General features: G+C 43.6%; 3 protein-coding genes across 5 annotated transcripts in view; all 3 read right to left on the bottom strand.

Moving 5' to 3' along the window:
• Positions 1 to 10,608: 10,608 nt before the first annotated feature.
• Positions 10,609 to 25,733, bottom strand: septin3 (septin 3). Of its 2 annotated transcripts, none has more exons than XM_080462959.1 (10): positions 25,576 to 25,733; positions 19,834 to 20,241; positions 19,630 to 19,758; positions 15,503 to 15,584; positions 15,257 to 15,394; positions 14,581 to 14,698; positions 14,375 to 14,470; positions 14,058 to 14,154; positions 13,895 to 13,946; positions 10,609 to 13,012 (listed from the first exon to the last, which is right to left on the bottom strand). In XM_080462959.1, the coding sequence occupies exons 2-10, from the start codon at positions 20,237 to 20,239 to the stop codon at positions 12,883 to 12,885; spliced, it is 1,248 nt and encodes a 415-aa protein (XP_080319085.1). In that variant the 5' UTR covers positions 20,240 to 20,241; positions 25,576 to 25,733; the 3' UTR covers positions 10,609 to 12,882. The 2 variants fall into 2 exon arrangements, with proteins under 2 accessions (XP_080319085.1, XP_080319086.1); XM_080462960.1 differs by lacking the exon at positions 25,576 to 25,733 and adding an exon at positions 22,862 to 23,046 and having other exon boundaries at positions 10,744 to 13,012.
• Positions 25,734 to 33,067: 7,334 nt separating this feature from the next.
• On the bottom strand, positions 33,068 to 54,249 carry LOC308109821 (serine hydrolase-like protein; the record flags this gene model as incomplete). The annotated part of the gene is made up of 11 exons (XM_080463627.1): positions 33,068 to 33,187; positions 36,548 to 36,623; positions 36,756 to 36,832; positions 36,946 to 36,980; positions 37,075 to 37,154; positions 38,563 to 38,669; positions 38,797 to 38,871; positions 38,970 to 38,989; positions 39,894 to 39,935; positions 40,037 to 40,150; positions 54,078 to 54,249. 11 exons carry the CDS (start codon positions 54,247 to 54,249, stop codon positions 33,068 to 33,070), a joined length of 918 nt encoding a protein of 305 aa, XP_080319753.1.
• A 9,543-nt stretch (positions 54,250 to 63,792) lies between these two features.
• Positions 63,793 to 71,819, bottom strand: part of LOC308109287 (serine hydrolase-like protein) — a 10,047-nt gene continuing 2,020 nt past the window's right edge. The window contains exons 4-12 of one of the 2 annotated variants that reach the window (XM_080462763.1): positions 69,556 to 69,597; positions 69,436 to 69,455; positions 69,281 to 69,355; positions 66,405 to 66,514; positions 66,215 to 66,294; positions 66,060 to 66,094; positions 65,883 to 65,959; positions 65,702 to 65,789; positions 63,794 to 64,138 (exon numbers count right to left, since the gene is read on the bottom strand). In XM_080462763.1, coding sequence (XP_080318889.1) covers positions 64,013 to 64,138; positions 65,702 to 65,789; positions 65,883 to 65,959; positions 66,060 to 66,094; positions 66,215 to 66,294; positions 66,405 to 66,514; positions 69,281 to 69,355; positions 69,436 to 69,455; positions 69,556 to 69,597 — 653 coding nt within the window. In that variant the 3' untranslated portion in view covers positions 63,794 to 64,012. Of the gene's footprint in view, positions 64,139 to 65,701; positions 65,790 to 65,882; positions 65,960 to 66,059; positions 66,095 to 66,214; positions 66,295 to 66,404; positions 66,515 to 69,280; positions 69,356 to 69,435; positions 69,456 to 69,541; positions 69,598 to 71,819 lie in introns of both variants that reach the window. The other variant, XM_080462764.1, reaches the window with a different exon arrangement.

The raw sequence follows: 71,819 nt of genomic DNA, 5'->3' as shown, positions 1-71,819 counted from the left end.
ATAAGATGCGTTTTCTTGGAATTGGTCGTTAAACAAGCTAATGAATTTGACTTTGGTATTGTGGCAGAGAGGTGAGGCAGCCCACCTGATTCACATCAGGTGCTTATTTACCTCTCTGCCCACTAAGGAGGCGCCGCTCGGACGCAAACGTTCTTCACAGGCGGGAGAAGAAACACACAGGCGCCTGAACAAGGCTGTATGGTGAAGTGTTTAATAAAATATGGTGACTGAAAAGTCAACATCTGTCTCTGCATCGACTCTGTGTGAACCCAATGGCGGCAAGCGCAACTGCCTCAGGTATTGGAAAAAAAAAAGGATTTCATGAAAATAAAGACCAGTAGAGATGTAAGGATACACTCAACCCACGATGTGTTTTGAATCCAGATTTTTAATGAAACTTGACTGAAGTCCAAATGTAGATGATCATTGTCCTATTAGGATCTTTTCTTATAAACAAAGTGGTCCTGCTTAATTGTGAGGTTGTTTTTTAACAAACAAACACAAAAATACTCACATGGTTTTTAATTATTTCTTGCAAAAACTACAACTGAAAATGTCTTCATGATTAAAGTAACTTGTAAATAGGTGAAAGGTCAATCTTTTTAAATACATTTATTTTGTTGTTGCAAATAACATTAATGCAGCTTGAATTCCTGGCTTGGAGTTTCTATTTTATTCTAAAGGAATATCAGGCAGAAGTTGAGATCTCTGAACGTTCACATTAAAAAAAACAACAACAACCTTTCACTCGGTACAGAAGTGGCTGGTATCGTCAGTCACATGCCGCTGCCATGTTTGTTTGGAGTCTGCACCGACGCAGTATGTGTCCACAGGATTCCTGCTTCTCGGTGTCTATGTTATAAGCACAGCGGTGCATGCTGGGTGCGCTGCGGCACATTTCAAGCTGCGTGGTGTCATCCTGAAGCTTCTCTCATCTCATTTGCATAAAGCATAATACATTTACGCGCAATGGTCATGAATAGGAAACATTAAGAGCCTGATTGTGAAGTCGTGGAGGCTACAAGAGTTCTAAATAATAAAATTGATGGGATGATTGTGACAGGTAAGACCAGAAGATACCGTCTCTCCCTGTTGCAGAGAGGCGTGGCCTTTCCTGTTGAAGCACACAATATATATCGGTGACATTTACTGCCTGCTGATAGATGTCTTTAAATAGGACCCAATACACACATAACAGACCTCAATGAACCCAATATACTACAATCTTGCAATATTATTTTTAAGTGCCTTTTAATTCGAGCAAAGGCCACCCAGCTGCACTGGGAATAATTTGAGTAATTATTGATAGAAAGCAGGATTTAAAAAGAAAATACAAATAACATATACATTTGTTGTTTGGAAGTAAAGGAGGAAATAGACATATTTGCTATCAGTCCCTTATGCTCCCAGCTTCAAGGAATGTGTGGCAGTTGTGATTCACCCACAGAGGCACGGAGACGGGAATTCCAAAAAACATTCTTTTATTAAATAAATGAAAACTAAACCAAACTTAGACACACACAGCTCCTGTTGCTGGCTCTGTCCAGCTTCTGTGTCTCCTCCACCTGTCACTCTGTGTCTCTGGACGGCTTCTCATTTATGGACAGAGAGGTGATTAAGCAGCTGATGTGAATCCGGTGCACTGCCTCACCTTTCTGCCACATATCCCCAGATTTAGCCTCCTGGACTCGGCCTTGACTCCACCCTCTGGCTCGTCTCCGCCCTCCTGGACTCAACCCTTGCCTCCGCCCTCTGGCTCATCTCCGCCCTCCTGGATTCAGCCTCCGCCACTGCCCACTGGCTGGACTCTGCCTGGTGCCTCACCATCCTGGGTCTGGTTGCTGCAGGCCCCTCTGTCGTTGCTGCTGGTGTGCGCAGGAACCGCCTCTGCACCGCCCCGTTAGGGCCCCGCCTTCCTCCGCGGACCCGGGTCTGAAGCCAGGACCGGATCAGCCTGGCTCTCCTCCCCGGAGACGGTCTGCCGACATGTCGCCGCCGCCATTCCAGAGCCGTCACCGGAGTGCCATCCTCGTCCGCAATGCAGGGATTGGCCGTGCCCACCGGCGCGGGGACACAACGGTCCTCCGGCACGCCCCGACACCGGGACAGCAGCGACTCGAGGAGGCGTCCCTGCCTTCCCTTCTGCAGCAGGAGGGCCTCCATCAGCTGCTGGTCCTGCTCGGCACGCTCCCGCTGCAGCTGGGTGAAGTCAATAAATGGCCGAGCCAACACCTCCTCCGATGTCGCCTGGGGAGCCGCTGCAGGGGCGCTCCTCCGCTCTCTGTGGGTCGAGGAAGAGCCACTGTGGTAGTTGTGGTTGCAACCCTCGGGTTCGCCCACAGAAGCACGGAGACGGGAATCCCAAAAACCATTCTTTTATTAAATAAATGCAAACCAAACTTCAACACACACAGCTCCTCTTGCAGGCTCTGTCCAGCGTCTGTCTCCTCCGCCTGTCACTCTGTGTCTCTGCCATAGAATGTTTTTTTCAATTTTTGTATAAAAGCTTTTTTTGGTGTTTGCATGGCCAAAATAAAACTTTTAATCTTCAAATTATAAATTGACCAATGAGCCTAAAGCAAGCAGGATATAGATAAAGTTAATCAATATATTATATGATGACATTGCAGTCAGTGGAACTTTTTAACCTATATGTATATAAGAATGGTATGGAGAAAAATAGGCTCTCAAAGGGAGGTTAACTAAATAAAGTCTTTCAATAAATCACCAGCAGTTGCTGGTCTAGTGCCCTCCAGGGCTCAACATTAAAAATAACATGTTGGCTTCCACAAATACCTCTACGAACTGAGCTGTGGCCCACTATTTCTCTAAGTTGTGCCCTGACTTTCACTGGGTGTAGAATAGAATCCAGGCTCTCATCAAAGTGGGAAAGAGTCGGGATCCCTCTACGGAGCTCTGGTGATAACAAAGCTTTGTTTTTGTGCTAACATGTTGTTTGGTCACGATTTGACTCACAAACCTCTTCTGGAGAAGAGTGACTTGCTTTGTTTTGCAAAATAATAAAGCAAACTTCTCACTTTTTCTCATTTCATGGTGATGCTGGAAAAGGATATGTTGGAAAAGCAAGTCATAAAATCCTAAACATCTTTGAATGATCTTGAACTATTAGTTTGTCATTAATTCTTTGTGGGTCAGTGATATTGAATACCATATTCATGATCCCATACACATCCAGGAAGTGATGCCAATAAACTATGAAGGAATGTGCTTGACCTTTTGTCTTGACTGTGATATCCCCTACGCTCAAGGAATATGGTTCACTTCCGATCCTTTGATGATGTGGTTTATTGTTTTTTTCTGATTGCACTCCGATCAGATTATGACTCATTTGTTACTGTGGATTTTGCCTTGTTGTTCATTAGGCTTTTCTAGCTTTCAAACCTTTTACAAACAGATCCAATGCCTCATAACAAGTATAGCATGTTAAATGTTAAAATGCAGCATCAACACTCAGTCAATAAACAAAAGGTCATTATCTATGACAAAAGACATAACAGCCCTATGTTGTTCTAAGTTGACTGTAAGCTCTGAGCCTGAGGCATCAAGTAATACACCACATGGTGCCAGTCCTCAGACATCATGTTCCAGGCATAACACAAAGCATCAGGAGAGAATTACCATTATATAAATGGATTTATCGCCTTATTTTATAACCAGTTAAGAAATGTGATGAAAGGTAATTGTGGAATAACTGTTCTGGACAGGCTTGTCTTGGATGTAACCATAAAGTGAATGAATTATCAGCCAGAACACAAGTGAAGAACCATTGGTTCTTTCATGAAGTGGTTTCAGTTCCACAGTGCAGATTAATACTCTGCATCATAAAACGTCAATACAATCTATTAGGGGCCTTTCACATTTGGATAGTCTGTGTCCAGCTGCTGGTTTGGGGGTGCTGTCGCCAAAAACAAACACTGACCAGAAAGGAAGTAAAGAAGAAACACGGCTTATTGATTGGTCGGGACTGAAATCTGATTTGCGCCGTTAGCTTTGTTTGTTTACTACCCAGAATGCATTGCGTTCTACATCCTCTCACCCCACCCCCTAAAAAGATCGTTTGTAAACGACCCGAGACCTAGCTTTACAAGGGGACCAGAGATCGCTTGTTGGTTCCAGTTCAGAGTTCGTGGGTTTTTTCACGTCACCCAAACAAAACCGTTTTTCCCTGAAGAGATCTCTGATTAGGAACAAATGGGGCAATGTGAACATGCTCTTAGTCACCGGTACTTTAGCTGTAACAAGTTGTAAACATGACCAGAAAATGTTCATCCGAAAACATACAGAACCAGAAATATATTTACCTATGTTTAATAACAGTGGAAAAGATGGCCGCCATACAGTGTGCATGCACAAGATGCATGCTGCCTGCCACGATAGCTCCCACTTTATTCTCATTTTTTACTTTTTTATGACTTTGATGCATTCTTCCAGGTGTATTGGTGACCTTTTCTTCACTCTTCTTCACACAGCATGAATACTCTTTTCAGAGGTAATGGTGACTGGTCTGTACTTTTTGCTTTGTTTGTGTTCCTATGGCCTGCTGGCTTGTGCGTATGAGGGAACAGCTGATCGCACTCAGGCTGGCCGGCTATGCCCCACCCCCTGCACTGGAACAAGAGAGATAGATCACAAAAGAGGAGTTTCAAAAGCCGCTGTTCACATTTGCAGCACTACGTATGTGACGACAATCACACGTTCAGGTACAGCTGAAAGACATCAGAACAAGGAACAGCAATGAAACATAAGGAGGAGAAGTCAAGGAGTGAAATGAGAGACAGAGCTAGACTCTCCGGCCTCCTCATACTTGTCCGCGGTCCTCTCGGGAAAGGGATGTGGCGAGCTGTTATTGTCTGCTGGATAGTTCTGGAGGGAGACCAACTAGCTGGGGGGAATCCCAGAGAGAGAGTGCGGGAGAGCAGGAGAATGGAGGGGTAACCACAGGAGAGAGGGTGACCAATCCCCCATTGGACTGCGGAAGAGCGTGAAACTGGAGGGGGAACCACGAGAGAGCGCAACACCTGAGGGGAGACACGGGAGACCAGGAGACTGAAGAGGAAACCATGGGAGAGCTGGAGACCAGAGGGGGAACCACACAAGAGCAGGAATCCAATGAGGGGGACCGCAAGAAATATGGAGACCGACAGGAGGCTGGCTGGGGAAAGGCTGAATGGGTAGTTGATTGGAGGCAGGAGGCGAGCTGACATGGGGCTGGCTAAAGGAGACCAACTGACAGTGGGCAAAGGCAGGGTTGAACTTGGACAAGATGCTGGTCGATCACAGTGCTAACGCACGCACGCACGCACGCACGCACGCACGCACGCACGCACGCACGCACGCACGCACGCACGCACGCACGCACGCACGCACGCAAGGCAAGAGTCCTCATAGAAAACTGAAGCACATACAGAAACAATGTGCAATTTCGAGAAAGGCCCGCAAGTCTGGACTCGAAGCAAGTCATTTTTTTTTTCTGGGAGGAGCACGTGCTAGCCTACTGCTGTTGTAGGGCAACTAGCTTCATAACGGCCTCATGTGGAGAAGGCAGGGCAAGGGCAGGTCTTGGCTGGTATGCAGGTCAGTCAAGGTATGATTGTCTTCTTCGTAGCTAAAACCCCTGTAAACAAACCTGTACAATGACAAAGGTCTTCATAAGCCGATCTGAAATCCAGTGGTTTTGAGTTAAGAATTCCCAGAAGGACTGTGTGAAGGACGTCTTCAGGAACATCTACAGCCTGCTTAAAGAATTGAGTGTACAATCCTAATAGTCAAATACCGGAATATAAACAGAACTGGGCTGAACATGGGCTGAACTGAAAGATCTAAGACTTTTTCTACACACACAAAAGGCCTGTTTATTTTTCACAAATGTGTCCAAATCTATGTTGATGAGCACTGCATGGACTTCACTGCGCATCATCCTGTCTAATCAGCACGTTGATATGCCACACCTGTGAGGTGGATGGTTTATCTCAGCAAAGGAAAAGTGCTCACTAACACAGATTTAGACAAATTTGTGAACAATATTTGAGAGAAATAGGCCTTACATAAAAAAACACATTACAACATTCAGTTCAGCTCATAAGAAATGGGAGCATAAACAAAGTGTTGCATTTATAATTTTGTTCAGTATTGCCAAGCACTTCACGTAGCAGCGACAAACCTTCACAGTCATGAACTCAAAACTAATCTTTATCAGTGACGAAGACTGGTTTGTGGAGTTCAAAATGATTGGCTCAGCTCTTGAGCACTGTTATGACGCACAAGCTTCATAGTGATAGTTGGGAGTTGTCCTTTAATCACAGACTGTGTGACCTTAGATGCTGTGCCATGACTTACTTTGGGCAAGGATGATGCAGATCACTGTTATACCTCGAGATCAGTTAACGTGTGACTGGATGTGATGCATTTAGGACAACTGTCAAGGCCATCTGGACATCTGAGTCAACCCAGGACCCAGTTGACATTTGTGCACTCATTTATCTGTTCCTGAGGTAAAAAACAGAGAATTTCTTTTCTTTTCTGCAAAGTCTGTTCAGGAATGACTGTTTGGCTTGAAACCACTCTAGTGCTGGTGGGAGAGTCAGTTCTGTGCCTGGACTTGGAGCCGTGCATCGAAGTGTTTAAGTGCATACAGGTGATAATACTGTGACTTGAAAGAAGGGAGCCCACCTAAGTTTTGTTTTGCCCTGAAGTGCTTTGTCCCAATGATTCTCTGACCAGGTGTAGGGGCTCTGTAGAAATAAAACAAAGCCATTGAGGTGGCTCTTGAAGACTTTCCAGGACCTTCCAACTGGTCAGACCATCAAGAGCATAATTCCCCATGTTTATGCAGTACCAACGACAGTTTTCTGTTAACTCTTTCATCTCAGGACAGTGGCAAGACTTCAGATTTAGCCAGTTGACCATGGGAGTACCGGCTGCAAATGGCACAGCACAAGCCACTAGTAGGCTAATTCCCTCTCGAAGTTATGTGTCAGCTGAATCACCGTAGGTGGAGTCATACGTAATTAAACATAGGAACTGTGTTTGCATGATTTGTCTTTTGAGAGGCTGCAGCTCCCTCGGTTGCTCTCGAGCACTGCCAAAATAAATGATAAACAAAAAAAAAAGGAATAATCCTCTGGGTAGGAAATGGTACACAGACACGTTTTCCCGCTGGAACTGGCCTGCTGGTAATTTTATGGTAAGTTTTGGGTGAGCTATATCTGTAAATCAGATGGTTGATGATGAACTTCATTCATTTGGGGTGAAAAGCAAAAAATATATGTTGATCATATTGAAAATCCAAAACTTTGAAGAGGTTTCCTAAGATTTCGCATCCAGCAGGACTCTGGTCTGAATTTGTTCCCCAGTGAACCTGCTTCCCATTTCCTCTGGTTGCATTCAGAGGGTCAAACTGCTGCTGTGCAAGTTTCAGATTCAGGCTTTTGTATTTAAACCATGAACAAATAGATTAGACAGATTAGCTAGATTATTCCTTTGTTTTAACAATACTTCTTGGCAATATATATCATACCACTGGAAAGCCTCTTCATTTCCATTTTTATTGGTGGCACATTTGTGAGACGAGGAGCAGAGAATGTGGTTTGTGTCCATGAAGAATTTGCCAGGGCTTCTCTGCCATTGCTAAACAGCTTGTATCTGTTGACTGGTGTTTGGTGGATTTGGTGATTGCAATCTGAAGGAACAACACATATTGGCAATTTGCCAGTTTAACAATTTGACTAACAGGGACATCAGTAGTGTGTGTGGATGAATCATTCACAGCGACAAACTGCCATGCGTCTTGGTGGTTTCCAGCTCGGTCACACACTGACTGCTGTGTGATGGAATCCTTTTTTCCAACCAGCATTTGTTGTAAGTCAGCCAAGACGGTTGTGTTGGTCACCCTGGCATGAGCTGATCTCACAAGTGTTCAATGGGGTTTAGACAGAAAAATAGGACCCAGACTGTGAAGAAATTGGATTGCCACTGTTCGATGACAAGCCTTGTTTTTACAATGAGGGACACGTAGCCCAACACCCTGACACATGCATTCACCAAAAGAGGTTACTGGTGCAGCAACTGAAGGGTTTCTGCCTTTTAGTCACACTTTGACCAGTGCATAATGGCTTCACATTCAAGGGCACTCATGGCAAGCTCTCCGACTATAAGAGATCAGCTGCTTCTGTAGAAGATAACTGTGGCAGTAGAGCGTGCCACCGTTGGGTTCTCCCACACGGAGTCAAGAGTTCCCATGTCCATTCTTTTAGTAAATGAAAACCCAAAAACCAAAACACGCACTGCCTCTTTCAGGCTCTCTCGTGGTCTCTGTGCTTACTCCCACCTGTCACCCCGGGTGTCTGGGCGGCTCCTCCTTTATGGGCAGAGAGGTGAGGCAGCACACCTGATTCTCATCAGGGGCTTAATCACCCCTCTGCCACAATAAGCTAAACTTCCGAAGAGCAGACAGGATGATTAATTCTTTTTATGGTGTTGCCTTGGTTACAGATACAGATACTAACTCACTCCAAAGAGTGCTGCAACTCCTTTTGTGTACAATTGTGCTTCAAGATGTGGGTGACTCAAAACACTCATCACTCATTATCATCGGTGTGGCATACCTATTCACCACACCCCTACAGGACATCAAGTGTGGCTGGGGTCAGGCAGCTGGCACTAGCTCAGGGCATGCCTCGGTGAGAAGAACAAGCAATTATTTCCATTATGGTTAGAAATTGGTAAATGAACCTGTTCTCCTTCCGATTGCTGTTCTATGTGATTTCTCATACAGCACCTGGTGTAGTATTTCTGACCGGTTGCACCTAATTTGCTTGTGGTCTTTGGGAAGGTGGTCTTTGGTACTATGCATGATAGACATGATGCAATGGTGGTTTGGTTTGGATGGGCAATCAATGATGTGAAGGAAACAGAAGGACGACAGCTTACCTCTGTCTGGAATTTCTTGTATTTGAACCCAGAGGGAAATTCTTGAAAGCAATTGATGTGGCTGCCATGCGAGGCACACGATCCATCTGATGGGAGCAGTTTGGGGTTCAGAGTCTTGCTCAAGGACACATCGACAAGTGGACAGGGAGAGATGGGGGATCAAACCTACAACCTTCCAATTGGTAGACGACCACTATACCAACTGAGCCACTGCCACCCTAATATAGAATGCTTCCTGTAAAACAGGAATCAAACTGCTGAGGTTGCAGAGGTTGAAGCTCCCTGTGCCGAGATGGTCAACAGTAAAGGTGGAATCCCTTCTGTGACTCGTTTCAGGGCTCGTGGGTAAGGAGGCATGCAGGATGGATGGATGCTTGGCAGCTGGAATAACGATGGATGTCTTGCAGTTGAGATTGCTGTCTAATTAGCAGTCCAATTCATGTCAAGTAACTGAATCTAGTAAAGGGGTTTCGAGTGAGCGTCACATCAAACACCAGCACATTAGCAACACAGGATACGTTTATTTAGGGAAACAGTACCAACGTTCCACCTTTCAATCAATAGTACTAGAAGACTGAGCTGAGAGCAGGTTCTCCATTGCTGTAAAACATCCCGGGAACCTCTCTGTGACCTAGGTGAATAAATGTTGAAATCGTAGGCTGTGGACCTCAGTATACCTGCGCTGTAGTAGGAAGGAGAGCAACCGGCTGTGACCGGTGCCTTCGACAACATCCTTGGTTGACCAACTCACTGTCTTCACATCAAGCTGGTTAACGTGGCTGTTGTTAGGCGTCACATCAGCTTACGCCTTTTCACGATCCTCTGTCAGTGTGGTGATCAGGCTGGAACACGATGAGGATGGATTGTAAGAATAAACAGGGAAAAGTATGAGTGAGAATAAGAAAAATCGGACTTAACTTGTTTTAGAAACTCTGTTGTGGCTCAGAGAAAACACGGAAACTCAGTTGACCAGCAGGTTTGAACCATCAGAAACTGGATTGAGAGGCATTGCTCACTTTGTTGCCAATGTGATTCTCAGTGACATTTTTATTTATTTATTTTTTCATTTTATATCCTTCCCCTGAATTGTCCACATGATCTAATTATAGCCAGGAATGTTGATTCGCCAGTGGAACAGTGACACAGATCGCCAAATATAGGACGCACAACCTTCAGCGGGTTGAATTGGCTGTTTAATGCACAATAGTAGAATCAAAGGGATAAATATTTCTGCAGATATTTATTTTTGTATTTGTTTGGATGAATTAACTGGAACAAATGTTCTGAAAAGTTTTCACTTCAAGTGAACACATTTTTAGAAAATCAAAAAGAATCATTTATATTTATATCATGATTGAATTTATAGAAATGATATCATGGAAAACACTAAAGGGGTATGAATACTTGCATGATATAATAAATAATGGTATATCTGGGTGTATAACAAGTAGAGTGCAGTGGTGAACAGTCAATCGCTGGGGTGTTTTGGACGCTCTTGACTGTGTTTGTATGCCATATGTGAGATAATATCTGAGCTGCCTGTCCGTGAGACAGTGAATTGAGAAACGCCACAATGAAAACCAATAATGCAGTAGAACAATCCAAGGATTATGTTATGAATATTAATCATATGAATCATGAAAGAATATTTATTTTTTTAAAAACATGGAAATGTGCTTTTATTAAATAAAGATAAATTACAATAAGACATTAATGTATAAATAACTTCATATAACACAAAAAATTACTCCATAATTTATCACAGAGATTTTGCAAAAAAAAACAAAACACCAACAACAACAAAAATGTTTATTAAATAAATGCACATGGTGAAGTTCTACTGATAGAAAGGGCTAAATGATATATGTGAATGTTGGGCCTTCGGTTCGGCTTCTGGACAGTTAAGACAACAGAGCTTTCTTATGATACAGCAATTTAATGTACACATCACACGTTCTGAAGCACTAATTGTAAGTCGGTGTGGAGTTTCAGTGACGAGTGAGAAAGACTGCAAGCAAACAGGCAATATGGATACAAGCATGCACACGTCAACACAGTAGAAACAGAATGATGTGCAACACTGCTTCAAATCTTTGCGCGCAGACCGCACTGAAACCACAGGTGACCTTTATCATTCAGTTGCAGACGTCACATTTAATTTCAGAATCAATTAAGTCAAATGAAGAAAAGAAAATGAATATTGATATGTACTGAAATGTTTCAGGTTTTTGTTTTGGCATATAGTTGTGCTCTACTGCAGACAGTGAATGGCAGCACAGTATAAGTTCTTTAAAAAAAAACAACAACTATGTTAAACATGATTACAGCTCAATAAATAAAAAGAATTTTAAATAATTACACCTGCACAATGACCACAGGGCTAAAACTACAAATTTGTAGTAAACCTGATCCGGGTGATATTTCAGCACTGACCCAAACACTGTAAACCTGATCAGGGCACAAATCTTCCTCAGTCAGAATTTCTGAGGCGAGCTCACTATTTCAGTCACTGTTTATTATGGCAGAGTGCTGCCACCAAGTGGCAAACACGAAAAGTTTACCTGTAAAACGTCATCACATATACTTTGCATGGCACAAGATATCGAAAAATATTTTATTGTCTCTGCTGATCCCTGCTGTGCTGAAAAGATTCAAAAAAAATTTTATCCTATGTTAAGGGTTAGAAAACAATAATAAAATTAATGGACAATAAATGGTTAAGGTGACAAAGACTAGGGATGTGGTCATTCCAAAAAAAACAACCCATAAAATGAAGTAGATCAAATCCTGAATTCAATCTTTAATGCTTGTGATAAATGTTAGATTGAATTCTGCTTTCAAATTAAAACCTGCTCCCTGAGGGACGCCGTTCTGATTATTTGGGCATGTTCCAGATTGAAACGAGTGGTTTGTTTCCAGGCTTCTCATTACACTGGGCTGTGTTTGAAGCAGAGGGACATTAAAAACACGTAGGACTGTGGCCGCTCTGGATCATGCCGTCAGTCAATGCAGAAGAACACCATGCACTGTGGAAAAACAAGGACTGCTGAGCTGTGTTGCTCCGAAACTGTTTGGTTTTTGTTTGCACTACTGTGGTGAGTCGAGGACTTTGCGGCGCGCACAACCATCCACTCTGCGCTCGTGTATATTTTTCCCACTGACGCCTGCATGAGCTGCCTTTCTGTAGTATGCTTTATATGACTGATGTTGCGCCTGTCTCTCATCGTGGTATGCAGGTCTGTGCATGTAAACCACACCACAAAGGGAGAAGTCCATCAAGAATAGGGCAAGGGAACATTAGAGAAATGTTCATTTGTGTCCTTGGCGGAGGTGGTTATTAGAGGAGACGGCGCAGCATGTGATGTTTGGTAAGCCCTCCTGACAGTAAAGCCGCGGGGATCCTTTCCTCAAATGAACAGTTGCTGCTGAGAATTTTAAATCAGCATTTTCGCCCGAGCTGAATGAGTGCAGGGATTTGCTGCGTGCATCACTGTCTCACACGATTCAGGATTTTACTATTTAGAGAAAAATTATTTGGCTCGCTTGATATTAAGACATCAACTGCTACGCAAAACCAAAACTAGAAAATGAGCCTCTCACACGCATCGTAACGCGGCACTTTCTAAGCTCGTGCAACCTGGACGATAAAAAAAAACCAAAAAAAAACCAACAAGGCAGTGGCAGCATATAAAACCTTGAAACAAGTGGAGGGGTTTGATAGGAATGATGGAGGGGGCGTGGGGAGGAGGGCGAAGGGAAAAAGGACGGCTGGAGTTTGGAAATGAAACAAAACCAATTGTACAGATTCAATATATTTTTCTACACATGCACCAATGCTGTGGTGACAATGATTATAGCATTCTGTAGACTTATCGACCAGCTTCACTGCACGGGGTTCATTCTCACTTTCGACCCATTCCTCCGGCTGAAGGCCTACAGGTTGCTTTCCTGGGTGTCACTGGAGGAAATGGGGTGCAGACCTCCGTTCTCGTTCAGTCTCTTGGCACGGTAGGTTTCATAGTGGATGTTGTGAGTGACTTCCTTCAAATCTTGCAGGTGAGACCTGAGGAACGGGCACGCAAGAACACAGACACAAAACGTCAGTTGTTGTTTAGATTTATTTGGTTTTATTTCTGTGCAGGTTTGTGGAGATAAAACACGGCTCAACTGGAACAATGACCTTTCACGTAATTATCATTTAACTCTGGAGAACAGAGCCGGTCCAGAATCAGCTGGATGACACTTTCCATTTCAAAATAAAACCCAATAGCTTTAAATGAAAAGACTCAAGTTTTATTGTTTCAGATACAAAATAAATCTTTGATTAAATTCACACATTTATGTAAGTAATAATGAATAATGAGCAAAAAATTATAATTGTCCGGTTCAAGGCATGCAAATATAAATTATCAATAGTTTTTGGGCTTTTATTGACCAAACGTGATGGAGTGACTTCCTTTATATTGGGGTTTGTCATGATGTGACTACTTTAGGGCAGGGATGGGGTGGAGCAACAGCAGGAGAACTCTGTGGGTTGGGGTTTGACTTTTCCCATCGTGATGCTTTATACTTTTATTTGATTTCAATTATAATGAAAAGAAATGAATGAAGGGCAAAACACTAAAAGTATATCAACAGTTGCAGACTATATATTTAAAGATCCACGTGATCAATATCATACACTGTATAATATATTATTGTGTTTATTTTATTGTCCATGACCACCATTGTTTTGAAAAAGTGCCTTATAAATAAAGTTAAGCTATTGTACATATAATATGATAAAGGCTCGGTGGTCGAATGGTTTAAGGTCTGTGTGGGAGAGCGCTCGTCTTCCTTACACTGCAGTAGAGCAGATGAGCGTATGATTTCAACACGCGAGTGGAATATTTTCTTTAGTCCGGTTCATTACATTGTGGCGTAAATATACAAAAGGCTTTTTTACCTGATCAGGAAATCTCGCAGCTGAGCGAACTCACAATGATTGGAATTTTCCACTGCAAAAAAAAAAAAAAAAAAAGAAAGAAGAAGAAAATATTGAACTCGATGTTAACACATCTATGACAGAATTACAGTCCTCGCTAAATAAGACAAACTCATAAACTCACCTTCCACGATTCCCCATGCCGTCTTCCTCCCCAGGACTCTTTTTCCATTCACTTGATATTCCTTGTCACTCCCCACCACAGCAAATGGCATCATCTCCTACGGACAGAGACATTTCGGGACAGGTCAGTTCACCACGGGGTCTGCACAAGTTTCATGAGACGCAGCAAACACACATCAGTGCTCTGACATTCTGCTTAGAGGGGACATGATGCATATTTGTGCGAGAGACTGGGCAGAGGAGAGCGTAGAGTGCGAGAGACGAGTTATTCCGCGGAGGAAAAGACTCATCAGACGAACGTTGAACAGAAGCTCTTACTCTGATCTTGTCATTGTCGCTCTTGTCCTCCATGTCGTCATCAAACTCTTTCTGTGGGTAAAATTCAATCCCGCTCATCTCCAGCTCCTTCCTCACCTAGGAGACGAGTCAAAGTAAGAAATAACCCCGAAAGACGCTGTCGAGTCAGACTCTGGGACTGACCTTCAGACTTGCCAATACTAAGTCGGATTATTGGTGAGACTCACCCTCTGCTTGAACTCCTGCCTCTCCTCGATGGTCATGGTGTCAGCTTTGGCAATAACTGGAATGATGTTGACTGAGTGACTCAGGCGCTTCATGAACTCCAGGTCCAGCTGTCGCAGACTGCAGCAGACAGAGAGGCGACAGCAGCGATGCGGTGATCAGAACGCAGACACCGAAAGAAGTATGGCAAAACTTATTTGCCGTATTTCATGTGTTGCATTACATTTCCTCGGCCTTGAAGTAGTTACACAAGATTTACAGTGTGAATGTTTATGAAAAGTGGGCTTATGATCGGACAAAGGCTGTGTCCCAGTTCCCAGTCTGCCTCGCGCACAAAACGTCCCGTCAATCTCGATTATCCCCCGGCCAAGAAGGCTGAGCCACGCTGGCAGTAACACATAAAAGACTGTATCCATTTATCCATTAAGGAGCGATTTCACAGTTGTCAGAGGTGGCTAATTGTGAGACGCTCGGAGGGGAGGAGGAAGGTGCGTGGTGTTTTGCGACGTAAAGTAGCACACTTGATTTGGGGCTCTTAGTGTGAAACGAAATGTTTGGTGAGCTGTGGGTGCGTGTCCCTTTCATCATCGCTGCGAACACCTGCCTTTTTCAATGAGATAATTACGATGACAACACAAAACAACAGTAATGTCTCGTTCTGCAGACTGTTGGACTCACGCGTGTCCAGTCGGGGAGATGAAATAGAGACAGCAGTGCATCCTGGTGTCGGGGATGCGCTTCTTTCTGGTGATGTTGACTTCCTCCTTGAGGAACTTCTCGTACTGCTCGTTGATATACTTGGAAATGGGCTCCCAGCTGCGGGCGAAGAAGAGCGGGCTCACTTCTGTACTTCAAAAATGTGTTTTGGTGAGATAAGTCGAATCTGGATGGCCATCTAGATTGATAAATCTGGATTAAACCCACCAGTTGTCGTTGTTAATTTGGTCACCAAACCCCGGAGTGTCGACTACTGTCAGCTTCATCTTCACACCGCCCTCTTCAATCACTGTGAATAAAACACATGCGCTTATTGTACAAGCAGAAACATTTAAACATTGTCAAACGACCCTCACAATGGGTACGCTAGCTCCCTCTAGTGGTACGATAAGCGGGAGCCATCTTGAAATGATGTACTGTCAATAAAACACAACGCCTCCTTTAACTGGATAATGCAGTGGAGAAGATAGATGGGTGCGTGGAATAGTACAAATAAAATCCAATGTTCTGTCTTCCGGGTATTAATAAGAGATAAAAAAAAAAAACTTTACTGGGATGACTTTACATGCTTGTCAAGTCACCTTTATTTATATAGCACTTTAAAACAGCTGTGGCTGAAGCCAAAGTGCTTCACAATAAAAGACAAAAATAAATAAATAAATAAAAAAATTACAATAGAAGAGTAAAAACAGTGAAATACAGTAAAACAAACAATAAGATTGGCAACAATAAAACCAGGCACAGAGTCTCAAACATGGTTAAAAGCCAAGGAATAAAAATGGATCTTAAGATTAGTTTTAAAAGTGGACAGTGAGGGGGATTGTCTGCTTGCTATGATGCTGCTGATTTGTACAGTGTCGCTGTCAAAAATCATTAAATAATCCACATATTAGGAGTAAACAACCCTCTTTTAGATGTGTCCATAGCTAGTTGTGTAGGCTTTCACGACTGTATATTCAGTTGGTCATATTGGAAAGTTTGGGACCCTCTTATCTAAATCATTAAGAAACATGTTCTCTTATGAACATTTTTGGAATAAGCGAATTCAAATCTTTTTGAAACCGTGTCTGTGGTTAATGGTGACGTTCATAACGTGGTTTAAATATATGAATGCAAAGTACAGATAGTACAAACGTCTTATTGAAACCTCTCACCCCAGGTTTGTTTGGTTTCGTCATCACATAAGTCGACCTGAGCAAACAGATAAAAGCCGGGTGTTTTGAAAAGATGCGCTCTGGATACATGGCTAGTGGCTGCAGTGACAGCAGAACCAGACAGCTCTTAAGCAGAATACCTTCATACCGACTGGAAACACGGCGGTAGAAAAGCAGTTTGGACTGATCTATTTTGTGAAGGACTTGGACAGCTTTTCATTTCCCATCATTTCAGACAGATTGAAGATAATGTGGGTGATAATGTGTGCTTGTTACAAAGTCTAAATTGAATTAGTAATGCTACTTTAAAAAGGATAATCATCTTAAAATCTGTGATTATCTCATTACAAAATAATTGAAATTTTGAGAAGGAGGTTTGTGTTATGGCCTCATAAAAAAAACAAAAAACATATTTGTTTACTCCCTTTTCTTCGAAAAAACAAATTTTGAAAAACGTTTTTTCAAATATTACAGATTTCAAACTGGTTGTACAAACATGACAACCCTCAACGCCTTGGCTCAATATTTTTGCCAAAATGATTCTAAAATTGTACGACGAGGCATCAGCATATGACATCACATTTCTGCTGGCAGCACATGTGACCGACGACGGCATCATAATGTCAGGCCAATGTCAACCGCAGGCGATGGTGGGCATTATCATCTGCACTGGAGTCGCAAAACACTGAGCTTCGTACAAGGGTTTGGCATTACCGTCACGATATTGCTTGCTGCAGTTGAGCCATCAAAGACGTGTAAATGCTCGTGCAGCTGCTTGGCTGGTCCCAGAAGCTGTAATGAGCGCGCTTCCTGCAGGCTGCATACTGTGGCGTCCCACACCAGCTTCATAAAGGACACACATAACTATCTGCCACAGTGAATGGCTTCAAAGTGACACTGAGGGAGACACGCTCAAGTTAGACCTTGTGAAATGTTAGAGATAGTGACCGACTTTTCCCGTACTGTAGATGAACTGAAGCTCCTTTTGAGTGAAAATCATACCTGATGGTTGTGGCAGAAAGCGTTCACAAATTACAAAAGATTCTCGCTTAATTAGCCGTGCAAAACACTCAAGACTGAGTGAACCACTTTTCCTGAGGATACTCTAAGTTGTGAGGCTTCCCGGCAGTGTGGTAGCAAGCAAATTCGTCTCCAAGTCATTTTACCAGCACACGTCCGTCTTTGTATTCGGCTGAACAAAATCAAGACCTGTCATTCTTTCCTTTGTGAGGCGAACCTTCGATATCAGTACAAATGCTGTTAAGATTAGTGAAGCTTTTAACAGCTGTAAGGCTCGTGCCCTTTCATCCCTTCATATTCTATTATAATGAAAATGCAACGGCAGACCAAGACAGAGTGGCTCAGGACATGGGGAAAAAAGACTCTGCAGGATTACCGAGGCCGAGTGAGACAAAGGAGACAACTCTCAATCTGTCAGATAAAAGTGAAAAATGAATGCTTTGATCTCTGACCTGATTTGATCAAATATTTTGTCGGTTGAAGATAAATAAACCTGCCAAGTTCTACGTAACAGGAAAACACCTTTTCGCTTAACCCACTGAAAGAGCTTAGAGACAGGACTGATGGATGTACGACAAATAAAAGCTCTCAGCGATTCGGAGCCAGAAGAATCCGCACCGGCCAGAGTAATTACTATTTTGTCACGGCGTAGTCCGAGGTGTCAATCATAAAGAACCTGCAAAAAAACGTCCTCCAGCTTTGCATTACTGAACATAATGTCAGAAGAGAAACTCATTATTTGACTCGAAGATTGGATCACATTATACTATCAGACGTATGCTTTGACAGACATTCGATGATCAGCCATGAGCCACAAGTGTGTAAACTTTAGTGGAGCGTGCTGCGTAGGTTTGTGTTTGACTTGACCAGTGACATGCCTCGGGTTTAAGGTATGATGGGAAATGTTAGGATCGCACTTGATGTAAGAGCTGACTCCTCCAGAAGCTCACTTAAACATGTGTTTCATAAAAATGGACACGTCCGCTGATTAATATCACTAGGCTGATTAATATCACTAGGCTGATTAAATGCTGGCAATATAACAACAGATTAAAAAACAAAAACAAAAACAACCTTTGACATGTAAGACGTGAGGATTCCTAAAATAGCATCTCTAAAGTAATTTGACACTCAGGGAGTCTGCAAATCTGAAATATTTACCGTGAAAGCGGCTTTATTTTCTTCTCTTTTCTACCGTTAACGACTCATTGACATTTTCCCTTTCATTTATGAGATATAAGGAGGTCAGCTGGACTAATTTATAAACAAAGTGATTCAAAACAGCTTCGCATGAGAATTCATGTGGAATGGAGGACGAACAATGTCTGGAGGTCACAAATCTCCTCTATCAACATGGAACAAAGCGATGATCACATCTGATAACATGAACAATAAGTATAAATCAGGACCAGGTCTAATGTGAGTACTTCTCTGACTTCCTGAATGAACGCTGTTGGAAACGGTCGGATTTGACCGAGGCTTTCTGTCTCTACTCCCTGCTGCCGCCGCTGGCCCTCGTCTACTTTCCAGGCAAAGCTGAGCCTATTTATACACACTACTCAGCCTCTGTTCCTGGTAGCGTTTCTTTTTTTTCCTCCTGCTGTCAGCTTAGCGTGGCCACTCACCTGATGTGAAAAATACAATGATCTTCTTATTGTTACCTAACCTCAATAGCAAGAGAAAAATTCCACTTTGCGGGATACAAACTGAACAAAAAGTATTTTATTCGCTGAGCACAGTAACAACTAGTGCAACAGCAGAGAGTCCTTCCCTCATCGTTCAGTCATCAGTCGGAAACATTCGAGACTGAAACATTTATTAAGTGTCGGCCTTTTAAGCGAGAGATTGTTGAAAACGGTTGTTGTTTTCCACACAGATTTCTATAGGATACACAGTCCAATTATAAAACACAATGTTCTCGATGGACAGGGAAAGTAAATAAGAGTCAAAGTGCCTGACGGAGATGTAGAAGCTGGCTCGTGCATGTAGCGCTCATTTGGAAATAAATAATGAGCTGTCTTGGCAGCTTCCAGTCTGCACTGTGTGCCACATTGGGCTTTTAAAAACATGGTCAATAACCGGCAGTTTCTCTGTTCAATTAGAAGCTCAACGTGATGTGTGGCTTCAAAAGCACGATGGGATCTCTTCAAGGGCACTCACCATGAGACACTGACTTGATCTCCACAGTTTTGGGGATCTTGTCGTCACGAGCCCATCCCGCACTCCTCCTGCTCACCTGGGACTTGAATAAAGTGTTCACCAAAGTAGACTTTCCCAGACCACTGTGACCTGAAACAATGGAAATGGTGAATGAGGATAGAGGAAAAAAGAAATAAGGGAGGAAAGCAGCCCGCTGTGACTTACCTACTACCATGATATTAAAGTCAAAGCCAGTCTTCATAGTTTTCTTCCTCATCTGCTCGATGATGGTGTCGATGCCAATGTACCCCAGAAGAGTGGATCCCCCGGTGGAGGCGTGGGAGCCGCTGTGACCATGACCCCCGCTGTGTGCCGCAGTATGAGCCGCGGTGTGGCCAACGCCATGACCCACACCGTGACCTAGAGCATGACTCCCAACGTGGCTTGGACCGTGGTTTCCAATGGGAACCGGGATGGCGCTCGGAGGGGGAGCGGAGCCGCCGCCGCCGCTTCCTCCGATACCCGGGACCTGGGGTGCGAAAGGGCTGGAAGGGGAAGGAACCCCGACATTCGGGGGCTTGGCAGGGACGGCTGGTTTGGGTCTAACCTCTGGAGGGACTATGTCTGACATGTCTGCAGGAAGACGGAAGAAAGGTGGAAATAAATGACACTGATAAAATGAAGAGGAAATAGGCCAGTGGAGGAGGGGAGTCGTGCTTCCTCTTGTTCTATATTGAAGAAATGGGTTGTTGCAGCAGGCTTGAACCGTTTGTTCACCCGAATGACCAGAAATAGACACTCAAACAGTTCTCATTTGATTTGCTTGGTTTCAGAGAGTTCAATCTCTGGGAAACAGACGTTTCTAAAAAAAGAGATGTAGGTCGAACTTTGGAACTATAACTGGAGATGTGCGAACCACATCGAGTGAATTACAAGCAGCTGTTTCATGTTAAAGAAAGCGCAATTGAATTCTGCTTTTTGACACTCAGTTACATTGAGTTAGCCATAATGAGTCACCCAATTTGTATCCACAACAATCGCTACAGATGCATGACGGTGTTCAACAGAGTTCAAAATCATCTTATTAGATGTGATCACACTGTAACATCACTGTGATCCATATACGTACGGCTTGTGATTCCAATGTTGTAGTCCAGTACAATTATTATTGTACACGTCTTGTGTTGCTCACATTCTTCAATTATCTACATGGCCTGCTAATCAAATTTGCTCTTCATGCACGCGAATGTTGCCCCCTTTTGCACAATTGTGAAGATTTCTTGTCACATCACTCCAAGGAGAGCTATTGTGGGGAGCAGCAGAGAAATGGCAGAGTCTGCTCCAACTGTTGAGGGCGAGCAGACGGACATCAGGCTACTTCACACTTATTCAGTAAAAGAGCAACAGTGCGACGGTGCAGCTGAACACTGTGACTTCACGTGGCCTCAGTGTCAGCAGCTATGGTGTAATTTATTAGTAGGCTAGTAAACTGTGCAGTAAAAATACCTGATGCATGTCCTCTCTCGTAGTTTTATTGTTACCTCAATGACACCTCACATGAGGTGTTGTTTTGTGATATTATTATGGAACAAAGTAAAAAGAAAAAAAAATAACCCATAAAAACTGATGTAATATAATGAACATTCTTTATCAAGAATAAATTCATTAAAAAGCAACAACAATCACAGAACTTTCCTAACAGGAATGTGTTCACAGCCTCTCAGTTAGTGATTGTACTCCTACTCAGGAGGGCTAAGAAGTGGAAATGACAAATCAGTCAATATATGCTAATAAGTGATATATCCACACTTGAAGTCATTTAAGAAACAGTTTTTCCACTGGACAAGCACTGACAAACTTGTTTATTAGTAGGTGTTCTGCTGAGGACATTATCTTGTAACAGTAAACAACTGAAACAGAAAGGGAATCATTGTTTATATCACAATCTGACTACGCTCTAAGAGGCAACATTGGAAAGTAGACAAAATCTAGGCCATCCATCCAGCTATCCATCCTCTATAAGCTGTGCAGGGTGGCAAGGTGCTGGAGCCAATCCCAGCTGAGTATGGGTGAGGAAACACCCTGGACAGGGCTCCAGTTCATCACAGAGAGACATACAACCACATACACTCACATCCACACCTAAGGGTGATTAGAGTCACCAAAATTAACCTCATGTGCATGCTTTTGGACCGTATCCAGAGGAAACCCACGCACACACAGGCCCGGCTGGTATTTGAACGTAATCCAGGCCACCGTGATGGAAAAAAAATCGTTTAACATGTTTTTAATGTTGATTACTTGAGCTTGAATAAGTAGATGAATATACAATTAGGAAACGAGGCAACATTCAGATATACATTGTTCATTCCCATTCACATGAGCTAAAATAAACTTATTGAATGTACACTTAGGGTCTTCAGGATGCATAGGGCGATATTCCAATAGTTTGATGTTTAACAAACAAGGGAATGTAAATGCAAACAAAAACAAACCCTGTAATGATCTGTCTTGCATTGTGTCCTAGACATGGATGCTGGGCAGACTGAAACACTACATGCATGTTTTTATATGTTCAGTGAACTGGGCCTTTAAGGGAAGCAAACAGTGTGGTCAGATGGTAGGAGGCCGCCGAGCCAAGATGCTGCTAAAACCTCCGCCCTGCAGGGTGCATACAGGGAGCAGCCTGCTGCCATGCTTTCAGTGCTGGATGCAGATCACACAGGTCAGGGAGGCAGTGGCTGTCACTTCCACTCACAACACTCAGTGCTCATGCAGCAACGCCACCACGGTCTCGATCTGCCCGTTTCCTCCTTGCTGCTTCCATGCATGCACATCCAGTACATTCACATCTCATCAGCACTGCTGACCGCCCCCCCTGCACCCATCTGGAGACTGTAATACTGCAGGAAAACGCCACATTTTAAGACTCATAAACACAATCTTTGAGATTGTGCTCTCCTGATGCTCCTGTGCCATGACAGGTAGGTTTGTTTAAAGGTTTCCCCGTTCAGGAAAATATTCCTCCATGCGCATGAGTGTTCAACACAGGAGGGTGTTGGCATGAGGCAGTGATAGAAACGCAGCTTCTATCTTGTTTTCTTCTTCTTCTTCTTCTTTTTTTACACAACACACGAGGTTTAGCTCCATCCCAGCCCCTCGACCCCATTGTCTCCACTCACGCTGGGTAATAACGTGAATGGCTCGTTAGCCGCTAGCAGGCTAACCGTCGGCTCGGTGGCTCCTCACTTACCGAGTCCGGTTCAGCCGACCTGTGAATCTGCTCGAGGACACGCGGCAGGCTCTTCTCAAAGGTCTCCGGTCGCTTTGGAACCGAGGAGCGAACAATGTATATTCAAAAGCGAGAGCTAATGAGAGGAGGCGCGGTCATGTGATGAGCCCGGGTACCTCTCCTCTCCTCCCCTCTGGCCGCGAGCCCCCCTTTCCCGTTACCAAGGCGACAGGAGGACAGGGAGTGGGGGAGATGCAGCGCGCGTGCGCATTACAGCTTCACTCACGGGGGTATTTCTTTAATAACGGTGCCAGACTATTTATAGATAGTTTTAGACTGTTTAAGAATCAGATAACTTTTTTCTGGCTTCTTCATTATCAGGATGTTTATTTTTCCTTTATTATTTCACAAAAAAGGTGAATTTAATGAGTGAATTTTAAAACTAAACTGATGGGTCACCAAATTGGGATCAATTTGTTCAAAAATTAAAATCAACCGTTCTCTTTGACATGCTACCACGAAATGGCAACTACAGTATCTGAATATATGAACTCTACAATTTCCTTTAACAGCCACATGGGAGTATTTTTTTTCATTCTTCTTGTTTATTTGTGTGATCATTCACTGTAATTGGTTTCACTCAAAATGCCATAGCAGAACACTAATACGTTGCCTTTGCAATTATTAGTGTTCAATAATTACACAAATTATTGATGATTTAAAAGTTATTTAATTGATGAATCAATTCCACAGTCTACTACAGTCCAAAAGGTTAATTGGCGACCCCAAATTGCCCCGAGATGTGAATGTGAGTGTGTGTGGTTGTCTGTGTCTGTGTGTTTGCCCTGTGATGGACTGGTATTATGTGGAATAGTTGGGTTTTTCCTCATAAAATGAATATGCTGTTACTGGCACAAATACAATTACAGTTAATTGAATTTTTTGATGACTCGTTTTGTGAGCTTTCAAATAGGCAACTCTGACACGTTTCTCAGATTTTAAAAAGCTGGTAATACTTCCATGTCATCATTGCATAACATAATAGTTTTAAGGCATAACACATAATTTTGTCTGTTTGGGTGAAGCTATAATTTGTCATAGTCATAGATGAGAATCAAAAATTCTGAGAAATTAGGTATTAAATGAATGGGAACTTATGGTATTAATGATGTTTAAAAGTTAAGTAAATAATTCTAATGTCAAGGTACTATCTTTTGAGAAATAACTGGAATATGAAGTCATAACAACTTGTCTTTGAGAAGATATTGCAATCATAATAACAAAAAAACTATAATACTTTAATGTAAACATACCTAAGTTCATTATTTTCTAAGAGGAAGCAGGCGTAGGCTGTACAAAAAAAACTAAAGTCTCATGGAGAGGAAAAAGGCCCCCGGCATTGTCATGGAGACGTTATATAAATGCATTAGCATCACCAATGCTTTATCTTGTTAGCAGAATTTGTCAGTTGTATCCATATGAGAAGTCAAGTCAACTCCTTAGCCAATCTTATTATCCTTATGATCCTTTTCTGCAGTTATAAGGGAAATAATTATGCATGGATACACTTCATTCTATCAAATGTTACTCTATAAATATGAAACTATTCAACAATTATATTAAGATAAAAATTATTGTCTTAAGCAAATGTAAACAAGCAAATAAGGCATATTATAATCCAAAAGAACGTTTTTTTTAAGTAACAAGTAAATAAGTCCATCAAATAATGCAATAATTTGTTCAGATTTTCTGTATGCATTATAATTATATAACATGTAAAAACATGATCAGAAGTTCCCATTCAATTTTGATAGGGACTGTATATAGAAATCTGTAACCCTCATGATTTCCGCCTTTGTATAAATGTGGCATCAGAGTGCGGTCAGATATGTTAACAATTTATGAATATTAACATTAGTAGCATCTGTGCCTTTGCTGCAGTGGCAGGTCAAACTGTCATCACCTGTGATAAAAGGTCATTTATTTTTGAACGGTGTAAAGTAGACTCACAGATGTATGCTTTTAACCCTTCATGACTAACTATGAGTTCAATGTAATATAAATAATAATCGATTGACTGTGAGGATTTGTTTTTCGGACCACAAAAGCGACAAAAGTTAAAGGCTAGAAATATTTAGAACAAAATATAAGGTCTCTGATCACACAAAGAGTTGTTTTTCTTCTTTATTTTCTCTTGAAACAATAGTGTTGTGCGGTGGACCAAGCCACGTTAACTGATCCAGGTCTCTGCTCTGATGGAAACTTCCAGAAAAAGCTGGTACATGAAATTGCGTTTCAGTTTGTTCGGCAAAACAAATACTGGACAGTTTTCCCTTCTCTTGGCCTCTGAAGGCAATTCACATTAACCACATGACCTTTTTCATCTGGACTCGGTGACTTACACCACTAATAGTCCTACAGTATGCAGCTTGTACAGGAAGAGAAACTGTTTCACTTTGAAGCCAAAAACTCTGTAACACCGCATCATCTTATCTTCTTGGCCTCATGGTGTTTATGTAATCCCCAATAAGAACATTCTCTCATTAAATGTCATGTTTTTTTTTTTGTTTTTTTTTAAATATCAATCCTGAGATATTAGAGAATAATTTATAGGCACAATACAAAATTAAGAAAGAGTAACTGGATTACATTTATCAGTGTTTTTGTGATACGATATTGGCTTCATTAATGAGGGTATAACAGGATGAGACCGTCAGCTGTGTCGGAGTACTCACACTTCAGCTCCCAGTTCTTCTCCTCCTGTTCTTTCCTCTCTGCATGTTTTCATCAGGTCTGTACATCGTACTTCTTCCTCGGCTATTCACTTTGAAAGAGTCTGCGAACCAACACTGTCAAGTCCGGCATGTCTGTTACTTCACTGATAAGGAGCTGCGTCTTCAATCCTTCTGCTATCCTCTTTGACCACCCCCTCAGCTGGGTCCCCACCCCCCGTCGATAGAAAATTACTAAACTCCTACACTGAACGAAAAACAAGGGATGAAAGAGTCCCCATCGTCTAGTCTCTGATTAATTTGTGGACTTTGTTCGGTGAAAGTCTTTCATGTTTGTTTGGATGTCTTTGTACTCACCAACATACACTGAACCTGGGTAGTACATGGTGACATAATAGGGGTCCTCTTCGTCCTCCTTGATGAACGCTCTCTCTCCCACGGAGTTTTTCAGCTGATTTGTTGGAAGCGGTGTTGTTTTTGTCTCTTCTGGTCTTTGGTATACTCTGTGCTGCGCCTGGGATGGCGAGGCAAAGACCCCGTTTGGACCGGTGCCAGAGCTGCTTGTGTTGAGTGGGCAGTGCGTCACAGATGGGGCCCAGCTCGTAATGCATTTTCCTGAGGGATGTTCTGGTAACTCTGCAAGCATTTTGTGGTAGTCAGCCGGTGCTAAAATATGTGGGCGATTCAATCCCATGTTACTGACCTTCACCTCTTTGTGGGTTTTATCTGTACGGAGAGGCTGATCCTGATCTGAGGGATGTGTTTTGGATTGAAGGTCAGCTTTTGAAACGGGATGACTGAGTGGTGTTGTGCACTCAGCAGTGGCAGGACAGGAGGCCTCCTGGGTCTGGGGTGCCACCTGACATGTATTAAATCCATGTAATCGGTATGCACGCTGGGAAGCCTCCATTTCTGGATCAATGCCCCTTGACTGGCAGCTGTAATCCTTTGATAAACAGTCTGACTGACAAACTGCACTTCTTATATCTGTTGTAGCACTCTGGCCTTGGGCCTTCAATAATAATCTGTATTTCTCAGAGGACTTGATGTTTTTTCCTTCCAGGGGTCTATTGTGATGAGAACCTGAAAGACATGCTGTATCCACTCTTGTTTCATTGTAGAAATTAAGTTGTCTCCTCCTTGATTCGATGTTTGGCGAGACAACAGTCTTACGAAAAAGAGGCTCAGAAGAAAAAGACATTTTGGGAGTCACGGCTGCTTTTTTCTTTGAATATATCTGTTCAAATGATTGATGACTGGAGGTAAAATCTGACTTTTGCATGTAATTGCTCTTCTGAGGGTAGTCTGTGCATTTTGTTTGGAAGCTTGACTGAGTAGGCAGTCTATGAAACGCGGAGTGAGGCTCTCTGTGAGCAGCAATAAAACATTTAATCCCTTCAGACTCTGAGACTGATGTTTGTATATGTGTTGATTCACTTGGTTGAAATCCCTGCAGTTGTTTGATGTTTGACTGTGGTTTGGGGATTACAGTAATGTCTGTATTCCGTGTTGCGATCTTTGGTTTCTCTTTTTGACTTGATCCAAATGTGCTTTGCAGTGAGCAGGGATACTCCGACGTGGTTGGTGGTTTGCGGGATTGAGGGAGAGTCTGACGTCGGGCCTCTCGGCTCATCGATGGAGGAAAACCTCCCAGCACAGGATGAGCGAAGTTCATCAAAGCCTCTTGGTCAAGAACGTCAGGCTTCGTCTTGTTTAAAGGCTTCAAATGTGTATTCGAGATGTGAATTGTTTTGGCACGTCGTTCTTTAGCGACAGGGGAAGGCTGCCTTGCTCCATCTGCGCTCATTTCTTGGCACATTGACGTTGGAGATGGGCTCAGTCTGGGTGCTGGGACTGTCAGAGTTGGAGATACTCTCAGCTTCTGCTCTGGATCGGGCCTTAACAAAGAAGGTTCACTCAGCTGTGAGGCGGCGGGATAAAGAGAGTCACTTGGCTTCGGTTTGGAAAAGAGAAGGGTGGGAGAGGAATTTGGCTTTGGAGCAGGAGAAATGGAGATGCTGGGCTTCACAGAGAGAGCCTGGGAGCTGTACGTTCTGGGCTTGGCCCTTGGAAGAGTTGAAGCTTTTTCTCTCTGGGATCCCTGATAAACCCACAAGGGCTGACTGGATGTCTTGGAGGAGCTAAATGAATCAAATGATGCAGGAAGAAGAACGGAAACCATAAAATTACTTAAATACAACAATCATTAGATTATATAACACACACAGAAATTGAGCCAGACAACAAGCTGCAACAAATCAATTTACCTGTCAGCGTGCTTTGTGTTGCATTTCTCCAGCATGAGCCCTTTCTCATCGAATGACGGGATCTGAATGCTTTTCTTTTTGATGACAGGAGAAGAAAGCGAGTGAGGAGGTGACGCACAGACTTTCAGATTCTCATTTGTTTGCTTGCAGGGTGCAGAAGCTTGTGGGATCAAAGGTGCCAGTCGGCCAAAAACACTCATTCTGTTGTACAGCCGTTGTGAAAAAGCAGATGAAAAACAAAGTCAGATTAAGATGATAAACATGATCACCACAAACATTTTATGATCGTCACGAATCAGCAGGAAAAACTATGCGGACTGCAAACATGTAAACAAGAGTGAAAACAAAAACGTTCATAGTTCAAAGCATAAAGCTTTTGCAAACTGCTAATGAAAATATTAAAAATAAAACTTAATTATACAGCAAGATGTCTAAAGTGAGAGTTAAATTACCATACCAAATGCCACCAGCCTATTAAATTACTATTGGTTGACATCTGTAGCTTGTTGATGTTACCATTGTAGCCAACTTTTTAAACATTTGTGTAATTTCATCTGCCAAACTGCACAAAAATTTCATGAAATAAGTTAAGATTTGCTATCATTTCATCTAACCAAAACAAACCGTTGTAGCAGTACAAACACGTAGTGAAGCAATAATCAGTGTATTGCAAAGAATAGAAATACTCCCATATAATGTGAAGCTGCAGCAGCTGAATGAAGGCTTACTTTGAAACGCTACATTCAGAAAATGATGGCGAGTAAGCAAAATAACACTATGAATTCCACTTCATAACAAGTTTTTACAACGTAAGTTAAAGTTGGAGAAAAAGACAAACCTGCCGTTTGATGCTTTGCTTCTGTTGTTGACATGCAGAGCGGGTAAATAAGACAAGGAGTCAGAGACAGGGAGGAGAGCAGTAGGAAGTCGTGGGCACACAAGTGCCATTCTCTCCATTCCTGGACTCAGTGGCTTCACTGTTTCACTCCCACGCTTTTGTCTCATTTTATTTGGTTGATGTGACACTGTGAAGTCTGACTGTGGTCTGTTCAGGCCGTCTGGTCCAAGATCAGATGATTGGTGAAAGAAGCAGTCTGATATATTCTACGTAGAAATACTTAAACGCCGGTGAAATCAATGCAAATGAAACTGCAATAACATAATGTGAAGGAAAGTAAGTTGCATTCAAATCAATATAAGCTAAAACAATTAGCCGAGTGACACAAAACAACCTGCTGGTATACATGCCAAATGTCAGCAAGCTTTCCAACTTGCCCCAGCTCGTTGGGTTTTTCAATACCGGTTTGCACCATAAGAGGGTGCAGTGAGCCATTCAAAAGGCAAGTGAAGCAATTTTGATTTCAATCTACACTTTTGCAACTTCCAAAACAAGAAGAGTGGAAGAAAAGATTTGTGCGAGCACGACTCAACACCGCCACACACTGGACTACAGGGATTTCACTTGAGCTTCTGGAGCTCCCTTTAAGACATGGCACAATATTTATGAATAGACTACATTTGAATGTTTGTTTAATGCTATTGTATATACACCCGTAGCACTTGCAAAACTGTTTGTTGTGAGGCCACTTCATTACTTTACATGGTTCTGTATGTTTTTAACATTAGGTTCAGTCTTCTTTAAACTGTAACAAGATAAACAGGATCATCTGTAAAGCAGGCCTTTCGTTTCTTTGTGATAGTTGTTGATTTGACCGGTTCTGGTCTGACAGAGATTGTTGCAAATAAAACTGTGAGGTGTTATGAAGGAGTTTTCACTGTGATGACAGTTGTGAGAGTTATGTAAAAAAAAAAAAGGACAAAGAGGCTCAATTTGTTAGATAGCTTGAAAAGTGCTCCATGAGATTATCTGATTTTCCTTGACACAGTTTAAGTGGACCTTTTATGAATCCCCCGCTTGATAATAATGTGTTACACTTAATACTATCACTTTAGCAGTTGGGAGTGTTGCAAGTTATCCAAATGAATTATATCTTCAAAGACAAGCGTGTCACATATTCATTAATGCTTTATGTGCAGGGAGGCTAATAATGGAGCCTGAGTGACGGGAGGTCAGAGTTCGGATGGCGAGTGCAGTGATTCCTCTCTCCCTGATTGATCAAGCGCGCCAACAAACATTTCTGCGTCAGGCATCATTGTGTCTTCTGTAGTTTCGCTCTCTCCTTCAGGGTTCCGTCACATTTCTGTCAACGCATTTCTCCTGCAGAAAGAGGTACCTGCTGTAAAGGTGACAGATTCCCTGAAATAAAACCACGTCAAAGATAAAATCTTGTATAAACCTGCCTCGTAAACAGAGCATACGGGCAATATCCTCACCTGAAAATATAGTTCGATATTCATCACGGCATGCAAAAAGTAAAATGAGACAAGTCAGGTTTGAACAGTTTTATTTTTGTATGAATAAAGAAAGCATATGGTCATCAAAAGAGGGCTGTTACACAGGACAGGTCCCTTACCATGCTGTTGAGTAAAAACAATGAAAACATAAAAATTTAAAAAATAACATTTTAGCATCTCCACATACTAATTATTTTTGCAGTCTTGGTCCATCTAGAATCTTGGCACCTCGGATAAATTGGTTCCTACATATTCAGTACATATTATTCCTCATAAAGTCACTACTTCGATCACTTTGGCACAGCGGCACTAACAATCCACATGCGTCTCAGTAGCTGCCATGTCCACATCAATGGGAAAGAATGAAAAAAAACCCCTCCCCAGCTGGCAGCAAACTCATTGCACTTTATGTCATTCACTTCACTAATTAAATGCACAATAGAAGTAAACTTGGTGGTGAATGTAAAGTGATTGTCAAATCACAAAAAACATATGTAAAAGTTGGCACGAGTATAAGATGGCATGGAATTTACAAACACACTTTTCTAAAGGGCAACATGTCCTCCACGCACCACACTGTCTCTTTTCTGAGCGTAGTCTTCTCCTCCTTGTGCATTTGGCATCATTTAAGGATATTTTCTAACCTTTCAGCTCTGCATTTCCATGATCTCTGTAGTGAGACTCTACAGGGATCAGAGAAAAAGTTTGAATGATACAAGACACAGTTGGTCTTATCAGATATACCCCTCCCCCCCCCCCCCCCCCCCCACCCACCCATATTTTTCCTCATCTTCCTCTTCCATTTTTCTCTCCCAGTCGTCAAGGTGTTGGCTCTCACTCCTTCCGTGTCCCAGCTGCACCCCTGTCCAGATGGCCCGTCCGCCCGCTCTCGCCTCGCCTCGCCCTCCAGATCATATCAGGGCATTGCTATCGTCATCTCTGCAGTTCACACTGGCCACCAGCGGGTGATGTCGGACTGTTTTGCTGCTCCACTTGTGGGCATCCTGCAGCCCTGGCTCGAGGAAGTACAGGCACGCTCCAAAGCCTGCGAGCACCAGAACCGACACCAGCAGGTAGAGGGGGACGAACCAGTCCAAGAACAACCAGGACATCGTGGCTTTGGGAGACACACAACAGGGATGAGTAGGGATGGAGAAGATGGGAATTGGGTGAGAAGACATGGAGGAAGATGATGATGAGAGGGAAGGAGGCGAGAGTTGAGAGAAATTTGGGAAGGAGTCAATGAGTTTCAATTTAAATCTTCAAAATATGCACGACAAACTGCAGCATTGTTCGCAGTCACTCCTCAGAAAGCGTCTCTGCTCATACAGACACATGCATGACACCATCGGAGACACCCTCGCTCCTGTCAGACTGACTACTGATTGGCACAGGTGCTTTCTAAAAATAGCCCACAGTAGTAAATAGAGGCTTACCTGTGGACGCTGCACGATCACTCAGTTGTGGGTCTTCTGGTGTTTGACAGCGACAGCACTGTGTGATGGAGTAGATCTACTGCCGCAGGTAAAAACAACCATCCGATTATTCCGACGCCGCAGCTCCGACTGATGCACACGCGAGGCGGCCGAGGATCGCAGGTGCTCTCTGAGAGGCACAAGAGACTGAAGCTGCATGCGGCTTCATCCTCCAGTCCCTGGCTCTGACGTGCACGGAGGAGGGGTGGGAGTTGCCATGACAACATCCCTACCGATGGCATGGAGGCTGGAGGGAGTGGGAGGGAAACTTATATAACTATAATAATTTTTTTGGGGGGGGGGGGGGGGGGGATAGTGGGGTGGAGGAGGATGAAGAGGAGGAGGGTTGAGGAGGAGACGAGGGGACAAGCCCTTCAGATGTCTCAGGATGCTGGCCGCCTTGCTGCTCGCTGCGTAAAATCAATTCCACTCCATTTAACACCAGGGCCATCACACAGTTTATGTGACATTGAGGGAGAGGGAGGGAGGGGGGGGAAGGAGCCATTTTTGTGTGAAACGACTTGTTTCATATCTGTTCTGACTGACAGCAGCTGCAGTGTTTATGAAGTCACTCCCCCTGATTTCTTTTTTTTTTTTTTTTTTCCCCTTCTCAATATCTCACTGTTACCAAGACAAAAGCCACAGAGAGGATGGCCTACATAGTGGAAAGTTGTCAGAGGGTGTCATCTTTTTTTAATGGCTACCATTTTTAGCTCAATTTGACGCTGATGGGTCCCCATCAGCGTCAAAAGAGACATTCAGACCACATCACCCACATGAAGAAAGTATGCATGGAATCTGACATAGTCAGACGCATGGAATCCATGTTAATATATTAGTGCTAGTGTCTAAAATACAGACTTGTAGATTTATGTGTAATTGATAAAACATTTGAACAAAACAAGCTTCGACATCAGGGGAAAACTAGTCCAACAATGAAGTTCACTTGCTTTCAACTACAAAGTCAAAGACTTCTGTTTATTTGTATACATTGTGTTTTTATTGCGTGCTTATTGTGAAAGAGGTTTTCCGGCTACAGTCTTATATCTCGTCTAAACATTTTAACCGTATAATGATGACTAAACTCAGTTAAACAGCAAATCTATAAAAGCAAATATGAACACACAGGTCTTGTAATTGTCTGGATATTTCAGTAAAACATTGTAAAACAGAATTAGGAGTCGCTTCATTTCAGCCGTAACAGACTATATGAAGGTTGGCACATGCAGATTTTATCGCTCCAAGTCACTAACTGAATTTACTGTAGTGTTCAACAGAAACAAATGACTCTCGCAGTTTTATGGTTATGGCGATGAGAGAGATGAGAGCCGTGTGCTGTGAGCTGAAGTGTGAAACATCACCATAGTGTGTGTGTGTGTGTGTGTGTGTGTGTGTGTACTAGGCTGGCAGCTGCCGTGAGATCACTTTGCTCTGCAGAAAGTCGGAGACCAGCGGAGCAACAACTTCAGGATTATTTAGATGGACGTGATGATCTCCAGGTACTGTAACCACGGTGTGCTGAGAGAGAGAGAGAGAATAAGGAGAGGCATTTATTTCATATTTAAGTTTTCTCCCTGTTCATATTTCATTGGTCTTTTTCAGCAAAAAGCCAATCAATCGTGTATAAATTGCAGTGTCTTTATTGTTTTTTGGGTTGGGTCAGCCCTTTGGTGGCACATCCTGTTTAACAGAACGAGGGATGCTGGTTCGAATCCCGGGTCGCAGCATGAAGTGCATCTGGCACAAAAAACTAACAGAGGTTGAATCAGTGGGCTGCAGCTTTCACAAACTTACATGTAAACAAAGCTTTCAAAAGTGATTTCTACCTTGTGGTTTAAGGTGACAGATGTCACAGTTCAGTGAAACGCACAGTTCAATATATTGTCAACCAACATTACATTACAATGATCTGCTCTATGCCGCCATTCTCTGCTTGTGGTTAATGCAGAACTCCCAGCCCCGGCCCTCCATTCAATTCTATGTAAACAGACTCCTTTGACTTTACTGCAAATAAACATGGCTGACCTGTACACTCGATTTGTAGGGAGAAATTAGTAAAGGGTGGGAAAAAAAGGAAAGCAGAAATATGATTCTTTAATAAGAATAAAGAATAATAAAACTGTCAGCTGGCTCAAAGACTCCCACTTTTCAAATCCAAAGAGACCTTCAAAGATGATGGCCTGAAGACACGTCACATTTTAATCCAATTAGTCCAAATGCCAGAGGATCAAATAAGACAGGTTACATAGTTCTTCAAATATAATCTGGAGTTTCTGCAGGGATTTTTAAAAGATTTTATGGTGCGATTACTGCAAAGAGATGCCTTCTTTTTCTATCCAACAAGGAAGCGCTTGTTAGATCCTCATTTGTGTTTTATTGTCGCAGTAACACTGGTTGCAAATACATAGTGACATTAATTTTATTCAAATGGTGTGGTGAGGGCGGCGAACAGCGGGGAGAGAAACCTGGAGAGTTGGAGGTCGACACTGCAGAGAAGAGGAATGTAAGTCAGCGGAGACGAGACAGAATACATGTGTGGTAATGAGAGGGTGGCGGGTGGAAAGGTGAAGATCCAAGAGTTCACGTGCCTGGCATCAACTATCCACAGCAGTGCACTGTGTGCACTGAAGAGATGGACTGTGTGGAGACGACGTGTGACGGGCAGATAGCGGCAAGAGTGAAATGGAAGCTTTCTAAGATGGTAGAGACCTGCTATGATGTACGGTGTGGAGACAGCGACACTGTCCTAAAGGCAGGATTAAAAAATGAACAGATCAGACGGTCAGATAAGGTTAAGCAGAAAGCAGGGGGGTGAAGTGATGGCTAGGACCTATACTGAGAAGGGAGAGTGGATATATTAGGACTGAACCAGTGCTGCCCCCCCCCCACTTCCCCCGAGTAAATAAATGCTGGGGTCCTTATCTACCATTTACAATGAGCATCCAAACATATACTCACATATATAACATTAATTAATGTGCTGGGGTGTGTCTTGAATTCGAATGGAGTCACTGTGACCTGATGTGATAAGTTAATGTTTCATAAATCATCACTTAATGAGCGGTAATTCACAGCTACTTTACACATTAGTTCTCCTGCCGCCAAATTAGCGAAAATAAATCTCTTCGCTGCAGAACAAAGGAGGATTTTTTTGGTCAAAAATTCTGGAAGTTTTTTTATTTTTATTCTATTTTAATGGATTTGTCAGTGTCTCTACGTTTTAAAGAGTTATTTTCCAATATTTGTCCAAATAATCATTTGCACATGGCTGTTCTTCAAAAGGCCAACATCTGGATGAATACAGGCCCGGTCATGTGTGAAGTGATAATTATCATCACCATCTCATGTGTTTCCACACAGTTTATGTTTGTTCAAATTTCTTTCTGCAACAACAATCGAATTACACGAATAATTTCAAATACCAAAAAACCTCAACTGAAGCCACTATCAGGCTCTCTTCTCTTAACCATGAGCGCTGAATGCGTTTTGTCACGACTGAACTTTACCGTGTTTTCACAGATGACACAATGAAAAGCATTTAAGAGAAAATGAAGTGAAGAAAAATCAAAGCGCCACGTGGGATTTTGACGAGCTTCACAGATTATGTTGCTCCTCCCTTTGGGCTTATAATAAAACCTTATTCCTTTCATATTGCCTTGTGGAGAATATATAATGAAGACGCATGGTTGTCTGAAGGCTGCAGCATGCAGTGTGTGACCTTTAAGTTTTGATTTAAATGACTAGTTTCGTTAAAAAAAACAAAAAACAAGACACCCAACAACAATATCTTCCAGTGCCACTTGAATGCAGCTGAGCAATACACACACGCTGACAAACAACGATACATTTCACTTTTTTTTTTTCTCCCAATAATTCAATGCTGTATTCTAACAGGTGCAGACAGACAAGGAGGTTACAGCTGGAGTTCTCTCTGCTCGGCGGTTTTGCCGAGGTGGTGTTTGTTTTGCTCACGGCAGGATTTCCGTCTGCCTTTAAAAGTGCAGTGGTGCACAATTACACATTAATCAGAGACTAACACCGCTATTTACAGACTCCGCTTCTGTCTTTCTGCAGACAGCTGAGCTGTCACATAAACATGTTTGATAAAGTCCTGAACTCTCAGCTTTTTTTTGGGGGGGGGGGGGGGGGAATATGCTCTCATACTAGTGACATATTTGTTTATATGCTAAATGCACATGCGAGAAAGGGTGACAGTGACAAGGAATAAACTAAACTTCTTTTTCTTTTAAACCACTGGTGTAAAACTCATTTGGGTTCGGGGCCCTGGTCTGTCCACCACGTTTGACAGCATAAACTTTACACCAATCAAACAGGAGCCCGACTCTGCTGGTTTAAACAGTACTAGTCAAACTGACCAACATTGTTCCACCAGAAGATCCATAAAGGCACATAGGAGGATCTTTAAAAAGTAGTTCATGATTAAAAAGTGAAAAATTAAGGAATTTTTTTTCCAATCCAAGGAGTATTCATAAAACAAGACAGCAGCCAGCAAGACACATTACTGATGTAGAAGTAAATAATTCTGGCAGACATTTACAATACTGAGACCTGAAACTGAAGAGCGACAAGATGGAGAAGTGTTATTGTTCATCATATCATATGATCTTGAGGTTTTGAAAACATGCATGCTGAAGGCTGCAGAAATCAAGCATTCTCAACGTATCTGTATGGACAGCTAATTGCCCCCCCCCCCCCCCTTTTTGTTATTTAATGAATTTAATCATATAATAGAGAAATGTACATTTGTTGTTACTCTATACATTACATTTGTCTTTCCCAAGTAAGCTCAAATATGGTTGTATGAGGGCCCTGAACTAAGATGAGTTCAGTTCTAATGATGAGACATGATAAACTCACATTTCTGTCCTTATAGCTTTGAAGAAGTTTGGACTCTTGTTGCTGTTTGGACGGTGTCCCAAAGCCGTTATCTGCCCTGAACAGACACAGATTTACAAGATTTTAGGATGACCCATTTTGGACTGGATGAGGTAAAACACACACATTCACATTGTACAAGTTTTGTCATGATACAATAATCCGCTTTATCATCTGGTAAAAATCTTACAGAACAATCAGAACGGAGGCTTGAATCTTCGACTGCATCTGCAGACAGTGCTCCGACGTGAACCGATCCACGTGTTTCTGCACAAAACACATCGAGAGCTCCCTCTGTTAAACTTTTCTTTTTTTTTTCTCGGGGGCATAAAACACAAACAGGGAAGAGGTAACGATTTGCCAGGTTGGACGTGACTCACCACATTAACTCGCAGGTCTCTGGAGAACACAAAACCTGCGGAGGAGAAACACTTTGAGCTGCCAGCAGACGAGAGGAAGCAGAGTGAGATTTCGCCTCGCTGCCGGGAGGAAAGCAGATGAAGACGTACCTCCTTCGACTTGAGTAAGACCTCGCTTTAAAAGTATGTGCAGAGACCGTTCAGACAGACCCGGGTTTGCAGCCGAAAGCCTGAAAAAGAAGAACCTTTAGCCAAAGTGGGGATCCACACAGGTACAACAAATCAATTCACTTACTCTGGCTTTGGGCTGTCCATACTCCAAATACTGAGAAATAATGATGGATGAGTAATAAAAACTACATTTAAAAAAAAAAAATGCAGCAATATAAAGCTTTGACATTCTCCTTTATGTGTAACTTTAATTATTGATTATGTGATTAATGTGGGGCTTAGTGATTAATCACATCACAGTATTTAATACAAGAAGGAACATGTTTTCATAAAAACTGATATTGGTACAAAAATGATTTATGGTTTATGCAAAACAAAAATCATATTTGTTTGTTATTTTCATTCTGATGTTGACAATTGTGACTTGTTATACACCAACAGCAGGAAACAGCCTTATGACTATCTTGTGTGTTAGTTGCACTTCATTTCCAAAACAGTTTACATTCACCACATGACTATAGCGCCATCTCCAGTTGTTCCTGTCTGCTGAGATGTTTCCCTCGTGTTCGCTGTTGCATTTCATGCATTTACGTCACAATGTTGTAACCTGCATTCGGCTTGTCTCAATCCTTTCAACATCCAGTTTCTGTGGGATCACCTCATGCCACATGCATCTCGTTCCCTCTCTGAGCGTGTATGTGAAGCTCTGTCTTTCACCTAACTTTATCGTCCTTGATCGTTCGGACGCCTACAGAGTGTGTAACGTTTCTTACCGGCTACAATGCGCAACATATTTCTTTTTAAGCACTTGGACTGCACAATGTCAACCTTTACTGAATCGCAGTGTCATTAAATGTGCAGTCAGGAGATGAAAGGGCGTCGTATCCACCTGAGATGAAGACCTTTTAGCATCGAAGAGCACGGGAAAAGAGTGGGCGGTTTGCAGTGCTGCGACTATAAACCCATTGTTTGGGTTTCCTTTTTTTTTCTTTGTGTCAATATTAGCGTGCTATGTACAGCTCATGCCGAACTTACAAACTTGAGACATGATGAGTGCAACTGCGTAGGAAAAGATAAAACGGAAGTTCAGGCGGCAGTGCTATGTGCAGCGCGGCCGTGGTCGGCAAAGTTCACAGGAGCAGAGCCAGCCAGACGCACGCGGCACATTACAGTAATGATTCTTTTTGGCGGACGACGAGTACAATAAATACACCCTGAGAGAGGAACTGACGCCTCTCCCAGCCAGCGCTGACATCAATAAACATCAATGAGTAGAATATCTAGCCTCCAGGGTCTCTGTCCAACACGTTGGTCCACTGATTTTACGCCATGCCTATAAATATCTTCAGGATTTTGGTGCATTTGAGGAGTTTTGTGTTTCAGGACTACATATTGTGGCCTGTGTCTTAAAGCAGATTTGGTTTGTGCAGTTCGGCACTATTTAAAAAAAAAAGAGTAATACATTACCTCTCCTTTGCCTTTTCAAATGTGTAAATTTTGGGGTTGTAATTCAACATTCCATCAAGCTGCAGCATCCCGTCCATCCCCTGTCTCATAGATGTGGAGAGGTCACACTGCAGAAAAAAAAGTGAGCAAGCCATAAAGGTAATTTTGGAATAATACTTAATTTCCACTGACGCTATAAATGTTATATTAACTTTACTCCAATACGCCAATAAAAAAAAACAAAAAAACAAGTACAAGACGTGTAATAAAAAATCCATAGATGTCCAGTAACACGATGGCATCCACCATCTCAGGGTACAGTGAGCTGAACTGTGGAAAACACACAAAAACACCATTAAATGTAAAGTACAGCAAAAAAAAAAAAAATGGATTTGACATATGACACTAATGAGGATAAATCTTGTTACCATGCCAGCGATGTTGCCTCCTGTGACACAGGAAACAGAGGATCACACTCAAACCAAAGACAATATGATTAAAGAAATCCAATCGCATGTTTTTTTGTTCCACTTTCACCCAGAAAAATGTGGTTTTAAACTGTATGTAGGATTTGTTTGCAGATTTCCAAATAGACTACAAGCCATTAACGGCCTCGCTCATGGAAAAGTATTATTATTATTATTATTATCAACCAGTATCGTGCAGAATTACAGAAAACGTGTGTGTCTGTGCAACACGGTTCAAGGAGGGGTACGTTTAATTTCACAACAGATCACACAGTGACTGTACTGAACAGAGCAGACCAAACAAAACAGGGGTCCGGGTCATGCTTTTTACTTTTGCTTTAAAAAAAAAAAATTATAATAATTTTTTAAAAAGAAATAGGCTGAGGATAAAATTATGAACCATGTCACTAAAATATATTTTGGCGCCCTGAAAGTGGCAGACTTCATTAACCCTTTTACCAGATATTCCAAATTGAAAAGCCTTCACTTGCACTAAAGGAGTTGTGTGTTTTTATTGGATCCAGTCACGAGTGAGTACAAATAAAAGACCCAGACTGACGCTCGACAACATTCTAGTAGCTTTCTAAATATTCTTGGATGATATATATATATATATATATATATATAGTGGACTAATTTGCACATTAGATAACAGTTAATAGTCAGATTGTTTTGAAGGTCGGTGAATAAATTAACATGTATTAGTATTAATATGTAGAATTTCCTCGACAGTTTCCCAAACGTTTCAGGGTTACTTTGTATTTGATGGTAGATGTGAGGAAAGCACGGTGCAGTGTCTCAAATTGAGAGATTAGGAGTATTGTTTGTGTCTTGGTAGTGGATCTCAGTTTTGTGTTTCTTGATTAATCATTGCGTGCGACTCACCCATACTGTGACCAACGATGGAGAACTTTGTCCACCGGAGACCTGTGGCGTGCACGTCGCATGAAATTCACTTTACTCACTGCTGCTACTTCTTAACGAAGAGATTTAAATTGTGTGGAGTAGAGGTCGGCTTAATGTCACACCTTCAACAACTCTGCGCACGTCTGCCACGTATTCACTGAGTAGGTAGGGGACACCAGGAGCACGATGTGACGAGAGTCCGTGTCCTACCAGGTCCATCGCTACGTATCTACACTCTGAGAGGGAGACACAAAGAGACTGTCTTAAGGTGTCCACAGTTTCATCACTGATTCACTCGTAAAGATCTGCTGAAGGCGCACTAGTTATCTGGATGAGGTGCAGTGACGTGCAGTCAGGGAAGGCAGGTGAGGCAGTGCCTCACCTGCCATCATGGAAAGAAAAAAAAAGTAAAAAAAAAAAAAATTTAATTAAATTGTTATATGTATCCAGTGATTATACTATAAAGTTATTTTCCATTTAACTTCACCAGTTTTAGATTATTTTTATTCAAAATCGCTGAATTTTCACATTTACCGTTCAAATACTGAGAAGAGACTTGCGGTGAGGCAGCAGCCAGCTGAGCCTCACCATGGATTGCGCAATGACTCGGCTAACTGCTGGCCTGCTGTGCAGTGAGACCGTATTGCTATCTCTCTGTATGTCGCTATTAAAATGTTCAAACACTTTTGCTATATGAATTATATTATAAATTTCCATAGTTCAGTTAACAACAACTGTATGTGTGTAACGTGTTTCTTGTGCTGAGCAATCATAAAACGGCTGCGAAGACGCACTGGGTGAGGCACGCAGTTCTCCTGCCTCATGGTAGAGGGCGCTAGTGATCCCAGGGATCCTTCTTGCGACTCTTCGGCTGCAGAATAAGTGACAACAAGCTATCTCCATCGAGACAGAGAGACTTTTAAAAGTTATCGATGCTTTTGTTCAGAAGGAGCGGCGCATGGACTTCATTTATAAGTAAAGGTAAGACCATAATAACGGTTTTTTTTATTAAATGTGCTTTTTTGTGTGCTACAGTTTGTATGTGTAAAGAATGCTGGTATGAGCTTTTAAACATAACCCGTTAACTGCTGCCAATCAAATGGTGAATAAGATCCTCTTTAGGGTTCATATGTTTGTAAATCTGACTGTGATGAAGTCAGTGCCTCACCAGCCATGAACCTCACCGCACGTCACTGATGAGGTGGTGTTATTCTGGCCTGTATGAGTCAATCATTTAAAGAATGATATTTTCAGCTGGGAGTGCTTCTGTGAGGGGGAGGCGATGTTTCAGCATCATGCAGAACTTGGCATAACTCCCGTTCTTAAAGCAAACACACTTATGACTAATTGTTGGGGTCAGCGTGTGATCAGAATATGCAAATTACCCTAGTGGTAGGCTACCGGAAGGTTCTACCCTGTCAGAGGTAATTTACATATAAACGAATCGCCAAACAGAAGTAAATTGTTATTTACGGGTTGACAATTACTGATCACTAGCGGTAGGCCACCAAAGTAATGGATTACTGGAGTAATAGATTACTAAGGTAATGTACCAAGTGTAAGTTATGCAAAGCTATAAAGGTTGATTGGAGTAAATAGTCAGTTATCGGCCAACAGCTTTGAGCTAAAAAGGGTCGCCTGACGGGAGGAACCTCCACGGGGTCCAATCGCGAAGGCGGTCCACCAGTGGCACGACCGGTCAACAGGCGTGACGGGTCACTCCTTTGTTGACAACTGCGGGTCAGTGGCGTGACCTACCGAAGCGCCTGTGGACCCACAGGAGGCGACTCGCTGGAGTAACCGGGGAAAAGCTCAAGCTGCGAAGGCGTCGCAAATGGCTATTGACCTATCAATGAACAACGGTACTTGATTACGAGTGATGATTAAATTACGGAGAGCAACCTATGATTCAAGTTATCAATGAAACAAACCTGCGATTTGTAAGTCAATAACTGAGGGGAGGCTGAATTACTTCGGTGGAGTGGACCACCGAAGGTGATCTGCAAGTAATTTAGAATGGATTGTTAATCAAACAAGTTTGGTTATTTATCTAATAACAATCGGGAGTAATCAAGGAGGAGTTGGAATTAATTAAGTAAAGTCGGGGTTTACTAATTAAATACAATGAGTTATTTGAATGAGCTAAACCATTGAAATTGAATTAAATGCAGTTAGGATTATTAATTGGATAAACTTGCGCTTTATGAATTAATAATACTGGATAATTGGATGCTGAGATGCGCGAAAACCACTTAAAAATGATTAAAAGCACTCTTGAGTATTAATTGAATAAATTGACTAATTTATTAATTAATAAAGCATACAAATTATCTATCTGCAACAAAAATAAATGAACAATAGCTTAGAGACAATTCAAGTTGTGATTAGGTTAACTGGGTAACAGATCAATCAATAATAGTGCGGGTAATTAACCACAGAAAATGCGATGAAACACTTAAAATTATTTAAAAGCAATGCGGGTTATTCCCGTGGAAAACCTGCATTCATTCGCCAACGCCTCCTAGGTGTGTTAAATTACCCAAAGCGTTAAAATCATTGAAATTGATTTAAACCATTCAAACTATTAATCAATTGAATATTACCGTTACTTAATCAAAGTCGGGGCACCAGCTGAAGTTAGGGTCTTAAACGAAACATCAGTCTTAAAAAAGAAAGTTCAATTAAAATGTTTAAATTATTATTTCTGATTGAAATGATAATCGCAATTTAACTGAAGCAGGAAAGGAAGGCTGTAAATCCGAGCACTGACTGTTACAACCAGCAGTTGTCGCTGAAAAGCACACAAAAACCACCAAGAATCGTTCAATTCAACTATTAAGTGTTTATTAACAAACGTCTATTCCTAAATCATCAATCTATGAATCACATCTAATCAATAAACATCAAGCAAGATCTCATAAAACAACACAATACAAAGCAAAGCCAGCTAATAAAGTGTGTGTGTGTGTGTGTGAGTGTGTGTGTGTGTGTGTGTGTGTGTTCGAGTGTGGGGGAGCGATGTGTGTGAGTGGGTGTGTGTGTGTTCGAGTGTGGGGAGCGATGTGTGTGTGTGTGTGTGCGGGTTTGTGGAGCGAAAGGGGCGTGACTTGGTGAGAGGGTAATGACCACGAACGTCCACCAGAGGGAGGTAGACGTCGGCGGTCCGGTGTAATCACCCGATCTGGCCACTAGGTGCGCGTCGGCGCGCGGGGCAGTTGTGATGACTTAATGCAACCACCAGATGGCGGTACGAGCGGTTGCAATTACCCACGCGACTACCAGAGGGCGCCAAACGGCTCGGCGACCCGGCGAGGAAATCGATGTGATTACCCACCCGGTCACCAGAGGCGCTCGGCGTGCTCTGCCTGGGATAGCGTGACGTCACTGAGCTCCGCACGGGCCGTAGCCGTCGGGAGCGCGCCGGATTCCTTGTGGCCGAGAAATCCGAGCCGCAGTGAACTACACACGGTCCCAGGGACGCACTGAAAGGAGGCGCTTGGAGGCAGCGGCGGCCGTACCGTGCGCTGGTTAGTGAACAGGGAAACAGAGGAGAAGAGGAGAGAGAGAGAGGAGAGAGGAGGGGGTGTCTGACTGTGTACACTGACGCGACCGCCTCAGCTTACACGTACAGAGTCCAAAAACGGCTGTTCAGGCAGATATGGACTCTGGGAGCAGAAGCGTGAGCTGAGGATGAGGAGGCTCGCGCGTGCGTGCGATGATTCGCGTGGATGGCCGTCCACGCGTAGACACAAAAGTACTCAGAAACAGGGATCGGCGTCCCAAAGTTACAAGTACCAACAATAAACACACAGCAATAATAATATCACGTTATTCTAATTCCTGCCCAGACTCTAAGCCTTACTTGGTTGGACGAGGGGGAAACGTGCTTCCGTGGCCAGGTGAAATCCGTCGATTTGTGGCCGCGGGCGGTTCTCTGGCGTCCCAGAAAATAGAGACCTGACGTGGACTACGGAGGGGAAACCCGTAGTGTGATCCGAGGGGCGATCAGCAGCTTCTTGCGATGAGGGGGGGGGTGAAGAAGCGATGCTCAGGTCGGTCTGCAGACGAGCGTGCGGTTGCAGCGCGCGCTCGGGGTCCGGATGATGCAAACAAAAAAAGAAAAAAAAAAAAGAAGGGGAAACCAAAAATAAAGGGAATTCCCGCTTTTCTTGAGCTCGTCCAGCGAGGTGAAGAAAATTCAGGCCCGGTCCAGGTGCGTTAACACGAGGCGCTTTGTCTCCTTACGAAAAGGTGCGTCTGGGTTGACGCGATTTCGTTTTGGAAGAGGCTGGATCTCTTCCCGGGCCTGAATTTATACCGTTATGATGTCTTCCGGGCTCCCCGCGGCGTTGGCCGTGGTTCAGCCAATCCACGCGGGGTTGGCTTGCGCGTCACCGGGCCGGTGACCCGGTGATGACGGGATTTTGGGTCCCCCTGCCGTCGAGCTGCAGTGCCGCAGCTAGAGGAGGGGGGACCCGGGGGCCCCCCAGGGGGGGGTCATGTGATCAATGGCGAATTTTCCAGGGTTGAGCACATGGTTTCTTTGTTCTCAAAGAAACGTGGCTCACCCCCCTCCTCGCCCCCCCCCCCCTTCCTCATGAGGGTGAGTGAACAAAGGATTTTGGCTCCAACATCCCCCCTTTGTTCCGAAGAGTGGGATGCAGGTCACAGTCTTTGGAGCAAACCTGGGCCGAACAATCCATAGAATCTGTGAACGTCCCCATGTCCTGTGAAACATACTGTCCTTCTCTGTCCACCAGTTCACATGTGAGGTTATTTCCTGAGCAGGCTGGGCTAGTCTGGGCAGGCTAAGGCTAGTCTGGGCAGACTTACTATTTCTATTCTAACTATCTAAGCACACATACATTTCATTTCTTAAGGGTCGTCACCAGTGAACATGAAAGAGGTAGGAAAGGGACAGGAGAGTGAGAAATAGGAAGGGAACGGGTGGTTAGGAAAAGGGTTAGTAGGCCGTGCCTTCACCTCTTGGTTGGGTGAGGGCTGGCCTATTGTGTGTTTGTGGATGGGCCCACAAAACGTGGCGAGACCAGGGTCAGGGAATCCAGTCGGGCCTGTAGTTTCTGGATGTACTTGTACATCGCGTACGCCACTACGGCCGGGATGATCCAGCCACTGAGCAACATTCCGAGCGCTGCCATGCTGATGGGATGGTCTTGGTATGGGTGTCCACCTGCCCGCCTAGGGAAAGTGGCTGAGAGCCCTGTGGGCTTTAAATTGAATTTAATCAATTTGGTTCCCTCAGCCAGAAGCTGGCTTTGGAGGGTGGCATCAATTGTGAAATTGTGCCCGACGAATGCATCCATCATCTCAATCTCCACCTCGTGTCGGTCGGCATCGAGATGATGGAGGATTATGTCGTCAATGTGTACTGTAGCCCCTGGTGGGACATTGAGGAATATTGTTTGATTGGGCAGGGTGAGCTTGGTGGCTATATCATGGCGGTCGTAGGACATGGTCGCTTCAGAATGAGGTGTGTTGACGAGCCATCGACTACCTGCTCTCTCTACTCTGGTCTCGGTTCCTTCATCTTTGATGGACAAACTACCTTGACATTTCTGCTCCGGGGCGTCTGCCCTCAGCCCACATAGATAGTTGGTGACATCTCTAATGAAAGGGTTGCTGGGACAGATCCAGTGAATGTCTTTGGTGTTTGTGCACATGCTGAGATTGGGGACCAGGTAGAGTGAGGGGTTGTCGTCGTGGTAGGCGAGTGTGGGTGGCGTTCGGAGGTGTACGTGTGTGTTACCCTCCCAGAATCCCACATTCAATACGGTTTTTAAACGGTACACATTCTGCTTTTCAATGATTGGTAGGTTTAGGATAAATCCTAACTCTAGGTTCTGTGGGTTCACAGAGATCGGAATAGCACTGCCGAGACTATATGCCAGATGTACCTGTGAAGGTTGTACAACAGTGGTGGTAGTGGTCTTGAGAATCTGTTCAACCAGTGTTAGTGGAACTAAGTACGTGGGGATCTTCCCGGTACTGAGGCTACTCACGGAGGAACTGACTTCTCTAAGGAGATCTTGCATAAGATCCCTGACTATTCGCACATACGTTATGTCCTCACTGACGATACTTGACAAGGTTGTTAAGGCATGCAAGGTGTTATTGATTAAAGCAGAATGCAAGTTTACAGTGAGTATGGTTCCCTGAACCGTTTTGGTCAAGCCTTGTAACTGTTCACTCTGTATTAGGAGTCTCTGTTGGATTTCCGGCATTTCTTCTTCGAGTTCCCCGACATGTCTCTGAAGGGCCTTCAGGCTGACCGAGTTGGCTGCGGAGAGGCCAATCGAGAACAGCGAGCCGATGCCTGCTGCTGCGGAGAGCAGTGCACCGAGGAACCGCTTGGGTCGCTTACCGTCGCTGAGGTCTTTCTCAGTGACCATGAATTTGTCCAACTGTTCAAGCATGTGAACCGTTGCCTGTTTCGCATGCTCGATGGTGTCGGTGGTCTGGATTCCGCTTAGCCTTCCCTCAGTCAGCTGGGGGGGCTTGCGGATGTGGTTGCGGTATACATCCCAGGGGTCTAGGCGCACGTAGAACCTCTGGGTGTATAAGCCGCACCGGGTGATGAGAAGTCCAGGCGACCCTGCAGCAAGCAGGCGATGGCTGTGCTGCACTTGGACAAGGAGTGCGTTGTGTTGGCACAGATCCTTTAGAAGATCGGCATCAATGGCAGATTTCTCTGACCACAGAGCCAAGAGTGTCTCTGGGACCAAGGTCCCATTCAGGTGTACCCCCCCCACGATGTGGGGATTGTATAGTGGAGATCCATCGTTCGCCAGTGCGCATAGGAATGATGGATGCTCTCTCAGAGACTGATAGCTCCTGGACTGCCGCGACTGCTGGCCGTCAGGGAGCATGACAAGAGGGGTGTTTGAGCCAGATTCTTTGGAAGGCGTACACATGGGATTAGAACTTCTGGACTCGATGGCAGCGTTCATGCTGTCAGAAGAGGGAGGGTCCATGTCTGGGCCGATTCGAGTCGGGTTGCGTACTTGGGCCCAAAGGTACCCGCGACGGCAATCGATCAGTGGGGCTAATCGGTTAAGGAGATCTTGGCCAATGAGTAATGGTTCTGTGTCCAGCGTGGTGACATAGATGGGATGCACCAAAGACATCTCTTGGAAAGTGACATCCACCCAGACGCGTTGGGTGATGGGTGAAGTGTCCTGAGTGAAGCTTCTGATGTTAATGCTGCAAGCTTCGACCTGCAGTGGCTTTCCAAGAGACAGCAGAGCTCTCGCAAGCTCGGCGAAGGTGGCTGAACACATTAGGCTTATTTCGGACCCGGAATCTAACAGCGCGAGGGCGTTTACACATCCTCCCACCACCACGGATGTGTAGATGCGGTTGGCGTTCTCTCGGTGCACGAGATTGCCTAAGAAAGTCAGGAACGGCAAATCGGTGGACTGGGAAGCTGTCGTTCTTGAACGTTCTCCCGCCTCACCTGTGTCTCCCCCCCACCCGACAAGGTAAACCTTGTTTGTGGTGGGTCGGGGCCGCCGCTCTAGTCAGGAGGGAGGGGGCCTACGTCCCCGTCCCCTTGAGGGGGGGTGGCGCCCCCTTTGGTTGGACAGGTCCAAGTTCTGTACAGCCTCTTTGATGCAGGTTTGAACCCACTGCTGTAGCTCAGTCTTTAACTGGTCAGCTCTGTAGCGACCGTGGTCCCTTTCCGAACCTTTCATTTTCCACTTTGAATTCGGGTCGGGCCCTTTCTTCGGTTGGAAGTTTTGTTCTGACCTGGCCCATTTTCCACCCTTTTGATTCTGTTGTCCCCCCTTTTGATTTGGTTGTGCGCCTTTCTGCTCAGACGGAGAGGGTGTACCAGACCCTCCTCCAGCATTCGTTCTGGGTGTCGGCAACTCATCGCCCTCAAGCCTCAAATCCGTGTTTTCCCTTGGCTCCATTTCCAGGACCCTCTGGTCAATGTCAGGCTTCTTACCCGGGCATTGACGCAATTCCCACACCATCTGCGCGTGCTGGCGCAGTTCCTTCATGGTGGGTTTGGCGGTCCTGCAAAATAGAGCCACATCGAACCTCCCACTGTCGTGGAGGTTGTTGACAAACAGAGACTTGAAGGCGTGATCTTCCTCCAACCCCGGTGCATTGCGGCCTTGGAAGTAGGCCACTCGTAGGCGCCTGTAATACTCCTTTGGAGGTTCAGACTTCCGTTGGGTGATCGCGAATGCACCAAACGTTGCCGAAGCAGGGTCATTGTACAATGAATACTCTTCCCGGAGAGCCTGGCAGAGGGTGGAGTACCGGTCTCCGGTGTCTGGCGGCAGGGATTCCATGAAAACATGGACTGTTCTGGACGTTGTTTTCCAGAGAAGCTTTAGCTTCTCCCGCATGGAAGGACGTGCGATGTCGAGGAGGCAGCGTTCAACCTCACGGAGGTAGTCCTCGATACTCGCGTCCTTGTTGCTCGGGTCAAAGCGTTCGATGTCCTTTGCGAGGGATTCGAGCTGGCGGGTCCGGACATCCCACCCCCTCACGGGACTGGGGCCGTCAGAGTCCTCTGACGACAGTTCCCCGTGGACTGCTGTCTGACGCGGGTCGGGGCCGCTAGGGCCATACAAGGGAGGTCTACTGGGGTGTAGAGGCACCCTCCTGGACCCCTGCTCCCGACTGCTAGCGTCGCGTGGGGGCTGCAGATGGGAAGGAGTGGCGGAGTCGTCGAAGCGCACCGTGCTGCGGCTGCGCGTGGGCTGAAAAGAATCACCATCTAAGCTATATGAGGCGTCATACCTCTGCGTTGTGGCGCATGAGGAGTCGATAGTGCCAGACCTCTCTGGCGAAGCCAGATTACGACGACCCCAATTAGGGTCACGTTGCGCACCTAGGGTGGCAGTGTAAAGCTGGTGTCGGAGATTTTCTTCCCTCTCCATGCCCATCGCGATTAGCGACTGAGCTTCTTCTAGGTTTTCCTTTAACTCCTGGATCTGAGGCTCACTCTCTAGTGTGCACTCATCGACCTTCGTCTCCTTATGAGGAGGCAGAGCCCGTTGCTTCTCGGGCTCTGAAGGCTGATCCTCGTCCTTGGAGGCGTCCAGCTCCTGTCGGAGGCGAGCGTTGTCCTTGGATAGCCTCTGGTTGTCCAGACGCAGCCGATCCGTACGCTCCTCCGCCTCCTTTGACTGTAGCTCTGCTCTACGCTGGTAGAGCAGGCTGATCTGGCCCAGGACGTCCGGCACTGTACGTGCCGGCTTGTCCCCTGGGTTGTTGACAAAACTTACCAGCTCTCGGATCTTTTCTTCGCAAATCTCAACGCTGTAGCGTTCGAGATTTGCTTTCTCCTCCAAGGAGAGACGGACGAGGTGGGACACCACGTCTCGTATGGCCGGCTCAGTTAGCACCGGCGGAGCCTCGGCTCCCTGTGCCCGGGAACTCTTACCCTCCATTGAGTGGTTGAGATTTACGCCCGAAGTCAACAACGTTAGCTGTGGTTAACGGCAAATTAGCTTTGCTACTGCACAGGTAACGGCTGTACCTGTGTCTTACAAACCTCTCGGTTTCGTTAATTGCTCGAGCTGCACCCTATCCAAGTTAGTCAGATGCGTCTAACACCTTGGCGAGCAATATTGTTAGTGTCTATTAATCGTAGTCAGAAATCTTAACACAGCGTGTTAATCATGCGTAGAATGCAGGGAAAGCAAGGCACTAACCACTTCACAACTGATTTCACACCACAAGTGACTTTGTTCGACAGTGCTGAAAAAGTGTATCTTGAAAACCAATTCTGGGAGAATAAAGTTAACGGCTACACCTTAAGTGAACGATTCAGGATTATTTTGTGCAGTTATTCGTAACAATGCTGGTTTACAACAGCCTCACACGGGGCACCATTATGTTGGGGTCAGCGTGTGATCAGAATATGCAAATTACCCTAGTGGTAGGCTACCGGAAGGTTCTACCCTGTCAGAGGTAATTTACATATAAACGAATCGCCAAACAGAAGTAAATTGTTATTTACGGGTTGACAATTACTGATCACTAGCGGTAGGCCACCAAAGTAATGGATTACTGGAGTAATAGATTACTAAGGTAATGTACCAAGTGTAAGTTATGCAAAGCTATAAAGGTTGATTGGAGTAAATAGTCAGTTATCGGCCAACAGCTTTGAGCTAAAAAGGGTCGCCTGACGGGAGGAACCTCCACGGGGTCCAATCGCGAAGGCGGTCCACCAGTGGCACGACCGGTCAACAGGCGTGACGGGTCACTCCTTTGTTGACAACTGCGGGTCAGTGGCGTGACCTACCGAAGCGCCTGTGGACCCACAGGAGGCGACTCGCTGGAGTAACCGGGGAAAAGCTCAAGCTGCGAAGGCGTCGCAAATGGCTATTGACCTATCAATGAACAACGGTACTTGATTACGAGTGATGATTAAATTACGGAGAGCAACCTATGATTCAAGTTATCAATGAAACAAACCTGCGATTTGTAAGTCAATAACTGAGGGGAGGCTGAATTACTTCGGTGGAGTGGACCACCGAAGGTGATCTGCAAGTAATTTAGAATGGATTGTTAATCAAACAAGTTTGGTTATTTATCTAATAACAATCGGGAGTAATCAAGGAGGAGTTGGAATTAATTAAGTAAAGTCGGGGTTTACTAATTAAATACAATGAGTTATTTGAATGAGCTAAACCATTGAAATTGAATTAAATGCAGTTAGGATTATTAATTGGATAAACTTGCGCTTTATGAATTAATAATACTGGATAATTGGATGCTGAGATGCGCGAAAACCACTTAAAAATGATTAAAAGCACTCTTGAGTATTAATTGAATAAATTGACTAATTTATTAATTAATAAAGCATACAAATTATCTATCTGCAACAAAAATAAATGAACAATAGCTTAGAGACAATTCAAGTTGTGATTAGGTTAACTGGGTAACAGATCAATCAATAATAGTGCGGGTAATTAACCACAGAAAATGCGATGAAACACTTAAAATTATTTAAAAGCAATGCGGGTTATTCCCGTGGAAAACCTGCATTCATTCGCCAACGCCTCCTAGGTGTGTTAAATTACCCAAAGCGTTAAAATCATTGAAATTGATTTAAACCATTCAAACTATTAATCAATTGAATATTACCGTTACTTAATCAAAGTCGGGGCACCAGCTGAAGTTAGGGTCTTAAACGAAACATCAGTCTTAAAAAAGAAAGTTCAATTAAAATGTTTAAATTATTATTTCTGATTGAAATGATAATCGCAATTTAACTGAAGCAGGAAAGGAAGGCTGTAAATCCGAGCACTGACTGTTACAACCAGCAGTTGTCGCTGAAAAGCACACAAAAACCACCAAGAATCGTTCAATTCAACTATTAAGTGTTTATTAACAAACGTCTATTCCTAAATCATCAATCTATGAATCACATCTAATCAATAAACATCAAGCAAGATCTCATAAAACAACACAATACAAAGCAAAGCCAGCTAATAAAGTGTGTGTGTGTGTGTGTGAGTGTGTGTGTGTGTGTGTGTGTGTGTTCGAGTGTGGGGGAGCGATGTGTGTGAGTGGGTGTGTGTGTGTTCGAGTGTGGGGAGCGATGTGTGTGTGTGTGTGTGCGGGTTTGTGGAGCGAAAGGGGCGTGACTTGGTGAGAGGGTAATGACCACGAACGTCCACCAGAGGGAGGTAGACGTCGGCGGTCCGGTGTAATCACCCGATCTGGCCACTAGGTGCGCGTCGGCGCGCGGGGCAGTTGTGATGACTTAATGCAACCACCAGATGGCGGTACGAGCGGTTGCAATTACCCACGCGACTACCAGAGGGCGCCAAACGGCTCGGCGACCCGGCGAGGAAATCGATGTGATTACCCACCCGGTCACCAGAGGCGCTCGGCGTGCTCTGCCTGGGATAGCGTGACGTCACTGAGCTCCGCACGGGCCGTAGCCGTCGGGAGCGCGCCGGATTCCTTGTGGCCGAGAAATCCGAGCCGCAGTGAACTACACACGGTCCCAGGGACGCACTGAAAGGAGGCGCTTGGAGGCAGCGGCGGCCGTACCGTGCGCTGGTTAGTGAACAGGGAAACAGAGGAGAAGAGGAGAGAGAGAGAGGAGAGAGGAGGGGGTGTCTGACTGTGTACACTGACGCGACCGCCTCAGCTTACACGTACAGAGTCCAAAAACGGCTGTTCAGGCAGATATGGACTCTGGGAGCAGAAGCGTGAGCTGAGGATGAGGAGGCTCGCGCGTGCGTGCGATGATTCGCGTGGATGGCCGTCCACGCGTAGACACAAAAGTACTCAGAAACAGGGATCGGCGTCCCAAAGTTACAAGTACCAACAATAAACACACAGCAATAATAATATCACGTTATTCTAATTCCTGCCCAGACTCTAAGCCTTACTTGGTTGGACGAGGGGGAAACGTGCTTCCGTGGCCAGGTGAAATCCGTCGATTTGTGGCCGCGGGCGGTTCTCTGGCGTCCCAGAAAATAGAGACCTGACGTGGACTACGGAGGGGAAACCCGTAGTGTGATCCGAGGGGCGATCAGCAGCTTCTTGCGATGAGGGGGGGGGTGAAGAAGCGATGCTCAGGTCGGTCTGCAGACGAGCGTGCGGTTGCAGCGCGCGCTCGGGGTCCGGATGATGCAAACAAAAAAAGAAAAAAAAAAAAGAAGGGGAAACCAAAAATAAAGGGAATTCCCGCTTTTCTTGAGCTCGTCCAGCGAGGTGAAGAAAATTCAGGCCCGGTCCAGGTGCGTTAACACGAGGCGCTTTGTCTCCTTACGAAAAGGTGCGTCTGGGTTGACGCGATTTCGTTTTGGAAGAGGCTGGATCTCTTCCCGGGCCTGAATTTATACCGTTATGATGTCTTCCGGGCTCCCCGCGGCGTTGGCCGTGGTTCAGCCAATCCACGCGGGGTTGGCTTGCGCGTCACCGGGCCGGTGACCCGGTGATGACGGGATTTTGGGTCCCCCTGCCGTCGAGCTGCAGTGCCGCAGCTAGAGGAGGGGGGACCCGGGGGCCCCCCAGGGGGGGGTCATGTGATCAATGGCGAATTTTCCAGGGTTGAGCACATGGTTTCTTTGTTCTCAAAGAAACGTGGCTCACCCCCCTCCTCGCCCCCCCCCCCCTTCCTCATGAGGGTGAGTGAACAAAGGATTTTGGCTCCAACACTAATGAAATCAGTACAATCAGCAACGAAGGCTGCACATACACAACAGCTACAGTAAACACATGCGCGGGTCAAACTAAACTCCCACAGAACTAACAGATGCTATACTACACGATTCACAGTAATGCAGGTTTTTATATTTTTGTGGTTGTATCACCTATTGGATGACTGAAAAGACTTTTGTAATGATGCCTGATAGTCAGTTTTCATTTCCTTGTGTAGGAAGTCTAAAAGCAGTGAATATTAATGACAAAAGAACCGTCTCACAAGATGTTTGCAAAGTGAGATATGAATTGTTTGGATTGATTTGTTCCATTTAACTATGATTTATTAAGTCCTTCTTTGCAATAACATTTGCCTGTTATGTTTATATATAGTCTGTATCAGACCTCTGTATTGTGGTTGTAGTTAGCCAGCTTTTTGCCTTGGTTCAATGAGAAATTTCACAGTTCTTGTTTGTGGAGGTACTTTTACTAATTTTCATATTTTTGCAAGCTAGATATTGTTACGCCCCCTAAACTGTCGGCTCACAGTCAAACTGTTCCTAATTCACGTATATATGTAAGGATTTACACTGAGCTCAACGATAAAGACACCAAACAGAATGTTTTTTTTTTTTTTTTTGAAACATCTTGATATTAAGCAGAATTTGGTTCCGTTTGAAGGATTGGCCTCTCTTGTGGCCCACTGAGGAAATCTACTTACCCAAAATACCCAAACCTGGTCTAGATTATAAGTGTTGAAACCTGCTGACATGACATGTGTCTTCTATGTAAGGCTTCCTGTAGGGAGCTTCACAATGAGCAAATCATTACAACCAGGTATGTTGGAGCAAACAGTGATTTAAAAATGGTGTGAAGATTCAAATCCAGCATTTCCGCTCTGCTACCAAACCATAGATCCTTGTAGATTTTGGAATAGTGAGCAACATCTGCTCACAGTTTTCTTAAATAACACCTTCAGCAACATTAAACAACAGTTTAGATGAGTCTGTGGTGAATTACCTTTCGGCAGGAGAGGAATCAGGAAGTGGAATGATCCAGAGTTATCAGCCCAGCCGTGCAGACAGAGCACAGGATAACCCTCATCGGGACCCCAGCTTTCCCCCCTGATCTCCCCCCACGGCACTGGGACACAGAGCTCTGAAACTGGGTCCAACCAAGGACCGTTAGTCATGAATAACCAGCAGTACAGAAGATCTGGAGAAAATGCACATATACGCAGAGAGAACATGCAACCTCCGCAGAGAAAGGCCGAGTCTGGACTCAAACCTTAACTTAAAGAAGAAGGTTGACTACTTTTGTTATTCAAGTGAAAACGAACCAAAAACAACACAGCAGAGTGTCAATATGCAGCTAAAATCTACAAAGTCTGAGGCATGTTCACCACAGCAAGGTGAGTCGAGGAGGGTGAAAAGGTCTAAGAAACACTTGGAACTTCTTGTTGATTCTCAAGAAAAATTACCTTCTTGATGCATTGAAGATGACATTTCAGTGTAAGAAGATCCTCACTTTATATCCAGTAAAAACTTGCTTCAGTAAACTGTGTCTAAACAGACATTTGAAGCCTGCAGGAAATGTGACCTTTGCACCAGAAAAGCCACAGGTGGAGCTGAAGGATGTTATTGGCTGGTCATGGTGGGAGCTGGAATCATGGCCAATAACAGACTGCAGAGGCAGGCCTTGTCCTTCCACTGGATTGACAACAACCTGCTGCTATATTGCTTTTGTTCCCTCTGTATCGTCTGACAGGCAACCTGTTCCGAATCTGTTATTGACGATAAAAGACTATTTGTCTTCTTGTCGTTTATCGGCTGAGTCCAGAGTCATTTATCTTCTTTCTTGGTATGTGAAGTTGTTTACTGACCAAAATGAAGGACACCTTTCATCAAATAAAGACTTTGAGAATGACTTTGGAGCACCAGAGTGTCTCTTGTCTTTCACTGGTAGTTGGTTTAGATCATCCAGAGCTGCTTTAGGACTAAAGTCTGGAGAGCGTGGATGGGTAAGTGTATATGGGGCGAAGAGAAAGTGTCTAATCAGCAACTTCCTTTTCACAGTCAAGCCACTGAAATGTAGAGTTACATAGTTTTTCATTCTGGAGGCTCTTTTCTGCTTCCTTGTTTGGAACCCAAGCCTCCACATTCAAACATTGTAGAAAATTGACATTAAACACATTAGTGGTTTTCTCGGGGGCAGAACAGTGGTGTCCTCGTTTAACAGTGATTTCTCCAGGTTTTCTCCTACAGTCCAAAAATACGAGTTTGAGCTTAGTTAATGATCCATAAAATGCCTGTTTGTGTGACTGTGAGTATGTGTTTTCACTGTGTGCGCCCTACAACCATAAAGTAGGATAAAAGATAGACGGATGGATTCAAATAATAACCCGATTTCATCCAATTAATATAAAGTACACACAAAAACATTTAAGTTGTTCTTAAGTATGACTGTATTTACACAGGTGACCTAAAAACACTTTAGAATAGCATACTTCATTACAGTAATGCGAGCATTTTAGTTGTAATTTGTTGATTTCAAAACAGAACATTTCAGTGGTTGCAACTTTGTTTTTGTTTTTTTTTCCCTATCAAAATTAACTACATTACATCCTCATTTCAGTTTATGGAGCGAATAAAAACAGTGAAAAGTAACAGGCGCTGTTTAATTTCCCCTCCGGACAAAAAATGATCAGCCGGTTGTGTTTGAGTTCATGTTGATTCACTCAATAATTGAGAAGCTGAGTTGAGATAATTAAAGTGCTGCAACTCGCTCCACTTGTTTTATTTCTACTCGATCACCTGAAGCTCACTGAAGTTTGAATTTGTTTGCTTTTTAGAGTTTTGACTTTGAAACTTCCTCCCAACTAACACAGATGTGGATCTGTGTGCGGACCAGAAGATCTAAATCATTCAAATGAGATTAAATAGAGAGGCTTTGTGAAATAAAACATGTAAGTGGATTAAATTCAGCAGCTGAGACAATACAGATTTTTTTTTTACTAGACCGTATTTTACGGCTGCGTCGCATCAGTTAATGTTTCGAGTTTTATCTGCTCTAAAGGTGAGCGTGTCTTTGATGTCGGGTCTCAGAGTCTCTGATAATAAATCTGTGTGAAGATTAAGACAAGCTAAAATACTTGCCCATTTTATACATGCAGCTTTAAGTGATTCTTTCATCATTTTAGTGCCTTGGCTTTCAGTCTCTTATCAAATTAAGCTTTTATGTTTTGTCTTTGTGGTTTTGTCTCATTTTCTATTTTTATTCCGCCATTTCTTCTACTGATCTGCTTCACTGCCTCCCGATGGTGACGCTCTCCGTAACCTTGTTCTGAAAGGATCATTATTTATCAATGTCATGATTATGAGGATGGCGCTGCCACTCATATCCGTGCTGAGAGATGTCAGGGGTTACTGATCGCCGCCTATTGACCATTTGGTTGAGTCGTACGACTGTCTGTCCCAAATGGGTCTGTTTTTCTGCTATAAATTCATGTATGTATATTGTCTCTATGTTTATTGTTGGGCTGCATGCGGCCATGATAGTCAGCTCTCTCGCAGCTGTTGTGAATTTGGTGGTTTTGCGTCAGAATAAGGAGGCAGAGGACTCAAAAACACAACGTTTACACGTACCTGGGTATGTACAAAAACAATGGTATTTCTCTTCCTTTGGGCCTTGCATTTACACATAAACGGAGCTACCAGTCACCACAAACGGTGATTTCTGAAAACCCTGTGTCTCTGTTTGCATCTGAAGAGGGGTAAACGGAGATTTACGTCGCAATATGTGACGGAAGTGTCATCGGTGTCATCGGTGTGCGACCCGTGTTTACAGTTTGACTGTTGCGATGAAAATAGACACGGTGAAAGCTGTGCCTGTTTTTCAGATTTTACGTTATATTCTACATCACCTGTAGGAGTAGCACCGCTTCATTATCGGTCCAAATGAATAAACCGTGAGCCATTATCACTGAACAGGAAATAACTTGCGTGATTCGTGTTGTTGTGTTTTTTGTTTTCAAGGATTCTGATTGGCTATCATGGCTTCGTGCTTCTCGTTACACTGTCCCCTACAGGTTTGGCATGAACATAGTAGCTTTGAACCAAGTGTATATGTAAAATTCCTTTTTTTGTAAATGTAGGGGAGATATCAGTTTTTGTATAAAAAAATATGTGTAAATGTGGCCTTAATGATGCTGTGGCTCATCCAAAAAAAACAGAAGTGAACAGAAACCACACTCGAGGGGCAAGACACGGAAGGAGCGGGGATACAACGACACAATCGAGCAGTAGGATACTGAAAGTAAGAACAGGCAGGTAACATGAAACCAGACATAAACTAGAAACTAAAACCAGAATTGCAACAGAACCACAAAACCATGAGACAGAAAGCCATCAAGAACCATCGACAGAAAACCCACTAATGCCAGGGCCATAATGACAGCCAAGTGGAGTGTAGTCCTGGTTCTAGTCTGAGCTTGTGAGGCTTTGGTGCACAGTTTTCTGTAGGTTGTCTCTAAAGTCTCTCTTTGTTGTCAATTCAATTCAATTGAATCTTGAATTGAATCAAATCTCGCTCTGTACGTATCACAGACGCATCAACAAACCAAACAACAGAATCTAATCTAAGTACGAGCCGATCTGGACAAAGAGAAATCGATTGCATCAAAGGACCGAGACAGATCAGTAAGAAGCCATCACAGTCGGATGTGGTGTAATCGTCGACGCACACAGGATGTAATTTGCCCTCCGTAATGTGAAGAAGGCAGATTGAAAAGAGCTTTGCACAAAAAACCTGGAAATGAATGCGGCGAATTGAACATTAGCCAGTACAGTAAAGTGTTTCCAGGAGAGAAAGTCGTGTGAGGCGAGGCTGTAATCGATCGTCATTTATCTCCACTTTTTGTGCCACACATCGGAACGAATTCCACACCTGAAGGCGGAGGAAAGGAAGGAGGGAGAATGTGTTACACAGTTCAATATTATATCAATTTGAAAGCATTACTGAGGTTTGGGACTTTTCATTCAAAACATCCAATAGAACAGCTTTAGGAAATGTGAAGCTTCTTGCTTTTCTTTATAGATTAAGTAGATGAGCCAAGATATGCTAAAAAAAAAAAAAAGATGTGCATGTCGCCATTAAAAAAAAAAAAAGAAAACATCTCAAGAAAGTGAGGTAATCTTTTCTTCCAGTTTCTTTTCTCGATGTTTATCTGACAAATGTAAAAGTTGTAAATGCCTCCTAATTCTGGTCTCGGCACAAAGAAACAAGAAATCTAACTGTTTCTCCAAGGAAAGTAAAAACAAATGTTCAATAACTGATTTTCTGGACCTGCTCAGGAGAGACTAATGTGGTGCCTATAATGTTTGCAGGACGATGAACCAGAGGCAGACGAATGTTCAGTGAATCAATCTCTGAACGACGCGCTGGACTCCTGCATTTGTTTCCTTTGGCCCCCCGGAGACTTTGTGAATGAACCTTTGGCTTTATCTCCTCTTTATTCACAGTTTTATTTCTGAACAAACAGTAAAGTTATGTGAAGGCCCTGCTTCACTGTCTCTGTTTTAATTGTCCTGTTTGTTAAAGAGCCGATTAAATGAAGTCGGGCTTTTTTTTTTTTGTCAATTTGCCTGAAAGAAAAATGTCTCCACGAACATCATGAAAAGTTATTTTCTCTAATGATGACACACATTAGCCTTCAAGCTAAATGTTGAAAGAGCTTTTCTCTCACTTATAAGTCAAAAAGGAACAAAAAGCAGCCCTGCCTCAGAAAACAACGACCACATCCATTTCTCTGAATTTACCTTCATACCTGTCAGGCCGCTGTTTTATGAGCACTCCCTATGAAGACAAACTGTCTTGTCAAGTCCTTCATTCCTTCAGCCTTCAGGCTGCATGGCCTTTGGAGCGCTGCTGACATTGTGACGTGAATATGTTGTGCGCTCTTTGGTTGCACCTCTGTAAACTCACAACACTTATGTTGGTGATATCTTGGTATTCAATTCTCGTCGGTTAAGTTGTGGGGACACGGATTGGAGCCTCTCCCAGCACAACACAGAGGGAAAGGCCTGGACATGTCTCCGGTCCATCACAGGGCCAACACAGAGAAAGACACAGAATTACAATTAGTTTCAGAGTTAGGCCGATTTATAAGAGGCAGCCAGTCCTCGTACACACAAGGAGCCACAGACTGGTCCTACTGTCCAGTAGGTCTCATCCTCGCTGTTACACAACACTGCTAAAGCAATGAGGAATACTGTTCTGGTTAATAGCTCACGTTTCTCACCCTCCAGAACCTGCAGCAGAGGCAGCTATGGCGATAACAGATGCAAGAGCACACGGTGAAAACCGCTCCTCAGACAGAATGGTGAGTGTCCTCTTGCTATCTCTTGGCGTTTGCTCTAAATCTGCATTGATTTCACTTCATTTTAACTTTGTTTTCTTTTTCATTTATGCTATTAATTTGCATCTAGTTCAGGTCTTTTTCTGTCTCTTTGTAGTTGTTTTTTCTTTTCATTGCCCTCCCGTGTATCCTAGTTGTTATTTTAAGTAATTTTCCAGTCTTTGGTGTTGAATAACTGTTTTTTTCTGAATGACATACTTATAAAAACCCCCAGAAACATAAACTTTCGAACGTGCTTTCTGAATGCTTTGGACACTGGGTCCGACAGCTCGACCTAATTTGTGCTTCTCATTTGTGGCACATTTTGAAAATAGTGAAAAAAAAAACAAAAAAAGAGTTTGAAATTGTTTAGATCTGTATGAAACTACTTTCTCTCCTTCGTCTTTTCATAAGGGGTCAATACCCTGCACAGCAATAAACAGAGGCTTGAATCTTCCAACTCAAAACTGACATGCAATACTTTCTTCTTTTTTTTTAAGGAAAACTTTTCAGCGAGTTTACTGCTCAACCTCTGCCATGAGAAATAAGTATGTTAAGACAGGGGAGCTGGAGAATGTGGAGGATCGCTGCAGAGGTTAGAAGGGACTTATAAAATTAACTGGCAGGGTCTCTGGAGAACAGAAATCCTGCGGAGGAGAGACACACTCAGCCGCCAGCAGATGAGGGAAAGCGGCATGAGACTATTCCTCACGGGCAGGATGCAGTGAGACGAAGATGTCCTTCCGCTCGAGTCAGAACTCGCTCTGAGAAGTGTTCAGGCTGGTAGCCAACTGCTAAAGAAATCAAGGGTCAAAAGTTAAATATACAGACAACTGCGAGCGGTCTCGTGAGTCTTTTGGAGAAGAATTTTGTGCTCGCCCTCCACCGCATTGGTTCAAGTCTAAACTTTTTGCTATTTTTTTTCTCCTAAGCTGAGATATCTCATCCATCTTCTGCCTCATTATGGATTTTAGAAAGTCACAATAGTAAAACGTGTAGCTATAGATATGTAAAGAGACAAAGGAACATTTCTTCATTTTGAACTCTTCAATGAGGATTTTCTTTTCCTTTTGGAAAGGAATCAAAACAAAAACCCCGCAGATGCATTTTGAGGAACACATTTTCTCAATAAGTAATAAGATATTCATAAAGTCTTATATTTAGGCAGCGCAGAGACACAGCACAGAGGAAGGCTTTCATTTTGAGAGGGAGTTAGAGCTCTTTCAAAAACAATTAGATTGAATTACAAGAGAGAAAAATCCCCCAAGGCAATTAAATAGATGAAAAAATATGGACAAATTCTCAAAAAGATAGTTTTTGTGCCTTCATGTGTAAATAATTTCAGATTTACACATAGAGTAGTAGATTTTTATCGGCCATAATATTATGACCACTGCTTATCTTTTCATCACGACTATTGATTGGAAGGTGAGCTTCAGTAAATATGTCTGAAAGTGAATTTGTTCTTGAAGTTGAGACTGAAAAATGGTATTGCAGAAGTACAGGTTTGACATGAACCAATTGATTAGGTCTTAACTGACGCGAACACCGACTCTGGAGAGAGAGCAGCACAGTCACAAATGGATGTTGTTGAGTTTCGTGCAAAAGGAGCATTACAGAGTGCACATGACTGAGGGTGTTAAATGTGCTGCAGCCTGATAAAGGTTTTTTTTTTTTTTTTGAGGTTACAGTTTCAGGAGAGCACAACAGAAAATACAAACAATTCCTCACACTGTTAAGGCTCCATAGCTGCCTTCCCATATGGCAAACCATTCCCTCTATGATTTCATAGTATATCCTCAAAAGTGACGACATATTCACACACACGCAATATTTTTCCGTCAGTCACCAAAACTGCAGCTCTTGTGGGGAGTTTTTACTCTGCGGTGGTTAGTTTCACCTAAAACATGTGTCCAAAGAAAGTAAAGTGGCGGCAGGTAACTGTCCACGAGCCGGCATGGTTAACCGAGGGCAGTTTGTAGGGAAGGATGACCTATGAGGTTGGATCTGATGGAAATATGTCAGAACACACGGCGCATTAAGATTCACTGTGTCCGAGGCAGCAGAGGCGGACCTACACAATATTAGGTCATAATATTATGGCTTATTATTATGAGATGTCTTCACAATCGTGGCGAAAAACTCAAAGTGTTCATTTCTAATTCTGCAAAGAGAGAAAAACAAACTTTGCGGCCAATTAAATCGGATAACGATGAGCTACTTTAAAGCCTAAAGGCTCACTGAAGTTTGAAGAGGGCTGCACGGTGATGCAGTGGAAAACACTCTCGCCTCACAGACTGGGCCGTTCTGTGCCGAAGACTGATGGATGACGTTGTCTCATTCCGGTTCTATCTCGCAAAAGAAACTGATTCAGATTGTGTTAGTAGCTGTCCTGCAAAGTGTAAACAACATGCTGTATTCCAGTCCTCCAGTCCACAGTCCTCCGCTCGCCGTTGAGGTTCACGCCCTTCTGAGATGAAACGTGTAGACGCAGTCTTCAGATGAAACTGTGCAACTGCTAAAATATTAACAACAGGCAGCAGACTTGTGAGGCCGCCATGCTTCCACGGAGAATTTCAATCCCTCCTCGCAGGCAGCAGGTTGGAGATGATAGAACTCCTGAAGTCGGTGGTTCTGACTGTTCTTCAAACAGATCGCCATCAGTCGGCTCTGGCACTCGTACAGCGTCTCCATTTCAGTCGTCTCTATTTTGTGAAGCTTCGTTTTCAAATGTTAACAGAGCAAAAGTGAACACAAAGGATTCAGGACGACTGTTGGTGTAATAAAGTCAAAACATTTAAGAGACTTTGATCTTTCTCATCATGGACACGTCGGTAAGTTTGTCAACTAAGTCTGAAATACAGTGGCTTGCAAAAGTATTGATATACTCTTGAACTTTTCCACATTTTTTAACATTTCAACCACAAATTTACATTTATTTCATTGGGATTTTACATAATTGACCAACACAATGTGCTACATCATAATGAAGTGGAAGGAAAATGATACATGGTTTAAAAAGTGCGGCATGCAAAAGTGTTCCTATCCCTTGACTTGGATATGCTTCAATAAAATGCAGCTCCACCAAGTGTCTTCAGAATTCACCTAGTCAGCAAAAAGAGTCTATCTGTGTGCAATATAATCTCAGTCAATACAACTGTTCTGTTAAGGACTCAGACGTTCATTAGAGAACATTTCTAAACAAACAGATCAAGGAGTCCGAGGAAAATACCAGACAGGCCAGAGAGAAAGTTCTCGAGAAGTTTAAAGCAATGTTGTGTTCTAAAAAAAAAAAAAATCCCCCAAGCTTTGAGTATGGCACAACTGTAAACCTATAAGACATGGCCGTCCACCTACACTGACAGGCTGGGCAAGGACAGCACTGACCAGAGAACCATGGTAGAGGGGCTGTAGGGATCCACAGCATAACGATCAGTCATGCACTATACAAATTGAGCCATTGTTCAAACAAAGCCAGAAGAAGTCCTGTTTGCAGCCATGTTGGAGACGCAGCAAAACATGGGGAGGAAGGTGCTCTGGTCAGAGGGGATCAAAATGGTACTTTTTGAACTAAATGCTATATGTGGTGGAAAACTGCACATCACCCTGAACACACCACCCCCCGCCCCCCCTGTGAAACATGGTGGTGGCAGCATCATGCTGTGGGGATGCCTATCTTCAGGCGGGACATCGAGGCTGGTCAGAGTTGGCGGGAAGATAAATGCCGTCAAATAAAAGGCCATCTGAGATTAAGGCCTGGTAAGAGTCTGCAAAAGACTCGAGACTGTAGCAGAGGGTCACCTTCCAGCAGGACGACGACCCGAATCATTACAGCCAGAGCTGCAATGGAAAGGTTTACATCAACGCACGTTCCTGTGTTAGCACGGCCAAGTCGATGTCCAGACCTTTATCCAATTCAAAACCTCTGGCATGACTTGGTTCACAGATGCTCTCCATCCAACTTGACTGAACTTGAGCGATTTTGCAAAGAATGGGAAAAATTTCAGTCTGTAGATGTACTGAGCTGATAGAGACAGACCCCCAAAATACTTTTTAACAAAACATCCTTTTGTGTAGGTCCATCACATACAATCCCAATAAAACACATTGACATTTGTGGTTGTAATGTGACAAAATGTAGAGAAGTTCATGGGGTATGAATACTTCTGAAAGCCTTTGTACATTTCCCATAATCCCACTGTTCTTCACAACCTCGAACTGTTATAATCTGAATTGATGAGAAATGTCCGTTTATATTGGGATGTGACCATTTGGTGAAAACGACACGCTGCACGAGTGCTGGTGTTGTGGAGAATGAAATCAAAAATCCACAAAAGTTTTAATATGTTATTTAGGTTTTATTTATTAATTTAATATCCACCATTCACGACTGAACTGACCAGCCGGAGACACAAAACAGCAGGCTGGCGTGAAGAAGATCAGAAGATTTGTCCTCCGTTAGTAAAATGTGGCAACTTGCCGATGAGTTTATCAATGTCCTCAAGTAGAAACCTCATTAAAAGTGTGAGATAAGAAGTAACTGACAACTGGCTGTGTTTCTCTATAAATGTGAAAACTGAGCTGGCGCCCCAACTTTTTTCTGCAGGAAATCCGACACAACTGGTGCGATGACTTCAGGATTATTCAGGTGGACGTGATGATCGCCTGAAACGGTCACGACCGAGTGCTGAAAGACAGACGGAGAATTACAGATGTATGACGACGGTGACATTTCAACCTTCTTAACCTGACGGGTTCCCCTCGGAGGCAGCAGAAGCAGACGTCTCGCCTTGTCAGGAGGTATGAAGAACAAGTCCGCATAACGTTTCTTATCATCACGTCTGGCGGGTTTGTTTTGTTTGTTTTTTTAAATATGGAGTTATTTCAGATATTTCATCAGTAACTTAAAACAAACAAGCAAAGCCATACACCTTTAATTGTAACTTTCTTGGGAAATGGTGGATTCGTGGCAAAGAGGCGAGTTTGTAAAAAGAGGGTGAGCAAAGTGTCGCAGCTTAAAGGTGGGATTATTAAAGATCTGGCCAACAGAACAAAGACAGACAACAGACTAGTAAAAAGTCAGAGGAAAGTAAAAACATTTCCTTAAGTGGAATATAGCATTATGCTGTTACAAAAAGTGGCTTTTGAAAACATTTCTGATGCCGTTTCTCTCTGTGGAATGGACTTTTAATATTTCTCCACCGAGCGTGAAGCAGTTGGTGAGACTATCAGCACCTCCAAGTCTGAGTCCGTGGTTTTGACATGTCTTCTACAGGAAGGCGGAGGAAAACCGACTTGGAGAAAAGAACTTTAAATTACAGCCTCTACTGTGGCGTTGATGTGACGTTATAGGGCAAATTCCACCTATACTCACATTCTACCATTGCCGTAAAGAAAATACAGTGGCAAGAACAATGTATGTGAAATCTATTCATTTTCCTTGTTTTAAACATCTGTCATCAAGCCGTTTAACAATTCATGACCCCGGAATTTCAGGCCTTCAGAGATCTTGTTGTGGCAAGGCGTGGAGCAGATCAGTGCTTTTATTGGCTTCACACCTTGACTCAGACTGGTCTCCACATTTACTCACTTTTTGAGTCAATTTCAGTCATTTTTGGAGTGATTATCCCAGAATGTCACTCACCTATTCCCCTGGTACGGTTAATGTTTACGTGGATATTTCCGTGGAATCAGGTAAGAACTTTGTGTTTGTTTGCCAGCCAGTTCATACCGGAGGTGCAAGCAATGCAGTGTCAGCAATTCTCACCTGCAGCAAGTTCATTGAGGCAATACCCACATGAAGAAGGAACCAGAAGAGATGAGCCACTTTCATGATTTCTTTGTCGCCTTACATCGTTACATCTCACTTTTCATAATGCAAACACACATCGACTCCAGCTATTGAGAATCGAAATACTTCAATACCCTGAGCTTGTCTTGTTGCACAGAGATGAGTCTACATCCCGGACTCACAGGTTCATTGGAAAGACTTTGTGTTGCTGCTCGTCGTCTGCTCTGTCTCCCCTCAGAGGCTCCTGACCAGGCTCCAGGAAGTAGGTCGGCGCCGAGGTTCACAGCTATAAAAATTTCTGCTGCCTCTGAGACGCTGTGCTCACACTACGCTGCTATTGTTGCATCGGTGCAGCTGTCTGTTAAGCACAATTACACACGGGCTTCACAGCTAAAAATAAACGCAGAGACGGCGATGCGTACCTGCTCGACACGAGCAAGGCTGTGAAAATAAACTCACTTTTTTGTCCTGGTACGCCTGGATGACCTCGGATACAATTTTCTTTTGCTCGGGTTCAACATACATTTTCTCGAAGCCACCGTCTGCCCTGCAAAGACAAAGATTCCCAGTTTATTTAGTCTATTGCACAGAGTGTTCTGCATGGAATATAAAACATAATGAGGTTGAGGAAATCTCTTACAAGACAATGAGAACCGAGGCTTGAATTCTGGACTGCAGCTCCAGGACCTGCTCCCCAGTGGTGCGTGTTACGTTTTTCTGAGAGCACAAAACAAAACCAAAACAAACTGTAAACGCAGTTCGCGAGCTGCGCGTGACGCCTCGGGGAGAAATAGTGCAGTTCAGCAGTAAAACCTACCAGATTAATCCGAAAGTCCCGGGAGAACATGACTCCTGCAGGAGGAAAGAAAATACTTCAAGCATAAGCAGAAAAACTGAATATTCAGAGAGCGGGTTCTTTTCTTTTTTTTTCTTTTTCCAACAGACATGAACGTAAAGAAGATAAGCATGTACCTCCTTCAACTTCCACTAAACCTCGCTGGAGAAGGATTTTCGCAGACTTTTCAGACAGACTCCGGTTTACACTCATCAACCTGCAGGTTGGAGAAGCAGAGTAACAGCGTGAGTCAACGCTCAGCAGAATTCAGCATCTGAAATACAACAGCGATATAGAATCAGCTGAATTCTTGAGAAGCAATACTACCTCTCTAGAGCCTTCTCATAAGTGTAAACTCTCTTTCTCTCCTCTTCCGTCTTTTTTTCGTACTGAATCAACTCATCCAGCCCTTGTCGCATCATTTTGGGCGCTTCTTTCTGCAAGGAGACAGATGTGAATTATGAGGGGAACAAGTAAACACTTCAGAGAGGAGTGGATTTTAACAGCGCGGCTCGCTGTGAAATATTACGGCGAGGCATCCAGCAGTAATATAATGTGAATCTTTAGCGCGAGCCCAAAGGACAAAAAACTGAGCCGGAGTCAATTACACTGATGGCTAAAAGCGTCTCCTAAATGTGATGCCTTTCAAAATGTCACACCACCGACATATTTTCTAATTTTCTCACAATCTGATATTCATCAGACGGCGTTGTGAAGCCATGAAACCTTTCGGTGTAAATCAGAATTAAATTAGCTGGAGGTCACTGGGGACGGCGCACTCTCAGGGAGGCCAGTTCAAACGCCGAGTGGAAGAAATACTGATAGAATGTTCACAGCACCAGCTCTCTGAGGCGCAGCAGTGTTTCTACTTTGCACTGAAAAGTCAGTGGCGAAAAGCACTTGAGGTGGTGGAGCCACTTTTTAGCTCATAAGAAGAAAAAAAGATCAGAAGAAATGTCTCCTTTAAAGTGACTGCAGTGCTGTGTGTCCTAACAAATAAACCGCGATGTGAGTTAGGAAATATCTATGCAGCCTTGTCTGCCTCTTTTAGTGTTCCCCGTGGCTCCGCCAGTGGGATAATGGCCTGAACTGCTAAGATTATGGGGAGGAAGTAGTGTTCAGTATTCCGAGTTTGAAGTCCTGCAGGGACACGAAGCCCAGTCTGTGCAGGTACAGTGTGGACGGATCTGTGAAGTATTAACGGCTGTGCGAAGTATCAAAACACAAATATTTAGAATCGATTTTTTTTTCCCCAAAGATCTGAGTGGATTCCAACATCTGTGGGCAACATTATATTTTATTACAATGTAAAAAATGTCTGGTTGCCTGGTTTACTTGGGAGTTTTTAATTAATCAATCAATTAATTAAAGGATGTGTTTTGTTTGGTGTGCTGGTGGAATATCAGTGTAGTCTACACAGAGGCCACACGAAGGAGGTGCCACCTGCTTTCCCATCCCAGGAAAGTCTCGCCCACGTTTATACTTGGTGGTGGCAGGCATCGAAGCGTTTGCACTATTTTTCAAGTATTATGGGCTTCACACATGGTTAGTTCACCTGAATGAAAAGAAGAATTACATGTTTGTCGCTAAATTGTTGCGGCCATGCATTTGATCGCTTTCGGTCACAGCTGGGAAGTTTCTTTGCAGGATGTGCATTCAGCTCAGTGTTGCAGTATTAGCACTGAGTTGTGCCATTTATGGCTTTAACATCAGACATTACGGAGAAAATCAAAAACCATCGGCCGGATTGAGAAATTAACGAGACCTGAAATGACCCATGAAACTGTCTGGATCATACTTTGAGTCCCCAGGGGTAAATCATATATAAAACAATAGATCTGGCTGCACACGGCTTCAGTATTTGTCTTCACTGTGAACTGAAATGAACCATCAAGGTCCTGTGGTGGGAGGTGGAGTTCTGTGAAGTGGAGGAAATCCACTTGGGGCTTTTCCACCAAAAGAACCAGGAGCTAGTTCAGGGCCGGTGCCAGGGCCAGTTCTTAAATGAGAACATGAAAATCTCGCGGATGTTAAGGGCACTTCTTCATTTGGTTCTTTTTTGTGTGTTTTTTATTTATTCTGTTTTCATAAATAGCTCGATTGGAGTAGTTTTTTGTTTTCTTTTGTATTGCCTGTTTAGTTATTTTGTTGGATTTTGCATTTGTCAGTGGGTGAAGAATGGTGGGAGCCACGTCCAAAACGTCTCTGACTTCACCAATGTAGAAAAGTCCCCCGAGAGAATGAAGTTCTCACCAAAGTTAGTAATACTTTGTCTTAATGTGGGCGGTTCAGTCCGGTTTTTTACGCAGACTACACTTGAACAAAAGGAGACTCAGAACGCTGACTGCTGACACAGGTGGACTCTCTCTGCTCGGGTTTAATTCTCGCTCAAAGATAACAGGATTTACTTCTTTGTCTTTTTCAATTTAGTCTGGAGCTCTTAACATTGTCTTTAAACCTCGATTTTTTTTTGGGTGTGAGAGAAAATGTTGCCGTTCTCAGTAAAGGAGACATATACTCTTTGTTAATCGCAGAAAATGTGAAGCTCCCTTTCATGGAGTCTTTTAATAATGTTTTCAAGGCGTTGTACTTTGCTTCCACTGAGTCACTTAAATTGCTGAACCTAATCAAATTATTCAGGAGTGGGTTCTTGAAGGCCTCTATCTTTACTTTGGGAGGAGTACTTATTGCTACATCCCTTCCCCAGCTTGTATACCTCTCTATCTTGAAGACACCTTGAATATGAAAATACTGATATTCATCTATAACCCTGTCAGAACTGAAGGCAGCGGCTGTGTTTATCACTCTAGGACTGTTGAATGTTCCTTTCCTTTGGAACTAAATGTAATTTCACTTTCTCCAACATGGATTAGTTTTTTAAGTATTATATCTTCACAATGTCATCCGCCTGCTGCCTTTTACAGGAGTTGATTAATGTTGAATTTCTGAGTCAAGCCCTCAGTAAACTAAACATGGATTTATATTTAAAAAAAAAGATTCAATATAGACTCATTTAATGTGTTATCTAACCCTTTGAAGGTTATATATCAATGGGTAATATTGTGCAGCTCCAGCATGCAACCAAACCACATTCATACCCGTGTTTATGTGGGCTCAGGGCTTTACTGGTAAATTCATTTTCAAACAGGCAAAAAACAAACAAACAAAAAAAAAAACAAGGAAAATGTAATTGAAGTAAATACCACGTCAGTAGGTAAAAATCCGAAGCAGTCCAGCAGCACCAGAGCATCCACCATCTCCGGATACAGGGCACTGAACTGCAGGAAAAGTCACCGTATGACACCGCAAAGCACTACAGAGTACACCCAACTTGGATTTAATGAAATGAGTCACTTACCATACCAGCGACGTTCCCACCTGAAACGTGTATAAAGAAACCGTGAGACGGAGATTTGCAATAAAAACACAGCAGACACATTTCACCGCTCTAATTCTTCTTTTACACAGCAGCACTCACCCATGCTGTGGCCGATGATGGAGAATTTGCTCCACTGCAGAGCTGTGGGAGTAATTTCACACATCATCAGGCAGGTTCAGCATCTCATCACCAAACACCGAGACTGTTTTTAGTTGAGAGAGAACATCGCTGCTGTGATTCAGCTGTCATAACGCAGCGTCGGTGATCTGGCAATATGGCTCAATTAACAGCAACATGTTCAGGAAAGTGACACTCTGAAGATCTCGTGTTGGAAAATGGAGAGAGAACCTTTCTAAAACCGGTTTTTCCTTATAAATTAATATTCGGCTGCGTTGGTTGCCGTCATGTTTTGTTGAGCAATTTCAAAATAGCGACTCCTTCAGACATTTAGAGGACCTTGAGATTAGATTTGTTTTCCGCGTAGCCCCCCCCCCCGATGCTTGTGAATTCCCTTTGATGCACGGACAAGGCCGAGTATCATGACACTGTGTCTTGCATTATGCAGCAGACGGCCCACCGCTGGTTGTGACCGCACAGCGAGGTGGGTGCTCCTGCAGGTGCAGGCCCGAGTCTTACATCACTACCGCTCTGCGAATAACAAGCTGAGGTGTTTAGCCTCCTCTGACCTGCGGCGGGAGCAGGATGCCGTAGCATTAGCTGCTGTTTTATCGTTCCACCTGTGACACATTAGTTTCCAGGGGGAGTAACAGTGACTTGCACGTGTCTCACACGAAGAAGACTCGCACAAGCAAAGCCTGAGTTCACGATGTCAAAACTACAGAGCACAGGAAATTGTTTATCTTTTCAGGAAATACATTATGATTGTATAGGATTTTACCCAGAATGCTTTTGTAGAGTGACTGATGTACAAATTTGCATGTCGTCCATGTGAGAACAAACACGCTCCACGGCCAAGATGACTTGGCCAAGGCAGGGAACAGGATGAACAGACAATGGGGACGCCCCATATCCCATATGATGTCTGATATCTTGAAGAGGGACCTGGATCCCAGGATAAGCACAATGCATTAGACTGTATATGCATATTAAATTGTCAAAATGTGATTTATTACTGACACGATTTTCACAGCCTTTCTGATGATAAATGTACTTATATCTTTAAAAAACACATTTTCAAGAATACAGATTTACTTGTTTTTTTTTTTTTTTTTTTATAATACTTTGCTCGGCAATAATACGAGCTCAGGATTTCAGTGGAGACGTGTCCAGTCAAAGTGAATGTTTTAGCACAGTTTGCATTCAGCTGCCAGATTAATTTAACAAACACTATGAATACAGAGCGAGGACAGACTTGCATGCTTACAGGGCCTCCGTGGCGGCTGGCAGGACTTAATGCATTAACCTTCCTCATTCAGAATTGGTTAACGTGCCTCTTGGCACACGTTACGTCACCTGTATTAACACAACAAAGCGTCGCGGAAGCTGCCTTCAAGGTAGAAGCTTGAGAGTGTTACAAGCGACACAAAGCCTTAGAAATAAACAACAAACTAATGGTGGGTAACTGAGGTACGAGCACCCACTAATGCAATAATTACGCTGGACATAGTTAATGAATGAATTAACCACTGTGCAGTGTGTGTGCTCGTGTTGGCTGAGAGCTGTTTTCCTGAACTCCTGTGGTGTGTTGATAACACATCGGAGGCACTGCGGGCACAGATCTTGCCGGGCTTAACGACGCTGCCTCCGCTTATTATTTGGAGCAGTGAAGAGTAGTTATAATGCGGCCAGCAAAGACATATTGATTTCGCCGAGGTGAAATATCTGAAGCAGCTGCATGCTGCTGCAGATCGACCTTTCTGGAGCAGCAATGAGCAGGAACTGCATCCATTCTCCAGAACTTACCAGACTGACACTGTGACTGTGCATCGGTGGGGATGCAGAGCGGTGCCAGATTAAAATCTGCTTCATAAGAGGCTTGCACAATGATAAACCAAAATGGCCTGCCAGAGACTCCAGCTCAGCCTGTGTGACAACTTTGCAACTCTTAGATTTAAATAAACACCGGGGCAGTGTTTACACCACGACGTTTTCAAGTGAAAATGGAAAACTTCTGTTGTGTTTTAGGTGTTCGTTTACTCAACATAGTGCTCTGAGTCATTGAAAACATTTTCAAAACGCCTCCCAAGGTGGAATTAATTGAAAACACTCCGACTCTTGTCTCCATGGAAACGTGGAGAAGCACAACCTCCTGACAACGCTGTGACTATGCACGCGCACCACGGCCATAGTAAATAGTTCTGCACATATGTGATTAGACGGACAATAACAACATTTTTTGGCGT

This window comes from Lipophrys pholis, assembly GCF_963383615.2.
Source record: "Lipophrys pholis genome assembly, chromosome: 5".
Taxonomy (NCBI): Eukaryota; Metazoa; Chordata; class Actinopteri; order Blenniiformes; family Blenniidae; genus Lipophrys; species Lipophrys pholis.
This window is presented reverse-complemented; position numbering and strand designations above follow the sequence as displayed.

Bases quoted from the DNA above. Each gene is read 5' to 3' on its own strand.
- septin3 (XM_080462959.1), bottom strand. From the start codon at position 20,239: ATGTCAGACATAGTCCCTCCAGAGGTTAGACCCAAACCAGCCGTCCCT. The intron at 14,699-15,256 runs GTGAGTCCAACA...TGTCTGCTGCAG, and splicing joins ATCTCCCCGACTGGACACGC to TCTGCGACAGCTGGACCTGG. The intron at 14,155-14,374 runs GTAAGAGCTTCT...CTCTGTCCGTAG, and splicing joins GCGACAATGACAAGATCAGA to GAGATGATGCCATTTGCTGT.